The 69555-nt window shown below is 59.9% G+C and overlaps 1 protein-coding gene across 8 annotated transcripts; it reads right to left on the reverse strand.

Annotated features, from left to right (window-relative positions):
- Positions 1-212: 212 nt before the first annotated feature.
- DENND3 (DENN domain containing 3) lies at positions 213-50789 on the reverse strand. 8 transcript variants are annotated; one of them, XM_059168698.1, is made up of 24 exons: positions 50605-50789; positions 44488-44746; positions 43469-43584; positions 41156-41298; positions 38598-38709; positions 34725-34844; positions 34175-34393; positions 30531-30646; positions 27910-28065; positions 26892-26988; positions 24773-24876; positions 24116-24315; positions 22343-22864; positions 18536-18795; positions 17622-17792; positions 16390-16519; positions 13321-13428; positions 10647-10786; positions 8424-8578; positions 7270-7403; positions 2200-2318; positions 1977-2114; positions 1593-1795; positions 213-1442 (listed from the first exon to the last, which is right to left on the reverse strand). In XM_059168698.1, the coding sequence occupies exons 1-23, from the start codon at positions 50701-50703 to the stop codon at positions 1595-1597; spliced, it is 3819 nt and encodes a 1272-aa protein (XP_059024681.1). In that variant the 5' UTR covers positions 50704-50789; the 3' UTR covers positions 213-1442; positions 1593-1594. The 8 variants fall into 8 exon arrangements, with proteins under 8 accessions (XP_059024681.1, XP_059024686.1, XP_059024682.1 ...); XM_059168703.1 differs by lacking the exon at positions 50605-50789 and adding exons at positions 46932-47005; positions 47242-48321 and having other exon boundaries at positions 213-1795; XM_059168699.1 differs by having other exon boundaries at positions 213-1795; positions 1977-2111.
- Positions 50790-69555: the final 18766 nt, after the last annotated feature.

Consider the following 69555-nt stretch of genomic DNA (forward strand, 5'->3'; position numbering starts at 1 on the left):
CCTTTCACCTAACAGCCCCCACCGGCCCTTCTGTCACTGTCACGTAAGATCTTGGAAATTATCACCAAGAGTAAAGGGAACGAAATGTCGGCATTGAAGTAACTGGAAGTGCGCGTCGTGTGAATCCAGGGCAAACCCCGAACGGCCCGGCTTACTTTATGGCTCTCACCCACCAGCGAATGTGGGGAAAGTGAGGGTCTCGGACATCAGCGTTTAATAAACGAAGGAATTTATTATCGACAGGTAAAAACAGCTGGTTACGTGTGGACTGACATTCAATAATTTATGAGTGTTTCTGACCGGATTTGACTGTAATTTTTCACATGTTCACAAAAGCAGAATTCAACCTTGTGTCCTTTGCTACGGCAGAGTCTCCCTTCCAGGAGTCAGGAACACCCCTTCTTTGTAAGCACAGTCACGGGGGCATGAGGCCGCCTGGCTGTTCTCTGCACCACATTCCCAGAACACCCCAAAATCTGGGGCTGTGATACGGACCATGCAAAGCACGTAAGTTCTGCAGAGCAAGACCTGGTCTAAGCTTTCATCTGGAGGCTCCGGACACTCTGAGCTCAGCCCCATCCCGGGGGCTGGCAAACACCTCTGACCTTTCAGGGTCAGCATGGCTTCTGAGTCCGACAAGCCCAGAGCAGAGGGTCCAGCAGCCCCATCTGCGGCTGAGCTTATGGTGGGTCCATTGGGGGACAGGGACAGACCCTCACTCGGTGCTGTCGGGGGGATATCCGCTCCCTCCTGGACACTGAGGGAGGGACATCTCGATATAATAGTAAAAATGTGTAAGAGGTCTTTTTTTGCAAATACTTAATTTATAGCTAATAAGATCATTTCAGATAAATAACAGACCATCTACGGCAACAGACAAGATGCAGATGGTAGAAATATATGACTGAGTGGCAGCAACGTCACTAGAAAATTCGATCATGGATGCTCTTTTAGGTGGAACTCCTCGCCAGTGATCTTTGGTAGCCCAGTCTCTCTAGGTCTCTTTATTATAAAGACCGGACACTAGTTAAAGAAGCACAGGGCTTGCCTCAGCCCAGCCTGGCCACACCCCTGAGCCTGGTGCCGTCCCCTCCCTGGGCCGTCCTGGGTCACCTGCTCTGAGCAGGCCCAGCGAGGGCAGCCACCAATCTCTTCAGCCACCAAGTTGTCATGTAAAAAGTACCTCCTCACGCACGTGCTGGAAATAAGCGGTTGCCGAAGGTGGCAGGTCCCCTGCCCGCTGATGCTCACTAGACACTTGCTGAGTGAACGGAGCAGAGGAGACGCACACCAGAGACTTGAGGTCTGCCGGTCACACGTGATGGGGCTAAATCACTTCCCTCCTGCGCTGGTGCTGGCCCCTAGTCGTGAGTTCTGGAACTTTCTAGACAACACACAGGGTAACTTCACGGCAGAGCCTATTAGCAAGTTGATGCAGCTGCCTGCGGAAGAGCACCCCAAGCTGGCTGTTGGACTCAGGAGAGCGGCACACCGCCCTCCTCCATGGGGGGCCGGACTGGCTCCCCTCCCCCACCTTCCTGGGGGGGCGCCGGCAGGGGCGGGACACCGCGCTGCTCAGCATGTTCACCCACATTTACTCGACTTTCCAGATGGCGATCTTCCCTTCCGCCTTGCCCGACCCGCTCAGCACGTATCTGTCCTCCGCTGAGCACAGGGTCTTCACCGTGTCCACGTGGGCCACCAGCTCCTTTTCCACTATCTTCCTCTCGGCATCGATCACGTAGATTTTCCCTTTGGACTTTCCCTGTGCGAGGCCTGTGCCACCGACCCAGATCTGCCGGGGAGGAACGGAGGGGGCGTCGGCCACACGCAGACTGGCCCGGGAAGGGAGACCCCTGGAGGTGTGCTTTTTACCCAGTACACCCCCGCATCCGAGTCCTTCCTGGACAGGCCGCGAGGGGACGCGGCCAGGGCAAGAGCTGGGCCCCGGGGGGGGGCGTGGCTCCCCGCCTTACCTGCTTCTTCACCCTGATCATGCAGCTGACCTCGGAGCAGTCCTGGAGGTGAACCGCATGAGGCCGCTGGGTCAGGTCCTTCAGGCTCCACGTGTAGATGCTGTCGAGGCCGGCACAGGCCGCCCAGAGCTGCTCCTGCTGAAAGACAGGTCACGGTGTGGCTGCTGGTGGCCCTCCGCCCCGGGGGGCCCGCCCAGACAGACGCCACAGCCCGGACAGATACCTCTGGGAGGAGCTGGAAGCTGAGGAAGGACGTGCTGATGTCCTTGAAGTTCTCGCTGACCCTCAGTTCTTGACAAAGGAGTCCGCCGGACGTCATGGCCACGATACTGTTCCCTGTGCCTGCAGAAGGAAGGGCGAGCCTGAGGCCCGGGGGCGCACCCGGGGCCCAGGGATGAAGCCACTCGAAACGTCACCTGGGCAACTGGCAGGTGCCAGCATCAGCCGAGCGCTCCCAGCAGCCCCGGGGGCCGTCTCCCCGCTGCAACTGACAGGGAGCCCGCCACCTGCCACGCCTTCTGAGGCCCCGCAGACCCGTGGGATCACGTTAGCGTTGGGAACCCGTCCCCCACCAAGCCCCAGCCAGTCCTTCCCCCATCGCAGATGAGAATTCAAAGTGACGGTGCCACATGTCACCAAGTGCATCTTCATCTGTGACTCGGAGAACGTCTGTGACCCGGAGAACGTCTGTGACCCGAAAGCCACTGCAGCTCGACAGCCTCAGGAGGCTGGGCAGCCCGAGACTTGTCCTGCTGGGACGGCGCCCTGTGCCCCTGACCCCAGCACTGAGGCCGCAGCACCAGCACCCAGACACGGGGACAGGCAGGCGCAGCCTTGGGGGCTGCCCCAGGTGGATGCAGAGAGAGGGGGAGCCCGCAGGCGGCTGTAGGTCCCCTCAGCCACCCCTGGCCGTGGTTGCCCCAAAGACTTGGAAACTCAGCGGGGCTCTCAGTCACAGAAAGCGAGAGCTGCCCTCACCCTCTCCTTCCTGCTTCGACGCTCGGGTCAGGGTGGTCTCCCCCGAGTAAAACCTGGTCCTGCACACGGCCTGTCGGCCAGCTACACCGTTAGCCACTCGGACCAACCAGTGAGGCCCCTGTGATGCCGCGGCTGGCCAGGAACCCCAGGCCCGCCCCTCGGAAGGCACTTCTGGCCCCCAGGGCCCCCGTCAGTGCACTGGACACAGAGCCCCAGAAGAGACCCCGATAAGAAGGGACCCGGGACAGGACGAGGCTCCAGAGAGGCTGAGCAGGGCAGCGACAGAGGAGAGCTCCCGTCCCTGGCCTCTCGCATCCCATGGCTGCTGGCAAGCTCCGCCGCGGGAAGGGCAGTACTCTAGTTCACTTTGCAAATGAAGACATGGACTCCAGAGAGGCCACAGCCTGGACCGCGGGGGGTGTGAACAGGTCTGCTTCGCCCTCAGACGCAGGGAGCCCGAGCAAGGGCAGCTGGCCACGCAGCCCTTGGGGAGGACGCGGACGTCTGAGGTGGCCTTGCTGGGCTAGAGGGGACGGCCATAGCCGCTCAGGCTCACCTCACCAAATGCCTGGAGAGGAGTGGAGCGCACCGCCTGGCCGGCCCTCCCTGTCAGGTCCGCCTCCGAGCACACCGAGGTCCTCATGTCAGAAGACCCCGACCTGCTCCCAGCATCTGCACTGGTGATGTCTGATGAGGGACCAAGGCTTGCGCTTGGCAGACGCTTACGACAACACTTGTCAGGCGTGCACTCCCTGTGGCCTGAAGAAAGCCCACGCTTCTCCTTGTCAAAGGGAAACTACTGACTCAATTATTGACTTGGAAGAGAACAGTGATTCTGTCCTCTGTTCACTCCCTCACTGTCCCTGATACGACCCTTTTATTTAGCACAGTCAGGTCAGCTGTGGTAGTCCAGAATGCAGCCGGGCTGCATGCGCACACACGCACACACATGCACACGCACACGCACGCTGGAGATCAAGCCTGAGACATACGTCCTTGGACAGAGAAGTGAACTCCCACCCTGTAGCCAGACCCAGGCTCTCCTTGCTGGTGCTTCCCGGTTCTCCACGGGACCCTGAGGAAGAAGCTTTCTCGCGCTATGTCCACCTTGCTCAAGGGTCTGGTTTGGGGCTGCCAATGTGTCTGGGAAGAGAAGGAATACCCCCAAAATGAGGGAGCCCAAAAATGTACAAATAATTCTCAAATCTGTGGCCGACTCCTGAACTGTGTATAAACAGAGAAGGCAGAAGCAGAACAGCTCAGAGTTAGAGCTCATTCAGCTAGGAAGGCTGCACACATTCCGCAGGCGTCCCCTTGCGACCCCTTCGCTTACAAAAGCGAAGACTATACATGAGAACGTGTGTCACATGCTCCAGGATTACGCTCAAAAGTGAAATGTGTTTAACCCAGAAAAGCGGAACACCAAGCCTCTGCAGGATTAGGACTGGCCAGTAAGTGGTTCAGTGACCTTCCGGAACAAAGCCTAATGGTCTCTAAAGAAGGCTGTAATTCGGTCTCCTAGACGTGTCCACCACGGCCAGGATACGACAAGAACTCCTGCACATGTGACGCACGAGGACACGAAGGCAGCAGAAGAAACAGCACACAGAAGCAGACCCACCGATGACCCAGGATCCGGCAGAGAACGACCTCGACCAACAATTACAAATAAACTTAAAAACTCACAGGAAGACAGAGGACGGGTGGACATAAAGACTTTAGAAGAGAAATGGAAATTTGGGGGGCTGAAATGAAAATTTGCTGGACAGGTCCAGCAGCAGACAGGACACAGATGGTGAAACGTTCAGGTCTTCCCCAAGCTCGACACAGGAAAGGAAGGAAGGAATCAAAGCTGTGGGGAGGCCTGAGCGACATGGTCCGTCACCTACTGTATCAGAACATTATTGTATATGTTCACAGCACACTCTGACTCTAGAATACGTGTGTGTGTACGTTCACAGACACACACACACACACACACACACACACAATGAAAATCCCAGAAGACACGGAGAAAGAATACAAAAGAAATACTGAAGGGAACGGTGAAAAGTCTCCGCCGCTCGTGAAAGTAAACCACAAGCGAGACAGACGTGAAGACCTTCACACCTGAGCACGCTTCAGCCTGACGTGTGAAGAGCAAAGACAGCCCCTCGTGCAGCCTCGGGGCCCAGACATGATGTGTTCAGCCAAACAACAGGAATGACTTCTCATCAGGAACACACAAACCTACATGACAACGGAAAGAGATTTCTAAACCGTGGGGGGATCCAGTCCGTCAGCCTGGAATTTGCTTACAGCAGACTCAGGTCATAAGAAATTCTAAGGGAGATGCTTAATGCTAAGGGAAGCATTGCCTGATGGAAACCACGAACGGACCTCTCCAGAAGTGGTTAAATATATAGGCAAAAATCAGTACTTATGCAAAAATTTTAAAAAATATTTTTGGGGGACGCCTGGGTGGCTCAGTTGGTTAAGCAGCTGCCTTCAGCTCAGGTCATGATCCCAGCATCCTGGGATCGAGTCCCACATCAGGCTCCTTGTTCCGCAGGGAGCCTGCTTCTCCCTCTTCCACTCTGTGCGCTCGCTCTCTCTCTCTCTCTCTCTCTCTCTCTCTCTGTCTCTGACAAATAAATAAAAAAAATCTTTAAAAAAAAATATTTTTGGAAGGGGGTGCCTGGGTGGCTCAGTGGGTTAAAGCCTCTGCCTTCGGCTCGGGTCATGATTCCAGGGTTCTGGGATCGAGCCCGCTTCAGGCTCTCTGCTCAGCGGGGAGCCTGCTTCCTCCTCTCTCTGCCTGCCTCTCTGCCTACTTGTGATCTCTGTCTGTCAAATAAATAAAATCTTTAAAAAAAAATTTTTTTGGAGGTTTATCACACAAAAAGATACTGCTTCGAACAACAGTAGCCCAAGGGGCAGGAAGAGGTCAGTGGAACTGCCGATGCGGCCGGGAGCTCCCCACGTTTCGCGTTCAGGCTGCCGATCGCAATCCTTCGAGCAACCATGAGAAAGTGAGACCAAACAATGGAGAGCTAAGATGACGCTAAAGTAAATCAAATATAAAAAATCCTCCTTTCCTGCCCTCTTTTAGACGGAGTAACAGAAGCGAAGGAGAAAGGTGGGACAGGGAGGGGTGCGGGGGCGGTGGGCCCCGCGTGAGCTGTTGGCACGGCGCTCGGAGCCAGCGGACCGGCACGCAGACGTTTCTGCACAGCACACGCGCACACACGCGGGGCACACGTGCACCGACGCACGCCTGGGAAGGCACTGTGGCCACCGGGGGAGGCTGCCGCCACACACCGCCACGAGGGCGTCGACGGTAAAAGCCAGCGGGTTTGGTGAAGACGCCAGCGACCCAGAACCCTCCTACGCGGCTGGCGGGAGCGGCACGCAGGGCAGCAGCTTTGAAGGAGAGTCTGACGGCGTCTCTAAGGGGTAAACAGGGGGTAACTCCTGGGTGCCATTGTGGGATAATCGCACAAGCACATCGACCTCCCCAAAAGGAGCTGTAGCCAAACATCGCAGGTGGCCCTGAGCACACGAGACTCGCCAACCGCGCGGCCACAGGGTCCGTGCAGGAAAGGCCCGGGACAGGTGACACGGCGGCAGAATCCACAATGGGTTCCCTGTGGGCGGGCGCTGCCCGGAACGCGGCGCAGGGGAGCCCCCCGCGGTGGTGGAAATGCCTGGGCCCCTGGGTGGTTCTGTGATGTATGCTTTGGTCCACAGCCAACAAACGATGAGGTCATGCCTTTTACAGGCTTCGAGTCCAGAAAGCCGTGCTCGTGACCATGGCCCTGGCGTGTGGCACAGCCGGGGAAGGCTTGGAAGTGCAGGCGGCACCTGGGCTCTGGGAGGCTCAGAGATGCAGGACCCGCGCCTCCAGCCCCAGCGTCTGCTGGTCCCCGTCACAGCCCGGCAGGGTGCCCCGCCCAGCTCCACAGACACTCCCGGGGTCTGGGTGAAGGCGCGCCCGGCAGGGGGGACGTGGGCCACACAGAGTGACCGGGCCACAGAGGGCTCCTGGAAGGAGCAGTGATGATTCCCGGGGCATGAGCTGCATTCACGCCCCAAGCAGGGCTCAGCGAGAGCAGAGGCGAGCAGCAGGGAGAGGCAGCAGGTGGAAGGTCGCCGGCGTCCTGGTCGCCGTGAGGAGGCCCGAGAAGCTGCCAGCACAGGAGGGGAGCAGGGAGCCCGCGGGCACAGAGCAGGCCCCACCGGCAGGTGGGAAGACGCAGCACAGGAAATCGGCTGCGAGCTCGCGTTCCGTGTCCTCTCCCTGGAGCCGGGGGACAGCGGGGGCCCGAGGACTTACAGCACCAGAGGCAGCCGTCATGCAGGCTGATGGATGAGAGCCTGCCGCCGGGCAGCTGGAACCTGTCGGTCACCCGCAGGGTGCTCACATTCCACGCCAGGATGGTCCCGTCCGTGCTGCTCGAGTACACCTTGCTGGGGGTGTGAACACAACGTAAGTTCGGCGGCAACACGCCCAGAGCCCAGAGTCCCCGTCCCGCCCCAGCAAACGCTGCCCGCTGGACAGAACAAGGCGTTACGTCGGGACCCACGCAGCAGGCACAGGTGGTCTCCTGAGGGTGCCTCTCGTCGCCCCGCAGCGTCTGCTGCCCGCTCTGCAGAACCGCGACACGACCACAGAGTCAAGTCTAGCCCCTGACGCAGGGCACCAGCCGGTGCGAGGCGGGGCCCCTTCACCTCCCAAGAGCGATTAATCTTCAGCTCAGCTCCTTATGTTCTAAGCCGGGCCCCACAAGGACAGGCGGTGCCCCGAAAACTCAGGGGACAAGGCATGGAGGACAGCAGATGAGCTGGGGGTGCCTGTGCCCCGTGACCGTGCTCCCCGAGCCGCCGCCGCCTCCCTAGAGGGAAATGGGACCCCTCCGCGCTCTCCACTCTCCCTGGGGCACCTGCTGTGTGCCAGGCCCGGTTCTAAGCACAGGACCCACAGCAAAGACAGGACAGATGGGTTCCAGCCTCTGAGCAGATGTGCTGAACACGGTGAGGACAGCGGAGGAAGCAAGTACACGTGACAGACCGCACCGGATCCCCAAATAGACAGGCGGGGTCCTAACCCCCAGGGCCTCAGAGTGCGGCCGTCCTTGGACACGGGGCCCTCAGGGAGGCATTCGAGTCAAAGTTAACGGTGGGGCCCGAACCCAGCGTGACTGGCGTCCTTACAGGGGAACCTGCGACACGGGCGAGCAGGGCCACGTGGCAGCCGCGCTCACCCTGCAGGTGGCCCACAGGAGCGACCCGCTCCCCCGTGCTCAGGACCAGAAACGAGTGGGAACATCACCCAACTTGGCTCGCGACGGACCTGCTTGCTTCGCTCTACATGGCCGGCCTGGCCCCCGTAGGCCATCACCCGCCGTGACTGGGAGCCCCTCCGGCTCGGGGCTCACCACCCACCCGGGAGCCCCAGGGCCCCTACCCCGTCACGGAGCCCGGTGGTACCTGGGCGTCCCGCTCTGCACGGCCAAGTCCGTGACGCCGGAGCGGTGGTCGGTGAGCTGCTTGTTGCAGGACATGCTGTGGACGTTGATGATGTAGATGACTGAGTCCTCGGAGCCGACCCACACCTGGTTCTGCTCCGCCATCACCATGCAGTTCTGACACAGGCCGGGGAGAGACACCGTCAGCCGCGCGGTCCCAGCCTCTGCCTCGCTGCCCCCCAACCCCGCACCTCCGCTCCGGGGCACACGGGGGCCATTCCTGTGCACCCCGGTCATGTTCTGTCCACGGACCAGTGTGTAAACTCGTTACATAGTTTTTTCCCCAAGATTCTATTTATTTGACAGAGGGAGAAAGAGCAGCAGAGGGAGGAGAAGCAGACTGCCCACGGAGCATGGAGCCTGATGCGGGGCTCGATCCCAGGACCCCGGGAGCATGACCTGAGCCGAAGGCAGACAGTAAACCCACTGAGCCACCCAGACGCCCCAGTTTTATTTAGTTTGTGAGAGCGAGAGCATGAGCTGGGGGAGGGGCATGCTGAGTCACCCAGCCACCCCTAAAAATTGGTAGTTGTAATTTTACCAGTAAATATTCCCATAAATTAAAAAAGGAAGCTAGCTTACTAATTTCAGAATTAATCATTTGAAAAAGCCCTTTCTAGGGGTGCCGAGGAGGCTCAGTTGTTAAGTGTCTGCCTTCAGCTCAGGTCATGATCCCAGGATCCTGGGATCGAGACCCGCGTCGGGCTCTCTGCTTGGGGTGGGGGGGGCCTGTGTCTGCTTCTCCCTCTGCCCCTCCCCCGGCTTGTGTTTCTGGTCCTTCTGTCTTTCTGTCAAATAAATAAATAAATAAATAAGATCTTTAAAAGAAAAAAAGTTTACTTGTTTGATACCAAAACTAGTAAGTATTAAAAGAAAAAAGAAGCTCTTTCTCTTAAAGTATCTACCTGAGAACTGGTATAATTTTAGTAAATGTTTTTCTTTAGTGGCCCAAAGATACCTCAGGTAAACTGCTGTGAACGTCAAGTTTCAGGAGAGACAGTGTCTCCTTGAGACAAGTGTCCGAGTTTCTTTCTTGTGAAACGGGACGGAGTACCTCAGGGACAGCAGGAGGGGGTGTTCCCGGAAGCGGGGGAACTTGCCGCACTGCGGGACTGTTGTTACTTGGCCTGCCTGGGGGCAGCAGAGACGGCCCCGTAATGTGGCCTTTTGATTTTATTTTAGCTAGGATTTTAAGTTATTCTCTTATTAACACGTCACTCGGAAATGCACATCACTAAGATGCCACAGCAAAAAACTAAATTTAGAATGCATGGGATTTCCTCAACTGCTGGTCTCGCGCACTACTGGACCTTAGTAAATATCTTATCTAGACCCTGTTACTTTATCGGCTGTGGCTCCCTATGTGGTTACGGGGGAGTAGTTCAGTAACCTCACAGTCTTGCCAGTGTGAGGTCTGCTGCCGGGGCGGTGAAGAATGCGCCCGGCGTCCAGCAACGCGTGCCTGAATTCATCGTGTTTCTGTTGGTCGCAGCCATTTGGAAAGCCCAGACTGGGCCCCAGGTGGCCACATTATTTTAAGTGATGGGACGTGGCCACCAAAGTTGACACTAAGTGATGCTGGACGCTGGGGTCCCTAACCCCACTGGACCGTTCTCCTGCTAGAGGAGGAGGGAGGGGGAGGACCTCCCAGCGGCACCTCCCGGGGCAGCAGCTTCTTCGCTGAGAGCGTCCCGAGCAGATGCCTCGTCCGGAGCAGATGCCTCCCACCAGGCGGTCGGCGGGAACGTACCTGAGCTGGGGGTTGCTGTGGAAGCAGGCCCCGGGGAGCACGTGAAACGTGCCCACAGTGGCCCACTGCGAAGGCCCTGGTGCCTGCGGGTGCCCCACCATGCAGCGCAAGATAAGACCTGGTTTCCAACCCCACAGACGTGAAAACACTGCACACGTCTGCTTGGGATAGGGGATGCGGGTACGAGACAGGACCCCGGATCCGCGTCACTGACCTCCATCCTCGGGTTCCAGGCTGGGGGGCGGCTGAGCCACCATCTGCTCACGCACGGACGCTAACAGGCTAGAGCAGGTGCGCGGCTAGTGCAACCGAACAGGCCGATGCTGTCGGGCAACATGTACCCCACCACTGTTGACCGGTAGATGCGTCTATCCTTCCGGAACGCACGGCCCGACCCGGGCAGCCGCCGCGTCGGAGGGCACGGCGCTCACTCACCACCTTGGAATTGCCCGCTTTAAAGCAGTGCTGGTGGACTGTCCAGGAGGAGGCGTCAAACACGGTCACTTTGCCCTCGCTCAGAGCACACCACAGCTTGGGGCGGGCGTCCTCCACTTTCTCTGCTGGGTCCAGGTGCCCTGAGGGAGGAAGCAACCCAAACATGTCTTTAAAGGAAAGCCGGTGACGCCATTCCTCGGGTGCCGCCTGGGGCCCGGCGTGTGCCAGGCCCCGTGCCCACGGGGGACATGCCGACTGACCAGAGAACGACATGGACAGCGGGCAGGGCCCCCGGCCAGGGCGGCTTCCCCGAGCTGGGGTCTGGAGGATGGGCGGGTGGTCTCCGAAGACCAGCAGCCCGAGCAGGGACCGGGAGCAGGTGTGTGCCGGGGACGAAGGCAGGAGGGCGGGCGGCGGGCGAGCCGGGGCGGGAGCCGTTGTGCAGCCCGTGTGCGCCCCCACCCTAACGACTGCTGCGCACACGTCCCCTGGCTACAAGTCCCCACACACACTGCATCTCGGCCATTAGAACGGTGTGAAGATTCTGGGTTTGGGGCTGTGACTGGCCTGCACTCCCCTGACGGCACAGGCTCTCATTGCCATGTATGTGGAGGGCGTCTTCTGGGAGCGGGCGTTCTGCTCGCTTGCCTCGGAGCTGGGCGGGGCTCCTCTCTGCGACTTGGGCCTGTTGTCGGCTCTGCTGTGTTACCAACATGCTATCCACGTCCAGACGACCCTGTTCACTCTCTTCAAAGGGTCCTTTTTTTTTTTTTTTAAAGATTTTACTAGAGAGTGAGTGAGCAAGAGAGCACAAGCAGCAGAGGGAGAGGGAGAAGCAGACTCCACGGAGCAGGGAGCCCGATGCGGGGCTCGATCCCAGGACTCTGAGATCATGACCTGAGCTGAAGGCAGACTCTTCACCGAGTGAGCCCACAGGTGCCCAAAAAGTGTCTTTTTAAAGTCCATCATCTTCACAGTCAAATCCACCAATGTCTTCCTGGCTAGCACTTCCGCACGGTTTCCTTCTCTACCCCAAGGTCAAGGTCATGGCCCTCTGTGTTGGCTGCTAGAAGTTTGCCTGCCTCACTCGTCAGTGCCTCCCCAGGTACCTTCCCGTCCACTGGGAACTGACTGCGTGACCTGAGGTGTGGCCAAGGCATGCACGATGTCCCAGCGTCATTTATGGTGACGACTGCCTTTCCCTCAAACCCCTGCTCGGTCATATCCCCTCCGGCACCGATCAAGGAAGCATAAATGTGTCGATCTCTCTGGGGTATTCATCCCACAGCTTCCAGGCCCCCTTGGGGAGATGCGGCCCCACAGAGTCAGCCCCACCAGCGACTGGGATGCTTTGAGGCTGGGTGGCAGCGCTGGAGAGCCGGCTCCGGAGCGCTCAGGCAGCACTGGAGTCCGGAGCCACCACTAACGGCTTTACCCGGCTCCCCTTCTCAGCAGGTCCTGACTGGGCTTGTCCCTCTTGCCCCTCAGCGCTGGCCGCAGCCCCACTCCGGTCCTCGCTCCTCAGAGACGGGCAGACACTCCACGGGACAAGGGCTCCACCACTCTTCACGGTGGCCCTTCTGGACGCTCTCAGAGTCACCCAGCCCGTCGTGACGGGAGGCCCGGGTCCAGTCGGTGTTCATGTGCAGGAAGCCGACAAGGTCTGAAATACTCATTTATCCAGACACCAGGACGACACTGTCTCCGTCCGTGGTGTCAGAGTCAACAGGAGCCCTGACTGCAGGCGTCCTGCCCGTCTCCAGGGGCACGAGGTCCGACTGGGCTCTGTCCTCCACGTTCCGTCTGTCACTTTGTGGGGTCCTCGTCTGCCGGGGAACGACTTTGCCACCGAGCGGCCATTTGTCCCTCTGGAACCGGAGAGCTGGGGGACACTGTGCAGGCAGAACTGAGGGGACAGGGGAGCATGGCGCGGTGATCACAGTCGCTCACTGCACCCTCCGTGAGCCCAAGCCAAGCGCCCGGACGCGGGTTCTTTCCTGCCCAGAATGAGGTCCTTTGTTTCCCGGCTCCGTGAGCCGCGAGCAACCCTCCTGCCGCAGTCCCGACAAGGAGGGCTTCTGTGAAGGCGCCCTCGTCCCGCTCAGACCTGCAGCGGCGCCCGTTCCTGTCTGGCCTTCGTGCTGCTGCAGCCTGCGGGGAGTCGGGGGGCCCGTGTGCGGGAGTCGGGCTGCACAGCCGCGCGCCAGGAAGATCAGCCGTGTCCTCGGACGCGCCCAGACGCGCCCGCATGCCCACAGCTCGAGAGGAGATCCGGGGCACAGCCGTCGGGACAGCAGGCCCAGATCAAGCGCCCCCGGAGGAAAGGGTGTGAGTGTGAGTGCTGTCCAAACTGTGGAGCACCGTGCGGCATGAGGGACCGCTGAGCAGAGCAGAGTCCCCATGGGGTGCCCCCCAACTCCCTATCAGTCCCCGTGGGCCCCCAGCTGCCGCCGCCCTGACGCAGTCAGGGGGTTTCTACTTATTGAGTGAGCTCGGCAGCCGCTCGTGGACTCGACCTCATGAAGACCAGAGCTGGGGGAGCCCGCAGAAACCCTGGGTCCCCACGGACACTACATCACATCCTGCCCCCTTTGCGTCAGGGCTGACCTCAGACACAGACCCAAAGTCCCCGGAGTGCTGAGAAGGGCAGCCGGAAGCCAGCGGCTCTGCTCACCCGGGGTGTACAACAAGACGTCCACGGCGCGGGGCAGAGTCTCTCCCGCCGAAGGGTTGATCTTGTGCTTCAGGGTCTCCGAGGTCGTCTTTGGAACCGTCGTGGGCACTGAAATGCAAGTGCTCTGTTAGCGTCCTATTCTCCGGGAAACTCTCTGCTCTCTCCGGGAGCTTCCGACACTTGGCCCCAGACCCGAGAGTAAGGCATCCCCATCCTGGCACCCCCCACACCCCGCTGCGAGTGCGGACCACAGGCAAGATGGGGACGCCGCTCACATCCCAGCTGGGAACCAGTGTGACTTCTGTCTGCACTTGGCCATCGCTGATTATCCACTAAAGACAAGACCTTAGCTGTTTCCCAGTGATGAAACCGAGACAACTAGCCCAAGAGCTGTCTCTCAGCCTGGGCCCTGTGGCCACCTCTGGCCATGGCTGTGGTGGCTGTGGGGACGGACCCGGACACTGAGGGACAGCCAGCAGCAGCCTGGGTGCCCCAGCGGATGCCACATCCGCCCCAACCACAGATGTCTCCAGCCTCCCCCAGTGCCTCCCCGCCGGGTTGGGTGCAGCATTTCATAAGTTTAACTTTTAGATCTTCCATCCTGAGCAGACCCCAGGCTGCTGACGGAAGCCGGGCTTCCTGCCTCGATCCTGTCAAGCTTTGCTCACCCGAGAGCAGTTCTTGTGGGTGACGAGGGGTCAGGGACACTGAGCCAAGACCACCTGCCTTGACCACATGGAGCCAAGTGGACAATTAGAGCAAGCCGGCAGGCGCTGGTGGCCGCCAAGGTGACAGTGTGCCTCGTCTGTAAAGGAGTCAGAAGGCTTTGGCAGAGAACTGAGATAAAGAGCTAAACTGGAGTGTTTGATTTTGTTCCTAATGAAAAAAATAACAACCGCTGGGGCGCCTGGGTGGCTCAGTGGGTTAAAGCCTCGCCTTTGGCTCAGGTCATGATCCCAGAGTCCAGGGATCGAGCCCCGCGTCAGGCTCTCTGCTTAGTGGGGAGCATTCTTCCCCCTCTCTCTCTGCCTCTCTGCCTCCTTGTGATCTCTGTCAAATAAAAAAATAACAAGCCGCCAATGTCTGCTTCTAAGACTGTTGACAAGAGTCTACGGCCATACCACCCTGAACGTGCCCGATCTCGTCTGATCTCGGAAGCTAAGCGGGGTCGGCCTGGTTAGTACTTGGATGGGAAGACTGTTGACAAGAGCCCCTCCCGGTCCCTTCTGCTGGGGTTGCAGTGACCAGAGCATCCTGCCTGCTCCCAGAAAAGGGGGTTCTGGGATGGGGGGTTCCAGGACAGTGGGGGAGGGTCTGCGATACAGGACGGGGGATTCTGGGACCAGGCAGCATCAGCGATCCCACAGACGGCGACAGATGTGACAAAGGGCGACATGCACCAAAGCAAATCAACACTTAACTGAGATGTGTTTTTTCTGAATCTGGAAGAACATTTTACTTACATACTTATTTATTTATTTATTTTAAAGATTTTTATTTATTCATCTGACACACAGAGATCACAAGTAGGCAGAGAGACAGGCAGAGAGAGAGGGGGAAGCAGGCTCCCCACTGAGCAGAGAGCCCAATGTGGGGCTCAATCCCAGGACCCTGGAAGCATAACCTGAGCCGAAGGCAGAGGCTTTAACCCACTGAGCCACCCAGGTGCTCTGGAAGAACATATTTTTTAAAAAGCCAGCGTCCCCAGCTGTGTGCCCAGGAGCCAGGACAGCATGCGCAAACAGAACCCACCAGTGCGTGTGCCCAGCATTGTTTGCAACAAACAACCCACACGGTCAGCTGACGATGGTGAGCTGAGGGGTCCACCTGCACAGCGGTGCTTAGCCCCAGGACGGAGTGACACGGGACACCTGCTCCAGGACAGGCTCTGAAAGCAGCTTAAGGAAAGACACCCCTCTCAGAAGGACACATGCTGGAGGAGGCGCGTATGAGAAACACCCAGAACAGGCAAATCCAGAGAGAGAGAGAGAGAGGGCTCAGTGGTTGCTTGGGGGCTGTGTGGCTCCTACGTGGTACAGGGTCTCTTTCTGGGCGATGAAGGTGTCCTAACATTCCCTCTGGTGATGCTGCACTCGCCCGTGAGTGCGCTAGAACCACGGAGCTGTGCACCGTCCCTGAGTACGGTGTGAAAATTCCATCTCAGCAAAGCCGTGATTTAAGGAAACAGCGCATACAAACAGGACTAGAGATGGTCCTCCGTGGTTCGCGTCCGTGGTTCACCTGTTTCATGAACTTGATGTTGTTGGACCTAACACAGGGCGGCCACGGCTCGGAGTGATGGTAGCAGGTAAGCAGTCCCCCTGTTCTATGCAAATCACAGGACTGCTCGCTTCTAGATCATTTAAAAATTGAAATACACAGAAGTAGCTAAAATGATGCATAAAGTTGTTCCTACCCATTTGCTATTTCCTAGACTTAAAAATCCACCCCTGACAAATTAAAACAGCCCACCACGACCAGTGTCCGTATGGCTTCCAGAATGTGAGAGCCCGGACTCAGTGTGCACGCAGGTGATCAGAGAACTCCCAACGGGGGAAACTGACCACATCCAGGGCAAGAAAAGACCCGTCCACCCGGGGCCTCCGCTGGGGCTCCAGTCGATACACCGCACGCACACGGCTCTCCGGGGGGCGCATTCGTGACACACAGCGACCTCGCCAAGGACTCCGCGAGCCACTCAGCAGCCATCCACCGATCCCCAGCACACATGACCAGCTGCCAGAGAGCTGTTGCTGGCAACTAAGAGCCCCGGCAAACAGCACCCAGCGTGTGTGGGACGTCACTCAGAGCTCAAGGGGGAAGCCCCTCCGTGGGTCCTGGTAGGTGCAGAGCCCCCGGAAGAGGACAGAAGGACGCGTGTGGCGCAGAAATCCGCGCGTTGAAGTGTAAAAAGGGGAAAAGTGAGACATTCAGGATCAGCTCTCACGTCAGCCGGACAAAACTCCGGCAGGCACAGTCGGGGCACCACGGCTCTGGCGCACACCCGGACAAAACTCCGGCAGGCACAGTCGGGGCACCACGGCTCTGGCGCACACAAGCTCTGCTTACTTTCATTCTTCATCCTGTCGAAGTGAGACAGCTTGGAGGCGGCGTAGATGGCGCCGGGCGACGGCAGCGTGCCCACCACGGCGTCCATCAGCAGGACGTGCGTCAGCGCCTGCTGGATGTACTGCGGGTCCTGCGGGAGAGAGGCGCTCGTTTCTACGCAGTCAGCAAAATGCCTGCCAGGCCTGGGGACATTACAGCCAACACCACCTTCCAAAAAGCACGTTTGCCCAGGCCGCTCGGACGGCGGATGCGAGGGGCCGATGTCACGGGACTGCTTTTGTCCGTCCGAGTTAAGCAAACCCTGGTCGCTTATAGCCGGGGTCGGCCCATGTGTTCTGCAGCTACGTGGGCTCCATGGGCCTTGGGATTTCTGTGGCAACCGCTCAGCTCTGTGGCCGCGGCTTGAATAGCCAGAGATGGTCTGTGGCCCGTGGGCTCTAGCTGGACTGTACCGTTTGTGTGAAATAAAGCAGCGGGTGTAAGAGCAGATGGATGGTCTGAAAGTCACGGAACATTCCAAACCCGGCCAGGTCCTGGGCCCCCTCCCCACTCCAGACAAACGATACCTGCCGTAGCCGCGGTCTGGGCCCCGGTTACCGACTCCCTCGCGAGGGCCAGTGCTCCCGTGGGCGTGTCTGTGCTTTCTAATGTTTGCCCCTGGGGGGGGGCTGCCTCCCCCACCTTCCCCCGATGACCGGGGGCCACGCACCCCTCTGCGGCCCCTGAGCTGCCGCCCGTGTGAGTTCCCATCCACGCTCTGCGCACGCGGCTGCGGCTGCTGGCTGGGTCTAGGCAGCCGGACCCTCTGCCCACCAGCGCCCCATGTGGGCCTCCATCCATGGGCCCTTCGTGCCCGCACCATCCTCGCTGCGTGTACTCAAAGCCACCAGTGTGGCCCAAGTCAGTGGAAACACACAGATCCCTGGGCTGTAAGTGCAAGTCCAGCAGATGACGTGCCCCGGCCAGAACTCTAGTCCTGGGGGGCGGGGGGCGAGGGGTGGAGGAGGAGGCAGATGGAGCAGGGAGTGCCCAGAAGACCCAACTCAGGCCTCGGAGTCCGGCCTCGTTCCTCCAGTGTCCCCAGATGCCACGGGCCACGCCCTAGGCCACCAAACCACGGCATCTCCAGTGCCTCTAGAGGGACCTCATCTGACCCGACGTGAGCTCGTAGGGCCACCCCGAGCCCGAGACGAGCCGGGGGTTGGGATGAGCAGGCGTGCGCGCCCCCAGACCTTGTGGTCGTCGGCCAGCTTCTTCCCGGCCCACATCTCCTTCACCATCAGGTGCCACAGGTCACACTCCGTCTTCAGGTTAGCCTCAAACACTTCTTTCTTGGACACCGTTTTAATTTTTAAAGTGGGTATTCTCAGAAGCAGAAAAGCTACGGTGGTACTTCTCACTTCCTGTGGAGGCAGAAAAAAGAAGAAGCAGGTAGAGAGGTGTCCCCTGGTGGGAACTCGGGTCGGCAAGGGAAAATGGCAGAGCTGCGGTCTGGAGATCCCCGCTGCCCTGTGCGCACGCGCCCTGTACGCACTGCCTGGGCCCCCAGTGGCGGCACCCGACCGGGAAGGCAGGCCCAGGACCGAGGGGGCAGAGCTGGGGCTGGCCGGGGCGCAGGACAGGGTGCCCCAGGCGGAGCCTGGTCCCGGGCAGGAGGAGAGGGAGGGCCCTGGAGAGAGGCCTCCATGTGACCGTGCCGTCAGACACCAGTCCCAGCGACTGGACCCCCGCCCGTGTCTGAGAGTTCACGGGCTTTCCTGGCCGCCCCAGGCCATGACCTATCGGCACAGCCGCACAAAGGCTCTCGTCCGCGGGGTTCAAACAGGGTTCACTCACTCCTGCCTCCTGAAATGCTCCTCCTTTGGAATTCCAGGTGGCAGTCTGCGCGAGCCAGTGTGGGGGGCTGGAGGACGGGGCTGGGGGGCACCCACAGGTCACCTTCACCGTGGCTGCCGTGCCTTCCTGCCTCTCCGTCCCCAGCAGTACTCCGAGCTGGATTAACACATCCAGCTCGCCTCGCGAAGACACACGTAAGGCTCAAGGGGAGGCCAGAACCAAGTGTCCTCGGTGGGGAAGACGATCACATCTACACTCGAAGGGCCCCTCCTGGCAGCAAGCAGCGCGGGCCGGCTGGCTGCACTCTTACCTCTATGTTCCTGAAGGTGGAAATCTCCACGTAGCCCGGTCTCCCTTCCGTCAGGAGGAACAGGCGCTTCTGGGTCATGGCGATCTTGCCCACGCCGCGGTTCGTCTTGACGGAGCTCGACAGCTTGTACACACACTCGTTCTTGTCCAGATGCTCCATCACCGACAGAGGCAGACTGACCTCCTGGGCTTCTGCTTCTGCCTCTTTCCAGCAGTTGTAAAAATCTTTGAATGTTTCTGGGTCAATCTGTTTCTCGTGTCCTTGGTTTGGTAGAGAAGACGGATTTCTTAGAGCTACATACACGGCCTGGCAGATGTCCGCCCCCCCAAGACGTGGCGCACTGTCCACACATGCCAGCAGGGGGCGCCAGCACCCAGGTCTCCCCACCCCAGCTGCCCATGCCCAGGGTGGGCATTCGATCCCGGGGAAGGGGACTGCTGTGTGGCCTGACCCCGGTGGCCACAGTAACTCTTGGGGCATTTTTCACAGTGTCAAAGCCCTGGGGCACCACTGGACCCAGTGGCAGGCATCCCAGGGCCATGAGGGGAGATAGTCCTCAGAGGAAACAAATGCTAAAGAGATCAGATCCTTGGTGACCCTCTTCCACCACTGGATCAAGCCTTGCCTGAAGCTAGCTCTATCTCAGTATTGTTTGGTTACGTGAGCAAACAAGTTATTTGTAACCAAGACAAACCTGATACAGTAACCTTTCTAAACACCCAACAGTCATGGGCTCTGGAGTCAAAGAGAGACCCAGGTCTGGAGCCCAGCCGCCCTGGTTAGTGGTGGGACTTCAAGCAAGCTGTGTAGGGGAGCCACCTGCTCATCCCTACAGTGGAAGTGGGACCACCCCAGTCCCACTTCACCGACTGCCAAGAAGTCCGGCTCACTCTGACCCCCACGGCTCCCTGTGTCTGCTGCTGCCTTGGCCGGGTTCTGCCTCTGCTCTCATCCCTCGGTCATGCAGTGGGTCCCCTCCCCCCAACCCATCCTGCACAGGAACAAACACCCACACAGCTTCGCCGTCTGCTGCCCTCGGCACCCGGAATGCCCTAAGACACAAGAAGGCACTCCCTCTCTCTCGTTCAAACACGTCAGGGCTCCTCGTCTACATCAGCCCCAAATTCCTCCAGGACGGGGCCCCTCTGGCCCTTCACACACCCACATTCCAGTCAGACTGAGTATATTCTGAAACAGGCCTACATCACATGCCTCTGCACACACTGGCCCCGGATGTTTGGACCAGAGAACTCTTACGCATTCTCTGCAACACCCTGATAAAACCGCAGGGATGACCACCTCACATGCACCCTTCCGTGCCACGGTGGCTGTCCCGGCTGCGCAGCCGCCAAGCTACACACACGGCTCACTTCCACACCGCTGCACACGACACAGGGTCCCTTCGACCCTCCGATACCCGCAGGAGGCCGGCACTGTTGGCGGCCTGTTCACAAAGCAGGAAGCCGAGGCACGGGGAGGAAAAGCGCTGCTGGCAGGTGGGTGTGGGGCCGGGCCCCGGCTGTGCACGCGGGTGGCCGTGCCGTCCCGCCGTGTCCTCCCTGCCAACCCGCTGGATGCTGGATCTGAAACGGCCAAAAGACACGGAAAAGGTCCAGGGCAGCCACGTCCCCACTCCAGCTCCAGAACGCGGTGTTGGGACAGTCCCCCAGGGACTTGGCTATCACAGCCACCCGTGAGTATGGCCTAACTGAGCTGTCCCTGCGGCTGTCAGCAGGTCTTGGCCACCACCCCCGCCGGGGCAGCGGCGAAACTGGACAATGCAAGCCTGCGGACACCACGCATATCCATGAGCACCAGGTGTCCACCGCGCACTTGGGGGGGCCGCCACGCACCCCCACGGCTCCTGCATGCACCCCTGTAGACAGGTCACATCCACTTGTCCCCAGTTCTGCCCAGAAACCCTGGCTGTTCCCTTGCGTGCCCGTCACCCACACACCCCTATCCGGGCCCCAAGCTTGCACACACGTCCACCTCCCTGCCCTGCGGCCTGTCGGGGGCAGCCACCGGTCCTGCAGTGTCAACACCAGACTCTGAAATGTCTGTGAACATGTACGACGACAAGACAGTGACGGGAATCTTCTGAACGAAATCTCAGATGTGTTCTCAGAACACAGCAACTCGTTCTGAGACAGCAGCGCTCGTCTGAGCTCACAGAGCTCTTCTGACGCGCAGCTGTTAGGCTGAAATGTCCATTGGGTGTTGCCTGTGCTACAGCGGCTCACACACCCCAGGGTCAGGACCATTAACTAATTTTGTGATGTGAACGGAACCAAAGTGACAACCAGGCCGTCAATGGCCCATCCACATGGGCCACGTCCGCTGGTTCCCCCCACCACCCCTCCGTGGCATCCTCTGGGTTGCTGCTAGCATAAATCTGGAAGCTGGACACTGTCCACATGTCCAGCCATTAAACTATGCTTCCCAGGCAGCTACAGGCTGTGGAACACACTTCTGGCCACAGGAGTGGGGACAGACCCTGTGCTTCCCACTGGGAGAACAGTGCTCCCTGGGGCCATCGGCGCACCATGCCATGAAGCCACAAGGCCACACCAGGAGAGCCTGGTGACATCTCGGATCAGCCACGCACAGCCTGGATGTCTCGCTCCCGAAGAACAGTAACACCAGTGGCCATACACCACCGTATCTCAGGCCTCGCCCCTGAACAGGCTGGCCCTGCGTCCTTGTAGAGGCCACCCAAAGGGAAGGGGCAGGGTCTCCCCTGAGGGCTGCTGAGTCATGGGGGCCCATGCTCCCCCTTCCCGACAGCCCCACACACTGCTGCCCAGGCCTCTCTGTGAGCACCTGTCCCCCTCAGACCCAGCTGGCCGAGCCTGCCCACGGGGACCCTGGATGAGACCAGGGAGATGCTGCCGGGCTGCAGGGGACACAAGGCTCTCCCACGTGGCGTGAGGAAAAGACAAACATCTAGTGTAGAAACGGACAGAAGACACCAGAGCAGCTCCAAGCGTGCGAGCGGACGCTCATCAGACCAGCTGGACATCCAGGACAGCAACGTGGGTGTGTCACGGGCTGTGCTGCCCCGAGGGCAAGGAGGCGGCTCGCTGGCAAGACGGCGGTCCCCCCACCCCGACTGGGTTCTCAGCACCAGCCCCCGGGAGACCCAGCACAACTGGGCACAACATACAGAAGCGGGCACAGTGAAGCTCACTAGGGCAGTGTCTGGGAAAGTAAGAGGCCCAGGTGCCACCGACGGCCGCGCAGACAGGTGCGACGTGCCCTGTTCCCGCTGTGCTGCCATTGGCCGGTCCAGTGAATAAACCGGACAGTGAGCTGTGACAGCAGAAGGCTAAGTAACGGAGCGACCACGAACGACGCGGCCGGACGCACACACGTTGTCTGAAACCACGCGCACCCACGTACCGCGTTCAGTAAGCACGTAAAGACCTGGTCGGAGGAGCAGACTCAAGCTGGGGACGCTGGTCCCTTTGTGGGGGTGGGGGTGGGCAGAAAGGTCCCAAACGAGCCAGGCAGTGGTCATAAATATGGCAGTGTGCCCGTCCGCGCCATCGGGTCACGTGAAACGTTCCCGCCGCCCCGGCAGCGGGGCAGTGGGGATGGCACCGTGGGTGGGGCCCCGGGATAGCGGTGAGCCTGCCGCAGCTCCGGACTCTGCACGCTCCCCGAGACCCTAGGGCGGCCCCTCGCCCCCCGCAGGTCCTGCGATTGCCTTTCAGGTGGAGCCCCCTGCCACGGGCTCACAGCGGGGTTGGCAGACTCGGCCCCATGAGCTTCCACCCCACCGTCTGGGCCCCGCCGGCCGCTTACCCACAGTGAGCGCCTCAAACAGTCGGTGAATGATGTCCGTGTCCTTCACGATGCCTGACTCCTGGACCCTCCTCACGAAATCGTCCAGCTGCATGTGCTTCTTGGGCAGCTCGAAGTTCTTCACGCGGTCGTCGGGCTTCGTGGCCTCGCCGGCCTTGTCCACCACCTCGCTGATGAGCCGTCGCAGCTCAGGCACCTGCTCGGCCTGGGCGCGCTGGGGGCCCGACAGGGACCGCACCGTCCTCCGCACGAGATCGGCGGGAAAGATCCGGATGTCTGTCTTATAGAGACTCTGGAAGTCCAGCAGGGCGTCCAACAGCTGCCCATGCATCAGGTGCACCGCCCCACGGAGGTAGAAGTACCGGGCCAGGAGCACGGAGCTGTCGGGGGCCAGGAGGCTCATGGCCTTGGTGAGCTGGGTGACGCAGTCGGCGTAGTAGGCCTGCACGCACTGGCTCACCAGCGGGAAGTGGATCTCCGGGATCTTGAACATGTACGTCGGCTTCGGACTCACATTCAGAGCTAGAGCCGAGAGGAGACACGTGCACCATCAGCAGACGTGAGAACAGACCCAGGTCCCCGTCACCTTGTCTGCGTCAACGTTCTGGGCCCTGGGTGCCATGTCAAGCGAGAACCTCTGTGCCTCTTCCAGAAAGCTCCACGTGCCCCCGAGCTGAATGCCCCCCCCCCGACTCCTACGGCACCCTGAGAGTTCAGAATGATCTTATTTGCTAGGACGCTAGCACTAAACGGAAACACCCGGTAGTGAGTCTTCGCGGGAGGGTCATGCTGACGACACAGGCGCGATACGCCACTGGGCAGCTCCAAGCCCCAGAAACTGCTGGTTTCGTTGAGCTGGACGGCCACTCCGTGAGAAGGCCATGGCCATCAACCCCATCGTACAGACGTGCAAACTGAGGCTTCACACGTCCCATGGGCCCAGAGCCAACCTCATCCCCGTGTGTCTCCCACTAATTCCTTCCACAAATGTCACTGAAGGGCCTCTCCGGTGGCACCAGGGGACCAGGACCTGGCCAATCGTGTGGGGAGGCCCTTCAACCCAGGGAGACAGAGTCTCAGCTGTGAAACCCAGAGGAGAGGAAGGCCCCTGGGGTGGGGGTAACTGCAGGCGAAGGTTCAGAGGTCGGGGAGGGCAGAGCACCTTCCCACAGTGGAGTGAGCACAGCCGGGGGTGAAAAACATCCCTGGGTTTGACAAGAAAGGAATTACAGGCCCAGAGAGGGGACGCCAGCTGCCTAGACTCACACAGCGAGGAGAGAAACACAGCGGAAGAAGACACAGCACTACCTCCAGGATGCCTACTCTGTCATGGAGGGCTTTTCTCTTGGACACAGGGCCCCCACTGCGGCCGGCCGGGTGCTCCCCTCCCTCGGCCCGCCGCTCTGCTGTGTGCGGTCACCAGGGGGCAGCACCGGGTACCGGTGGCCTCAGCCTGAGGCAGCGGCCATGGGACCTCGCCCCACCCCTAGCTCACGGTGTTTTATACGGACACACAGACACGCATGTACGTGAGGGACACCGAAACCGTGCACAGCCGCAAGCTACGGCATGTGACTGGGGGTGGAAAATACGGGTAAGAAAGCATATCCCGTAACGAATAAGTTTGCAAAATAAACACTCGAGAAATATTTCAAACACTGAAACCGCGAAAACAAAAACAAAACCCGCATTCCCCTGCACAGAGACAGAGCCCAGCGTGTTCAGCGACTCGCTAGCGGTGGGAGCCACGTGCGGACGGGGCTGGGTTATCACCTATGCTGCTGCTTCCGCAGCCCGCGGTGTCCACTTTGCGAAGCGATGCGTTCCGGGCGGGCAGCTCGGGGACGGCGATGTCCTGCAGGTTGGGCATGCTGACTACCATTCGCCTGTGGGCGATGTGCAGGGGCGAGAATTTCCGTGAGGTCATCTTCTCGATGGTGGGTCTTCTTGGGCTTACCAGCATCCCGTTTAATCTGGGGTCAGAAAAAAGCAACACCTTGTCGATACGAGTACGGCCGCAGAACACGTCTCAGCACCCGAGCCTCTTCTCCACGCGACACCCGCGGCCCGCTCTTCCCGCACGCGAGCGGGACACAGAGCGGGAGCTCAGCGTCTGTCTGCCCCCCGTGCGGCCAGCGGCTGGAGGACAGACAGACTGTCCCCTGGAAGGGACACAGATAGACGAAGTCTGTCAGGAACAGCATGGGAAGAGCTGGAACAGCATGCCGGGCAGCAGCGGCAAAGGGAAGCCCAGAGGCAGGGCGTGCACACTGTGCTCGGTGTCCCCCCAGACAGAAGCTCTTGGGGACGAGCCCCACATGTTATATGTTTCTGAATGTGAGATTTTCTGGTCGACGTGTCATTCATCCCCCAAATGAACCCATGCTGCTCAAGTGTCTGGTCCCGAGTCGTGCGCGTGGCCGACAGCACCTGTCCTCTTCGGACTGCGTGTGGAGGTCCATCTGGGCGAAGGCGTCCATCCTTCTGCTGAGCCGGGCTTTAAGGAAAGAGTGAAACATGTAGGTATCCAACACCTGAAACAGACCACGGAAGGCCACTTACCACTGTGCTCTTGGCCTTCGCCGAGCCGTCCGAGCAGCCTCCGGGCCCCTTCCCCGCCAGCCACGGCCTGTCCCCAACCCCCGGCTCCTCAGACACAAGGTCCTAAGCAGGCAGCTGTCCCCACTAATTGCACCCTGCAGTGCTGGCCTCCAGGTCCTCCCCAGGCCACTGCCACAGGCCGCCATTCTGTGTCTGAGGTCACCGAGCTTTCAGAAGTTCAACCACTTCCCCCCATGACAGCAAGAGCCAAAGTGCCAGTGCCCTGTGGCCTCTGATTCCAGATCTCCGGGGACCAGAGCCTCCTCCTCACAGAGGCTCCTCACAGCAAGTGCCTGCAGCTCCCATGACCGAGCCCTGGACTCTCACTGGACAAGGCGACCCTCCAGCAGCCAGGGCTTGTCCCCACCTTGTCCCCACACTGCTCCCTGCTGTGGGCTAGCAGCCTGCAGGGAACAAGGCCCAAGCCCACAGGCCACTGCTCCGCTGGGTGACAGGAGAGCTTCAGGGGCACAGGGCCCATGAGGAGAGTGTTGGAAACCCACGTGCGAAACACCCGCACGAGAATGATGGCAGGAGTGGGCGGGACGGAATGGGAGGCGGCAGCCGTGGCTCACGGGGACCATGGGAGAGCTCCCCACGAGCCGACCGAGCAGAGAGCTCGGCTCCGGCACCTGTCACAGCTGTGACCCAACTGCGAGCAGGGCTCCTGCCTTTGCTCTGGCCCTGCGAGCATCCCTGTGGCTTCTCTCTGTGCTTGTCTGGGGCGCCTTTCGTGGCAGGGTCCCTTGTGGGCAGCATCTCACGGGCCAGGCTCTACGCCCTGGGCAGGGGGCATGGAGGGAGCAGACGGCTGGGGCGCCCGTGAACGGGGGAAGCGTGTCTGTCCAGCAAATGTCAGAGAGCAGACATGAGGGCGCGGGCAGTGCCCAGAGAGAGGCAGAGGCTGCCGGCCAGCCCACACGAATGACCCTTGTGTGGACCTCAGTTGTGAGAGGAGCCGCGGCACGGGAGCTCAGACACCCCTCGGGTCATCAGCTGGACGGGGCGCCATGGAGGGCAGCAGCCCAGAGACCCGCCTGGAGCTCAGGGCTGAGGCAGCTCTGCAGAGAAAGTTCGGGAAGTCTGCGCGGGGGGGCCCCCTAACCTGGGCTGGGCGCAGAGGCTCTGCCCCGGAGGGGGAAGCACGCGGAATGAGGCAGAGAGGAGCGGGCAGGAAGAGCAGGGGGAGGCCTGGGAGCTCTCGGTGGCCGGGGCAGCAGCTCCTACAGGAGGAAGGAGACCAGCCCCCGGGGAAAGGTGCTCTCGCCCACCTGGAAAATGTGTGAACAGCCCTAAGATCAGCACCAGCCACACCAGCTGCCAGCTCAAAGCCCCAGACACGACTCCTCAAAACAGACACGATCAGACATGTTCCATGGGCTTGTGAGCAGGGGACCGACCCAGCGCCCTGTGCCGCGTCCGAGAGGAGGGCCCCGCGGCCGTGCGCCTGCGACAGAAACCATCTGGGCTGAGGGGTGGCTCCCAGGCACACGCGTCTGTCAACATGTCTCAGGCGTGGGTGCGTTTCGTAACGGGGAACTACACGGTGCAGAGCAGATCAAGAAACTGAGATGGAGGGGGCAGCTGGGGGGCTCAGTGGGTTAAGCCTTTGCCTTCGGCTCAGGTCATGATCCCAGGGTCCTGGGATCGAGCCCCACATCAGGCTCTCTGCTCAGCAGCGAGCCTGCTTCCCCCCTCTCTCTGCCTACTTGTGATCTCTGTCTGTCAAATAAATAAATAAAATCTTTAAAAAAAAAAAAAAGGAAAAAACTGAGATGGGGCCAGAGGGTCCAAAGGAACCAACCAAGCTGGAACGAACTTTCTGGAAACACTAATACTGCACGAAACACTCACAGACGCTGAGAGAGCGTCCCCGTAGGGTGCCGTGATCACAGACCCGGGTGTGGGACAGGACCCGGAGTGTGCACCAGCCCCGCCCGCTCCTCACCTGCCGGTAGAACCGCTGGTCGCCCGGAGCCCTGGTTTTGAGAAACTCCTCACTGTTGAACACCCTGTGCTCGTAATTCAGGTGGTTCTTCACGTCCCTGACAAGGAGAGAGACAGTCTAAGTGTGGAAGCATCCTTCGATACGGGAGACAGCCACGGCGATTTGGCAGCACAGAAAGGACCAAAAGGTCAGTTTGCAAGCCCGGTCCCACGTGCCGGCAGGGCTGGGTTGGGGCGCGCCCTCTCCTCCAGCTGCTTTGGGACAAGCACGGCGTCCCCTCCCCAGGGACCCTCACGGCCCTCTTCCCCTTCCAGCCCCTCCTTCCTCCTGCACATGACAAAGAGGACACGAGGGGGCGACCCCGGACAGACCGACCCTGGGCATGAACACGTATGATCTGCCGCGGCTAAGTACAGTCTCCACTGGGGTCAGCGAGCCCGCGGGCCACATTCCCTAGTTGGACCCTCAACGCTTTCCTTCCGTTGACAAGGGAACACTTGTCTGAGGACACAGAGTTGACCCTCTGTATTCAGTCTCTGCTTTTTTACAATTCGTCAAGCTTATAAGGTGTTAAGAAAACAAAACAAAACAGCCTTGTTTGCAAAAGATTTCATTCCAAAAGAACAAAATTAAAAGAATATATCTGTGTCTGTACTGACTATGCCATTCGAGCAAGGGACACAACCTGCTACGACACACAGGCCTGTTTTCTCCTGATCACTTCTTTGTCCTATGGGGAGTCACGCCAGCTAAGAACGCAGCCGCCGAATGACAAACAGGACGGCGGCACCAGCGGGAGTGGAGACAGAGGGAAGAGGCCTCCTGACGGGGACAGATTCTGAGTGCTGCCGCCTGCTGGGGGCTGGGGGGGCCAGCTTCGTTCCCGCAGTGACCCGATGTCCCCACCCCGGGCAGCCCCGGGCCGCAGCCGGCATGAGCCCCACCGGCGGCCCGGGGCCAGAGGGGCGAGGCCCTCAGCCGCGTCCACCCGGGGCTGCCCGCCACGGCTCTCCGGTACCTGAAGACGTCCACGAGCAGCTGCAGCGCCGCGTGCTGCACCTGGCAGTTGAGGCTCCACTGCCAGGCCCGCCGGCGCGCGCGCCCCTCGTTCAGGTCCGTGCTGGCGCCCAGGTGCGCGAGGTCCAGCTCGTGGTGCAGCCGCAGGCTCTGGACCCTGGGAAGGACGGCGGGATGCTGAGCACCGCAGGCCGGGACCGCGCTCACGGGTGGGGAGAACGCGCTCCCAGGGGCACCGACACTCCGGGTGCTGGGAAGGCGCGTCGGGAACTTCCGTGCCGGGACGGCAAACACCTGCCCCGGAGCGTCCAGTCCCTGCTCCACACGAACAGCTCACCCGTGCCGAGGCCACGGGGGCCTCCGCGTGGCTGCTCCGGTTTCCACCTGAGCCAGATTCGTCCCTGCCCGGCTCTGCCCTGCGACAGCACACACCCTGCACCCCAGGAAGGACAAAGGGCTTCCAGTGCAGGCTGCCTCCTGGCCGGGGCTGCCCACCACCGTGCCCCGTCTGGGAGGACCAGATGGACCCAAGGGCCTGTGTGTCACCGCTCGCAGCCATCCGCTCTCCAGATACCCGGCACCGGCATCCAGCCACCCCGGGGTCCCCCACCTCCCCAGCACGATCAAGGCCACAGCTCTAGAGACCATCTGGCAAGCGTGCGGGTTACTGCAGAAGACACACGCCCAATGCACTTGCGTCTGCCCCGTGTTTCCTGAGCGCCCCCAAACGCCAGGTGCCCTCTGGGCGTGGGCTGCGTGGGGACCACAGGCCAAGCAGCAGGGTGGGGCTTACATTCAATGGAGAAGAAAAAGAAAAACCGAGGAGCACACCCCAAATAGGAGGTCATGGGGCGGGGGGAGGATCCGAGGCCAGGACAGCCGGAAAAGAGCCCGCTGGTGGCTGGAGGGGGCCTCTCGAGGACCCTAGTCCTGCAAGGTGAGACGCCAGACAGACGGGAACGCCCCGAGCAGGGCTAGCCGCCAGCTGGAGGCCCCGCAGGAGCAGGAGTTGTGGGAGGGGTGGGCGGGGAGGCAGGCTGAGACCAGGTCCAAGTAGCCAGCAGGGCTAGGGCGGGCTGGGGAGCACTCTAGATTCACCCCTGCATGTGACAAGAAGCTGTTCCTGGGGACGGTGTCCCAGCCCCACTGACCCCAGCTGACCCGTTCAGGTACCCCCACTCAGAAGGAACATGAGCCGGCAGTGCACTCGGCAGCACAGGGGCGCGGCGGGGAGGGAATCCATACGGAATCGTGGTGCTGCCTGTGGCCGTGGCCTCCCCCTGCGTGCTGTGTGCAGGGACAACCCCTCCGCCGGAGGAGAAGGCTGGCCCTCCTACCTGGGCACTCTGCAGCACTCCGCCCGGGGGGAGCTGGGGCCCCTTGCCTACGCCGCGGAGGCCGGGGATGAACACAGATGCAGGTGAGGAAGAGGAAGACGGGGCAGAGAGGGTGAGGAGGAGCAGGGCTCTCGGGGAAGGGTGCTGCTTCCTGTCCCGCTCCACCAAAGGCCCTGTGCGGACACCCCAGCACCCCAGGACCTCAGGGACAGTGACCACGAGGAGCCTTCACGAGGCGCCACGACCGCACCTGGGTTAGCTCACGTGGCTGAGGCTGTAGGAGGCACGTCCCACCAGGTGGGGGCCCAGCCAAGCACAGACACAAGCCACCGGGTCTGTCCTCGAATCGGACACCACCACACGGATGAGCAGAGGGCCCCCATCCCACGGGGGACGTGCCACCGAAGCGCACGCTTGGGAACCACCGGACACCAGGCCCGGCAGCGCCAAATCGTCAGACTCCCAGAGCCGGGGGAGGCAGCTTCTGCTCACCAAAACGGAACAGTGGCGAATGCCGGCTTCCCCGAGCTCACGCCAGAGACACTCCGCCCGACACCCTGCTCGGCTGCCCTGCACACACCCAGGGGCAGCCACACGCCCCACCCCCACCCGGGGCCCGTCCCTGCAGACAGGAACGTCAGCTCCTTCCCCGCCCCAGAAGCAGCTCCAGCAAGAAAGTCCTGGAGCCCCACACGACACAGGCCAGAGCCTACCCTGGCCCTTCCAGGAAGAAGCTGTGGCTGCCCGATGTGGGCCAAGGCGGTAAGAGCGCTGATGGGGGTTGACCTTAGTCAACCTGACCCTGAACCCAGACAGGACGACGTCTCGCTCACTCGGGGGAGGCGCCCACCTCTGCGCTGTATGGCGTGGGGCAGCTCACGGATCCTGCCCTGTGGGGGCATCATGTGGGTCTGTGTACACGTCTGTGGGGGGGGGGGCGAGGGAAGGGAGGGAAGTGGGGGGGAGGGGAGGGAAGAGGGAGGAGGGAGGGGGGAGGGGAGGGAGAGGAGAAGAGGGCAGGAGGGAGGGGGAGGAACCGCAGGAGTCACAGGCAGACCACAGGGCAGGGAGCGGGGAGGTCTCGGGGTCGGGACCGTCACCTACTCGGTGGGGCCATAACCGGTAACTAGACACGTTCAGAACAAGGACTAATGACTTCCACCTTAAAACACTCACAAATAACTTCCAAACTCTAAAGACAGAAAGCGCGGCTCTGGAACGTAAGACGGGCAAGAAGCGCAGAAGCGACCGGAGCCGTCAGGGCGCACTCGACCCCCACCTTTACCTCTGGATGAACGTGTGCGCCGCCAGCAGGGGGATGTCGGGGACGTGGACCTCCCGGTCATCAGAACACGTGACGCTCCCGTTGTCCATATTTATCAGAATTAGGCCATCAGCTTCCTGCAAGTTTGAGAAAGATCGATTAAGATTCTGCATTTGCACACACCTTTGAAAACACAAAAACACACTTTGCGTTCCCTACGGCAGCGTCACCGCTGATGAAATCAGCGCCTTCTCCTGTCCCACCAAGGAACACGGGCTTGCCCTGAGTCACGTCCACAAGCTAGACTGGATGGAACCCGCCCCAGTCCGAGTCAGGATTCCAGACTGGTCTCTGGCCTTCCCCAGCCCGGGTACAAACACTGCCGGCCACTTCAGGGAGCCTGGAGAGAACATTCCAGGGCTGGGGGTAGGCCGGGCCCCGGGCTCAAGGAGCACACACTTAGGATTCCTGTGCTGTGTACCAGGTTCCTGGTCAAGCCTGATGTGTGACGAGATACACAGACACTGAGTCCCACTCTGGGAGTCGGGTGCCCAGCAGCCCCCGGGCACTCTGACGGCCCCACTCTGAATGTGTGTCCAGGCGGCATGGGAACCGAGCACACGTCGTCTTCCGGCCCAAACACATGGCTGACAGGGCGAGGTGGGCCGTGCGGCCCCTCGTGAACCTTCTTGCACACGTGTGCCACACAACGGCGTCCGAGTCCCCAGACCCACCGAGGAAAACGTCCAAACCCAACACGCTCTCCAGCCTGCTGCCTGTCCTGAATCTTCCAGAACACGTAAATCCTGAGTAGGCTTGCTTCCTGACTGCGGGTGGGAGCTGCCGGCTAGACGTGCCCATGAAGGTTCCCGGGGGAACGGCCTGAAACAAGGTGGTTTTTTCTTAAGGTCTAAAAAACGGCACACATTTTCAACGTGAGAGCACAGCCTTATTTCTTCCTCATTTGCGGGCAGACTGGGAGACGTTTTCCATTCCTTCCATGAAGGTCTGAATGGCCTTTCCACAAAGTCCGTTTGTCACTTGGTGAGTCACTGGCTTTGGCAAGAACGCCGCGAGAACCCGGCTCCTCCCCAGGAGCGGCCGGTCCCCACAGGGCCCCGAGCACCTTCCCGGGTCCCCAGGAGCGGCCGGTCCCCACAGGGCCCCGAGCACCTTCCCGGGTCCCCAGGAGCGGCCGGTCCCCACAGGGCCCCGAGCACCTTCCCAGGACTCGCTCCGAAATGCTCCAAGCTGCACGTGACAGCACGGCGGCAGCGGGTGAGCGCTGAGGACGGGAAGCAGGGCACGTGCACGTGCTCCGGTGTTCGTCGCCGGGGAAACGCACACCACATCCACAGTGAGACGCCGTGTCCCCCTCGCCCGGACGGACAGGAGGACAGAAACGCACAGCGCGGGGGGCGGGGGTGGAGAATATGACTGCAGGGTGAGTGTCTGCCGCCCACGGCAAGGGACCGCACGCACAGGATGGCTCGCGGCTGCACCGGTCATGACAGTCTAAAGTCGAAACAATTCTAACATCCGTCAACAGATGACGGACAAAGAAACCGTGGCACGTTCGCACGACGGGATCTGATTCAGCAGTAAGAACCACAGCTATGTGGACGGACGGCGTGGAACCTAGAGAACGCTGTATGGAGCGAAGGCAGCCTCTCAAGGCCAGCTACGGCCCCAAAACCACACGTGCGGAACGGGCAAATCCACGGAGACATGAGTAGGTGGGGGCGGCCGGAGGACCATGTGGGGTGATGCGAAGGCATACGGGTCTTCTCGATGGGGCCAAAAACATCTAAAATCCATCGGCACAACTCTGCCAAGCTGCTAAGAGCCACTGACTTGCACATTTTCCTCGGGCAAACTTCGTGGTATTTTATGTGAATAAAGGTGCTTTCGAAAGCCAAACCCGCTCTGCCTGACATCACAGTATCACAAATCCACAGGAGCTCACCATCTAAATATACGTTATTAGGCATTTACTGTATGACAAGTGCTACTGGCTCCCTTGACCTCAGCCATGACAGCGAGGCCGGCACAGTTACTGCTGTTACGGGAGTTTTGATCCCTCCAAGCCTGGGTTCTTGGTTGCACACTTCAAGGAACGAAGAGGGAGACCAGAAGAAGAGTGGCGGGCAGCAGGGCCAGGTTTATCGAGTGATGGTGCGAAGCTCCCGGAGAGGCGCACCCGGGTGGCTCAGAGGGTTAAAGCCTCTGCCTTCAGCTCAGGTCATGGTCTCGGGGTCCTGGAATCGAGTCCCGCATCGGGCTCTCTGCTCCACAGGGAGCCTGCTTCCCCCTCTCTCTCTGCCTGCCTCTCTGCCTATTTGTGATCTCTGCCTGTCAAATAAATAAATAAAATAAAATTAAAAAGCTCTCCAAGAGGGAGAGGACCCGAGGGGGCTGCTGTTCTGGTGTTCAGAGTTTAGACTTTTTATAAGCTCTTTTGAGAAACCATCTTGAAGGGCACCTGGGTGGCTCAGTGGGTTAAAGCCTCTGCCTTCAGCTCAGGCCCTGATCCCAGGGTCCTGGGATCGAGCCCCACATCGGGCTCTGCTCAGCAGGGAGCCTGCCTCTTCCTGTCTCTCTGCCTGCCTCTCTGCCTGCTTGTGATCTCTGTCCAAAAAAAAAAAAGAACCATCTTGAGCCCCCTGAGCATGGGCACCAGCGAGGGCTCTGACCACGCACGCATCTACCAGCAGGTTACTGTTCACCTGCTGCTGTCTCATGGGCTGACATCCAGAGACGGTCTCACTTGTGATGGTGACCCGTGTTTCAGGGTTAACGGTGTTGTTTCAGGATGTTTCAAAAACGTCACTCCCGCAGAAGCAGCTAGACAGGACGCCGCTGTGGTCTCGTCTAAGGTGTCAAGCCCAGTGCCACTGCGGATTGGTCTCACCTGCCGGGCTTTTCTGCTTTCTTGTCAGGGACCCCAGCCCTGACGACCTGAGTGTCCAGTTGACCTCTGCGAGATAAGAGGGCCGAACACGCTGGTGTGGGTCAGCCACAGCAAGTGAAAGGTCTCTGCGTGCGGCGAGGCCCACACCCACCGGCACTGTAAGCGATGCGTGGCGTGGACAGGACCTTCCAGCAGGAGGGTCCCCAGCAGAACGGAACCACAGAAGCTCAGCCTAACAGAGAAACACGAGACGGGGCGCGGGGACGCCGGCCGTGTCCGCGGGTGTGGAGTGGTCCCCGCACGGAGCCCAGTCCAGGAGGATGAGTCATTCAGAGTCAAGGAAGCTGAGGCTCAGCAAGGTCTGGCACCTCACTCGAGGCCACAAAAGGAGAAAGCGGCCATGGCTAGGCCGGAGAGCAGGCCCCATCGGCGCAGATGCCTGCGCTCTGCTCACTGGAGCTGCAGGAAGCCATGGAACCCTGGGAATTTAAGCGGGTAGGCAGGCAACACAGGGTCCCAGCGCCCAGGACCCTACAGCCTTGGCCACGCCCAGAGGCACAGGCGGATGGTGCAGCTAGCACCCTGTGTGTATTTGCGGCATCAGGGGCACGAGCCCCAGGGACGGGAGGGACCACCATCTCCCCGTGGCTGGAGCACGCGGCCCTCCTAACGGGCCCCTTTTGAAGCCACTTCTCCCGGTCCCCACAGGGGTCACAAGGATCTGACATTCACCAGTGAACGGTCGAGGTCTAACCTTGCTGACTTCGTCAAAGTGGTCGAGGTGGCAGCCCATGAGGAAGGACGTCGGCGCCATGACGAAGTCCAGCATCTGGCGCGACAGGACGGGCACGAACGTGTGCTGCCACTGCAACGGGTGCAGGTAGGCCAGGAAGCACTCGGCCACCAGCGGCAGCAGAGCCCAGCTGGAGGAGAAGAACACGATCCGCTGCTCCGTGAGGAGGCACGTCAGGATCTGGGGAAACCGATAACACCGTGTACACGCCTGCAACCATGCTCCAAGCACTGACCACGTGTGTGAAGCCAATTCTCACCTGGTTTCCCAGCTCCATGTGCCAAAACGAAAGCCCCCTGAACCCCCCAAAAAGCACTACTTGTCAATGGCGTGCACTGTCCTGAATGTTTGCTTGAAGCCAAAAAGCAGCTATCCCCAGTGCATGGTGGAACATTCCAGAACATTCTGGAATATTCTGGAATACATGTGCCCTGGAATCGCCCTCCAGATGACAGGTTAAATGCCCACTAAGCCAACCAACACACTGTCCCAGGTCCGGAGGGGCACATACCTGCAGCACCTTCTCGGGCCTGAAACACAGCAACGGCAAGTGGAGGTCCAAGTCGATGACCGGGCTCTCGGGGTCCGCACGGGAGGGAAACACGATCTGCAGTGGCTTCATGTTAAATATCTGTGATGATCAAGTTCCGTAATTAGTTTAGAGCCGCTCCTAGTAGAGACTGAAAGACACCGAGACTCTCCGTTTAGGCGCCAAAGGCGTCTGAGTTAGGGTATGTGTTTGAAGACTCATGCTGTCACCGTGTATGTCCCAGAACCAAACAGTCTAGACACGCACAACTGCAGAGAAAGGCTACCACGCAGATCCAGTACCGAAGATCTTCTTCAGCCAGTCTTGCCTACACTCCTAACTCATGAGCAAACTGCCCATCGGTGAAGAGTGACTGACGCCGGACGTGTGTTCTGGTCAGCACAGGCTCAAACCCAAGCACGGTCAGGTTCATCTTAGCCAGAACGCTCCCTGCACATTACGAATTCTCTTAATATTTTCAACATAACTGTCAAAGCCTTAAAGACATGCCTTTAAGAAATCGCAGAAAAGACTTTATTTTTCCAAGTGATAGTATTTCAAAATAACACTTCAATTCGAATTTGATATCTGCAAAATGCCCTCCCTGTGTTAAAGGACACAGTGGGTGGAGGAGGACGTTAGGGGCCCCTCCACCAAGGGGCCTTCCAGCTGGATGGCAAGTTCACTCCTGACCATGGGTGTCAGCCTTGTGGAGGGTCCCCAGCAGCACCCCCGGAGCTGGGGACGAGCAGAACGGAGGGTGAGCAGTGCCGGGCTGAAAACACAGGGAGGAGATTAGAATCTGAGGACAGAGAAGGTCGCGCCAGGGCAAGTGTGGACGGAGGACACGAGAGACACGGAGAGATGCGGAGCCCTCGCTAGAGAAGGCTCCAGAACGAATGTTCACCATCCACACCTCCCGCTGTGTCACCACTGCCGTGTGTGACTGCTTGTACAGAGAGGACAAGAAAGGACCACTTTCTGCAAGTGCCCCCCGATGGCAGCGTCTTGTCACCCACGGGTTGTGGAAGCAGGACGCGTCAGAAACAAGGCTGGTGCGCCTGTGTGGACAGTAACGAAACAAGCAGAAGCAGAGTTACTGCTCCCAGGGGCGAGGAACTAGGAAACACGGTGAAGCGTATGTGGAAAACTCCCCTCGATATTTAAAAAAAACCCAAACATGTCGACCGGCTTCCCAACCACAGATAAAAACTAAATACAAACGCCAATCATTCTTACCAGAGATGCTGTCAGGGCCCCCCTGGACGCCAGCAACCGCGCCACGCGTGAGACCCACACCCTCTGAGCTGGGCTCTGGGGCCCCCACCTCACAGGTGAAGAAACTGAGGCAGAGACACTTCAGAGAAACTTTCCATGCTTCGCTTGACTGCAGCCCCAGACAAACAACGGGCCCCCACCAAGAGCAACACAGGAAGTGAGTCAGGTACAGCGAGAAGGGAAAGGCACGTTTCGCGTGCACACCCAGGAACTCGGCCCGAGCTCTGAAAGCCCATGAGGTCAGAGCACTGGTGGGCAGAGAAGCAGCAGAGCGAGCCAGAGCCGTGGGGTGTCCTTCCTGCCCTCAGGCCAGTGGTCCAGGCGCCAGGCCGGGCTGAGGCTGGGCGCCGCCTCTTCCGACCCAGACCGGAGATGACCCCACACTTGACTCACAGGAACTGCAGCTCCTGACCACCAGCTACACAGCCTCGCCACCCAGGTTTGTTTGCAGTGGGTTCTGGAAATTCCTGAACCGGCTCCTGGATTAGAGGAGAACCTTGGCCTTGCGTGTCTCGGAAACAAGGAACAGCCACGGTGGTTCAACACCCCTGAAGATGGGTCACGGCCCCGTCTCAGCCTCAGAGCTGGTGAGGTTGCAAAGGAAGGGTCACAGCAGCAGGCCTGAGCCGGGCTCAGCTCATTTGGACAGACGCGCCAGAAGCGAGAAGCAGGCCCCACTCTGAGAACACGACAGGCTAACACCAAAACACGACCCATCCGTTCCATCTTCTGCTCCACAACTGCGGGAGCAGCAAAGGCAGGGCAGGTGTGGTAACAGTGCCACACATGCAGCTCGGCAGGGGAACCCTTCCTCACGCAGCTCGGAGGCCAACAGAGAAGAGGGACATGAAGCAAAACACGTGCATGAGCCCCAGCTGCAGAGGGGGCTGGGCTCTGCGGGAAGGGGGCATGGGGATGGGGTGGGCGGTCACAGAGGCTGTTGCGAAATACCTGACTTCCAGGAACAGCATGTGCAAGGGCCCTGGGGCAGCAGCCATGAGGGACGGAGGGACACCCAGTGCGGCTGGACAACAGCGAGCAAGGGGGTGAGGATACAGACAGGAGGACGTGATGACACAGGGGCCAGAGAGGTAGGACTGGCTGTAGGTACACAGCAAGAAGCCATTTGGGGTTTTAAGCATAAAAGGAGAGCCCAACGGAGAGATGTTAACAGTCTCTGCAGCCATTGTGCAAAGCATGAACTGAGCGAAGGGTGAAGAATGGACGCGGACAGACCTGCAGCTCCTCAGGTCACACAGATGCATGGGGCGGGGCAACTACAGGCAAACGCCAGGAGCTGGCCCGTCAGGGCTGAGTGATGGAGGGACGCAGGGGTGAAGAGAAGAGGCATCCAGAACGACTCCCAGGAAGCTTTCTCACGAGGGCAGCGAAAGTCGGAGAACCACGTATGACTCAATGCAAGCTTCCGAGGGACGCAGATTGGTGCGGGTTCGAGCCTTACTCGTGCTCGAAGGCAGAACCCAATACCGACAGCCAACCCTCAGACTGCCCTGGACTTGGTTTTGTTCCCTGCTTAGCTGGTCCTCAGGGAATACTTGTTGAGTGAACGGAGCAAGAAGGAAACTCTGACGACTTCGCCGAATCATAAAAAACACCATTATCCACATAATAAAGATGAGGCCTCGCACAAAACAAGTACCCCACGATGTCCGTACACAGGATTCTGGGAGCGGAACCCAGGTGTGCAGGCAACCTCCTTTGTCTCTGGGTCTGGAATGCATCAGGCAGGACTTCCCCCGACCCCACACACTGTAGGGTGATATTAAAAATATACAATTTAAGTTCATAATCCCATGTCTCCTGCGAAATAAAACAAATCTTTCCAACTGTGACTAACCAGACGTAGGGAACGGAGATCGCCGTCTCATCTCCCAGAAGGGACTGAGCGGAACAGGATCGACTTTTACAATCTGCGTCGAGACCCTAATTGGGCGGGCGCCTCTCGGAGAACGAGGAAGCACTGGGTGGTTGCGTCAGTCTGGAAACTGCTGAGCCAGACAGGTGTCACCACAGCTCGGCTGTCTGGCCCATTACTCAGCCCAGGGGGAACGTAGGCTGCCTTTGCCCACAGCTCTCCCCAGAACCCTCACGTAGAGCCAACGTTTCAGGACAAGCATGCCAGGGAAACCCAGATCCCCGGGAAGCTTGGCCAGTCATTCAACAACACAGTGGCACTGGGAAAAACCAAAAAATAAGCCAGGTACTTTTCGTGAATCACCATGGACAGGAGAAAACATGAGTCAATGTAATACCCAAGATGCCAGACAAATAAACCAAAGGGAAATTTGTAATTTAAGTAAATTCTGTATGTTTTCTGCAAGGAATGCACCGGTGTGTTAAGCACTAAGGGGGCCACCACCAGCTCCACACCATGTATCACGGGCCGCCGGGCAAACTCATCTTTAGAAACTGTGCAATCAGAGGATTCTGTAAGGAACCCGAGAAGCCTAATTTAAACACACCAGAACGTAAGAAATAGTTTAAAACATTAAAACCACCATCATCATATGACTTGAGCTATTCGCAAAGAAAAGACAAAATTCCAGATTTAATTACCAAATGAAGGGGTCCAGGTGGCGGGCTAGGTATTAAAGACAGTTTTGCAGCAAAATCTTTTATGTGATTGTCAACTTCGAAATCTTTACAGAGCTTCAGATGAGTCAATAAACTAAAAGAAAAAAAAATCAAATCACAAAATAAGTATGAGCCTCCAATGGTCATCGTAGCATTTCTACTCTGTGCTCATGTGTCTGCCGGCAGCTCTGGGGCCGTCTGGCAACGGGGGACAACCCTGGACGTGAGACTGCAGGGCACGGTCGCCCAGGGTCAGGGAGGGGGGCCTGCCTGCAGAGGGGTACAGGGCGACTGGGGTGTTGGGGGGTGGGGTCCGGCCACGTTCTGCTTCTTGCTGTGGGTGCTGGTTACGCAGCAGGAATTCGTGCGATCTTCTGCCTGGGTCCTACTTCAGCAGCAAGTCAACATCTCAAAAGCAAGTGTTTGACCGCGTTTGTTTCCCAAATGCCTTCTGACTTTGGAAGTATGGTTGGCCCTTGACCAATGTGAGGGGTTAAAGGCACCCATCCCCCCCACGCAGCTGAAAACCTGTGTAGAACCTCCCACCCCATCAAAAAGCTGAACTACTAGTCGCTCACTGCCGACCAGAAGCCTGACCCATGACCCAGTGGATGAACAGGCAGTCGTGTCTTATATCCATTATATGCTGTGTTCTTACAGTAAAGTCAGCCCAGAAAAAAAAACGATTTTAAGAAAATTTTAAGAAAGAGAAAATACATTTACAGGACTGTACTATATTTGTCAAAAAATACGGGTGTATGCGGATGCACACGGTTCAAATCGTGTTGTTCAAGGCAGAGTGGCCACTGACCGAACCACATAGTGGACCAGCAGGTGCCTGGGGGCAGAGGGGCTGGGAAGCGACCACAGGGCCTGAGGGGACTTTGGTGCGGGGTGGAAATGTTTTCTGTGTTAACGGCAGTAGTGGTGACACGGTGTCTACACTTGGAAAATTTCAGCCCACCGTGCCGGACACCCTGCCTCGGTGCCCTGGGCCGGACCCCAGCCTCGCCCCCCACACATGCCCGCAAGCCGAGTGCTAATACTCTTCCTTTAAGTAACAAATCATAGCTCTTCCTGGAGTCAGTGTCAGAATTTAGAGATAATTCAATAGTCCTTCTGTATGTTATTTATGGTAAAAGAATAGTATTGAGTTAAAAAAAAAAAACCCAAGAGAACAAAGACTTTCCATGACCTAGTTCTCCACACACAGCTAAGCATCCTCTCCCAGTCTCTGTCCACAGAGGCACAGTCTACATGTCCACATGCTGCCGTGATAGCAGAAAAACAGATTTTAAAAATCTATAAATCTACATTTATAAACTGCTTTTTGGATTTCTGTCATTTGTTTTTTCTATTTTCTAGTTCCTGTCCCGTAGCAACGACCATGGAGAGAGAAAACTCGAGAAGCAGGGAAACCGAACACGTTTTTCAAGTTAAACACTCATGTGCCTCAACGTCCAGCAGGACGGCATCTGCTGCCAGTGGTACGGGAACGACCCCGAGGAGGAACAGGTGCTGTCGTCCTCAGAGGCGGGCGCTGTGCGGCCCGAACCTGTTCCGTTCGAGGATGGTGGGATCACCCGCCCTGCCTCCCAGAAGGGGAAACTGCAGATGGGCGGACGTGCGCTCTACCCTCCGGTGCTGAAGATGAAGGGTTAACTAAAGAAACGGGGACCCTGCCCTACCTTCTCATCCCATCACTGCCCACGCCATGCCCACATGCACGCGCTCCACTCAGGCCGCCCCGGCGGAGACCGAGCGCGCACTCTGTTCTACGAGGCGTTTCGTGTCGGGCAGTAAGACGCACGCCCTGCGCAGAGACAAGCTGCACTTCGAAAGCTGAACCGTGAAGGCGCTGGCCCTTGAGTTCCGAGGATCCTGAGCTCGGCCGGGAAGGATTCCTGCTCGTCCCTCTGACCGCAGGCCGAGAACCAAAATGACTCTCTTTCTAGAAGTCTGTGACTTGCCAGGGGTGACGGTGGGTATTACGACATGGAGGCGAGCCTCCGCGGACCACCCAGTCTTTCACGAATCCATTGCGATTTCCAAGACTAGAACTTGGAGAGAATGAAAACCAGGCGGCCAGGGCGCGTGTGGCCAGGGGCTGGACCGTGTCTGCGCGCCACCGTCGTCCCCCGACCACGGCAGCAAGCGCGATGCTCTCTGGAGTCGTCACAAGTTCTCTAGGTCCTCAGGCCTCCTACTGGGTGTCAGCATGAATCTAAAGATGCCACCAAGGGAGGTGATTCGTCAGCTGCCCGCGAACTGCCAGGCTGATGGGGGCAGCCTCCTGACTGTCTCAGCCAGAAGAGCCATTTCTCATGCGCGTCTTTTTGAAAAACCAAACATCAAATCGTCTGCACTAATTTTACTCCCCCCAGCTTGGCTTCGCCCTCCCTTGTCTGGCCGAGCACCCACACGCTACCACCTCCGGAAGCCTCTGGGCCTTCACGGGAGCTCCCGGAGCCACACCAGAGCCCGCCCGCCACCCACCAGCACCGGGGCGGCCTCGCGGACACACAGGCCACGCAGCTCACCAGGACAGGCAGTCCTTGAGGGCGTTGTAATAGGGCAGCTTGGAGACCACGCACACGGCGAAGGGGACAAAGCAGCCAGCCACGCCCGCCGTCGGCCAGGATGGCTCCCAGTGCGCCTTGCCGTTGTAGAAACACGATGCGTCCTGCAGAGAAAGCCACAGGCCCGTGTCACCTCCCGGCCCCGCCGCTCCCGGCTTCTACCATCAGCAGCGTGGGCCCCTGCAGACGGGGCGAGAGGGCAGGGGCCTGGACGGCACGAGCTCCCCCACCGCCCGGCCCGCGCTCCCTCCGGAGTCCCAGTCCGTGTGGATGGTCCCCTCGTCATGCCACTGGGGGCCCCAGTCACAGCAGACGGGCCCCAGTGTCTCTGGGAGCCCCAGTCCACACAGGACACCCCCCCTCCCCGCTCCCGGTGCCTGCTGTCCGCGGTTCATGACGTGCTGAGGTGGCAGAGGTGGTGAGACCCGCCCCGCCCGGGGGGAAGGGACCTACAGCGAGAACAGAACTGGCCGCGGGCTCTGCTCACGAAGGAAAAATGCTGCAGCGCGGAGTGTTTGTGTGTGTGCTGGGGCGGGGGAGGGTCTCAGCTGGAGAACGCACCCAGCGCCGGGATTCCAGAGGCACAGACCACCACGGAGCTTACGAGTGGCATGTCACGGGGGGCCACAATCCGGCCCCCACAGTGGGTGGTTTGGGGTGCCGGGAGGGATGGCGGTGGGACCACAGCTTCACCTGCGGCTGGTGCCAACGCAAGGGTCTTGCAAGACAGGTGTCCGCGGACCCAGCAAGCAGCGGGCGCGTCGTTCGTCTGCCCACTGACATCGAACCGATGCCCACTGCCCACAGGTCAGTGTGCTGGGGGCCCCGGGCAAGTCACCCCCCTCCCCGTGCGACTGCTCGCGTCCTCATCTGGAGAGCGGGCTCGGTGCACTGTGCTGCGGATTAAATGAGAGCAGGAGGGTCGTGCCTAGAGCGGGCGGCCGGCACAGGAGGACCACAGCGCCGTCTGCACTCCGGGAGGGGCCGTGTGCACAAGGCGGGGCGTGGGTGGTCCCTGGACACACGGGGAGGGTGGGGAGGCCGGCACGTAGGGCCTGGGGAACACCCCGAAATCATGCAGGCTCTGAGAGGACAGGCGAGCGGCCGTGCACACCCCAAAAGCCAGGTGTAGGGGGAGTCACAGGCAAAGCTGAGGGCTGTGACCTTTTTAAAATGCATGTAATGATAATAAAAATAACATGTACTTCTCATAGCAATGGCTTCACAGACCAGCACCTTCCTGAACGACCCAGCCTCCCGTCCTGTGTCCGCTGGAAGCACTACCAGGGAGGGGCAAGAACTCGGGCCCTCTCGTCTCCCCCCCAACCTGACCCGGGCAGGCAGGCGGGCCTGCTGTCCATGTCATAGCTGCAGCCACCCACACACACGGCCTTGAGGGGTGGCCTCCCCGTGCTGACCGCCACCCGCCCAGGGGACGCCTGGTCCAGACACTGAGGTTGTGCACTCGGACCCCAGCAGGATGCGGGGCTCCCCCATGTTTCTGACGCACGCCAGGTGCATCCGTGCCACTCCACGGGCAGGAAGGGACAGAGCCCATCGAGTTGTGCCCTGTGCCCCTGACACTTAAGGATAACTCTCCCACTGCAGCTGCCCCCGCCTCCGACGGCAGAGCAGAGAGGAAAATCCGGGCCACCACCTCCCCCTCAGTGTGGGTTCCTAGACTTCCTGGATGAAGCAGTGGGGCCCCTTGTGCTCCCGAAAACCCTCCGACATAGGCAGCGGGTCATGCCACCTCTTCAGGTGCATGGCAGCCCCCACAAGCTCCCGAGAGGCCGGCCAGGTCACACACGTGGCCCTGCCAGGCAGGGGAGGCCCGAAGCCATCACCCTGAGCAAAGGAACCCAAGTGGCCCTCGGCGGTTGCGTGGGAAACCAGCCACGGCTCACACACACCGGCAGTAGGACTCAGCCCTGAGGACAGAGGCACTGCTGCCCCAGCGTGGACAAACTCTGAATGCGTCCACTGAGCGGGAGCTGGACACAGAGACCACGTGCAGCCCGAGTCCACCAACACAGGCGTCCGGAGGAGGCAAACCCGTAGAGGCAGGAGGGGGGCCGAGGGAGGGACTTCCAGGGAGACGAACATCTTTTGGGATGAGACGCGGGAGGGGTTCCCAGCAGCAGGAGCGCACTTAGCACCACGGACCCACATCCACTACAGTGGTCACGGGGGTGGTGGCTTGGGGTGTGTATTTTGGCAAAAATAAAAACCACCCCGGCCTGACTTCTGAGGGAATTCGCGTCAGTCACATACGCGCAGGGGCCGATAGTACTGGACCACCGCGCCGTACGTTCTGTTCCCACAGATGTCGGTCAGCACCAGGAAGTGGACACAGTCCTCCTTCGGCTCCGAGGCCACGTACATGCCCCCTGTGGACGAGGAAAGGAAAGGAAATCTCGTCACGACCCCGCAGCAACCACCTCTGAGCCCGGGCTGCCCATGAGCCCACTTTGCGGCCTACAGAGCCTGGCCTCGCCCTGCCAGCTGTGGCACCTGGCGGGGGTCGGGCAGGTTGGGCCACTGGCCAGCCGCCACCCCCTGTCCCTCCGCAGGGCCCATTTCTTGGCCACCCTCTGTGCTCTACAAGATCTAGAGAAGGAGCACGAGGATAACCTCAGACAAACCCCTTGGGGTGGGCCTGGGGGAGGCGAACGTGTCTGAGCACAGCGGGCACGGGGCTGCCCCGCTCTTCCGGGGTTGTAACCCCTGAGACCAGGAGATAGCAGCCGCTCCCGACGGAACCTTCCAGACAGGAAATGACGGAGCGCAAGTTCCTACTCAGTTTTCTACATCAGCCACTCGGCGTTTCTCACGGACCAGGGGGAAACAGGAGGGCTGCCCGCTGCTGGGGGCGGACCAGGTGGGGAAAGCATGAGAGCCCGGGCTGTGGGTCCCAGGGGCGCAGAAAACAGGGGCCGGGGAGCCTGGACCAAAGCACGCCCTGGGGGGAGACGCTGCAGGCTCACCCTGGTCCACCTGCCGACCTCTGGAAGACAGACCTGCCAATCTAAGGGGAAAAATCCCTGGAAAACACGTCTCCCGACTGCACTGGCCAACCCCACAGCCCCTCGCCGGGGACTGTTCTCCAACATGCGGGGGCTACCCTACGTGGACTACTTATCCTTCAGCTCCCAAACCCCCTTGATGGAGACAATTGAGCCCTGCAGTTTGACCTCAAGGCTGCCAGGGGTCACCAGCCCCATCTCTTGCCCTTTCTTGACTTGGTTTCCAGACGGCACCGTGGGTGTGGCGGAAGGCGGGGCGGGGGATACCTGGGAAGCAGAGCTGAGGCAGAGCGAGCAGGTCCACGCCATCGGGGACACTAACGTCTTCAGGAGGGAGGCCCTTCCAGGGCTCTGTTTTGGGCTTGTCCCTCTTCTTCCTGAAGGAGCGCCTTCTGGTCTTGCTCAGAGTCGCAGAAGAGACGCCGGCCGTCTGACTGTCCTCCTTAGTGACGAAAGGAGGCACAAACACGGACAGGACCTCTGGATCGAGAGGAGAGGGGCTGCCGACCCCCTGCCTGAAGGACACCTGAAGAGGGGACAAATTCGAGTAAGCCACCAGGAGCAGGTTTCACCACCAGCGGCCCAGGACAGGGAGGAGCACGGAAGCTGCTTTCAGGAACCCGTGGGGTCGCGCGCTCAGGCGAGTCACCCCACGGCGCAGCATCTGGCTCTGTGGCTGCCCCTGGGCACATGGCCTGACAGTTCCAAGCCTGGCCGACAGGCAGACCCGAGCTCTGCTAGCACCACAGCAGCGAACGCTGCATCCCTGAGCTTCCTGCTCCAGGGGGCAGGGTTGCAGGTCAAGGCCTCAACCCCAACGCCCCACACCGGAGGCCCCACATGCCCTGAGGCTGGCGAGCAGGGGCCCCACATGCTGTCCGGCCGCTGCAGACGGGGTGCCGACGCCCTGCCCCACACCAGCAGTCCTGTCGCCACTGACCTGGGGACACAGACTGAGGAGTGAGCAGAAGGACAGGCGGCCTCAGAGAGAAGAGACACACCCTTCCTCCCGCAACCAAATGGTCGCCCTGGGTCTACATGATGGGGTCATTCAGACAGAACGTTTGTCAACTTTAACTTGGTACCCGATTTTTACAAAATGTTTCACGTTTTCGCTCTTTCCCCCAGACGATATGAAGAGCACGGGCTCTGCCCCGATCTCAGTTCTGTCTGGCTACGAATCCTAAGAGAGCCGAGTCTGCAGAGACGGCGGCCAGGCTGCGCCCCGAGCCCCCAGACGAGGTCGACAGGCCGAGACGACGAAGTGGGCAGGTCAGCCCCTTGCTAGCGGAGGAAGAGAGAGGTCGAGGGCAGGAGTCGCTGGGCGGTTAGCCTGTGGGAGGGGGGGAGCGCACCGGGGGGGGGGGCAGTGCGCCACAGAAGATCTCTGAGGGACTCGGGCATCAGGAAGGACGTCACTGTCGCTGGGAGAAACGGAATTGTCCCCGGCAGGAAAGGGCCAGCCAGCAACCCGGTCTGAGTAAGAGTCGTGGAACCAGAGGGGACTCTCCCCCTGCAGGACCCACACCACGCCGCCGGTAAACACACATCAGAAAGCTTGTTTTTATGCTGTGTAATTTAAACTCAGGCAATGATTTCTTTATGTTGAGGAAAACGGTTAATACCAGTGGGAACAAAGACCAAACAGGGGAAATCCATATTATCAGCTAATTTTTAAATCTTTGCACATCAGGCATGAAAGGAAACCACGGCTTGAGTTATAGAAAACCTTTTGAAAAACTTCCTATCAAAATCCAGCACTCGGACCTACTCATCTACGAAAGTATGCGCGTCCACCTCTTCCTCCCATCAAACACCACATCCGGGAGGGCAGGGCACAGGTGGCCACGCTGCGCAGCCCCTTTCCTGCAACCTCCCCTCTGCCCTGAGCTGCTGCGTAGGGCGCAGGCAGACGGCTCCTTCCCGGCCGTGACCCCCCACCCCGCCCCCCAGGGCTGACTCCTTTCCTGGCAATCCCAGACCACACCCAACTGCCTCCTGACAGGACATACGCAGTGGGTCCCTGAAATGATAGCTTCAAAAATAAATCTGCTGATTTCCCTAAACCCCGAGCCTGCACTCTTGCACTCCGCTGTGACAGAGGCAGTGACCCTCGGGTCTGCGGAGCCGCCCCAGCTCCTGCTCTCACGCCAGCTGTAAACCCACACTGCAGGGCCGCTGGCCTGAAAGGTCTCCAAGAGCAGCCCCAGGGCCACCCCATCTGCCCATTTCCAAACCTTGCAGCCACCTCACCCGTGGTTCAGAGAGGGTGCAGATTCCCCCCAAACTCATCCTTCAAGGTTTCTGCCAGGAGCATGACATTGCCTCCTCCCACCGGGCCCAGGGCACCCCACCTGCACCTCTGGCCTCTCTCACAAACAGGGGGCACCTGGGGGGTTCATTCGGTGAAGTGCTTGCCTCCGGCTCAGGTCTTGATCTCAGGGTCCTGGGATGGAGCCCCACGGGGGGGCTCCCTGCTCAGCAGGGAGTCTGCTCCTCCCTCGCCCTCTGCCCCTCCCCCCAGCCGCCTGCACATGAGCTCTCTCCCCCAAATAAATAAAAATCTTAAAAAAAAAAAAAAAGAAGAAGAAGACACATGTGACCTCATCACATGTCCCAGCGGGCAGTGGCTCCCACCACCCAGGCCAGCGTTCTACCTGCAGCCCCTCCGACGGGCCCAAGCCGCCTCCCGGACCCTCCCGTCCCTCCACCTGCATGAAAACGGAGTCTGTTCCTGGACGTTATTGTCACCACTCCGTCTTCCACGTACGCATCACACGTGTGCCTGTGTCACAGAGCAGGACGACAGCCTGGACCACACGCCTGAGCCGTGGGCCAGCCTGCTTCGGTGCCAGGGTGCCCCCAAAGCCGGGCGCCACTGAACCTCGTTCTCCAGACAAGCGCCCATGTTCCAAGGCTTCTCCCTGCTCTCCAGCTGCCCGACACGCACCGGGGACCTTCCTGCTCCACCTTCACCAGCGACCCCCGCCCCTCCCCCCACTGGAGGGAGACTTTCCTCACCCGAAGCCAGGCCATCAAGCCCCTGGCTCCTCCCCTCCTGGAGCACCTCCTTCTGCCTCCTCCTCCACTGGCTCAGCACCTCTGGAGGACCGATGCCGCCACAGGGGATCTACGTCGCCTTCAGAGCTGCTGGGAGGGAGAGGCAGGGACTGTACGGTTTCTCTCGGTGGCCCCAGTCCAGCACAGGAGATGGCTCTCGGCGGGTGCTGCCATCCATCCATGGCCCGGGCTCCGTGATCTCGCAGAGCACACTCAGCCTGAGTGGAACACGGGTGGTTCTCACGCTAACACCAATAAACTACCTCTCGCTCCCTCTACTCCTCTGGCCGCTTAGAGTGACGTGGCCGCACGTCCGCCGACCGGGCCCCGGCAGCTCATCGCACACCGTCCTTCCTCCGAACGTATATCCTTGCTGTCTCTTCAGGCCGGATAAGCAGCACAGTCTCACGTTTAAAAGCGAATGACAATGCGGGAAGAATAAAAGAACAGAAAGGCAAGCCCTCCCCTGATTCTGAGAAACGGCAGTCAGTGCCCCGGGCGCGGCGGGAAACCCCGTCTGTCTTCCCACGTCTCCGCTGTTCATCAGTCTGATCTCGCCCTCCACACAGTCAGCCCCTTCCAACAGTTCCACCAGCTTTTTCCCCACTTACGCGGCCGACTTCCCTGTCACAGCTGGGACCACGCAGGGCCACTCAGGGATGACCCAGCAGCGTACCCGCCCGTCCCCTACCGAGGGACCGCGGGTGTGCTCTTGGTTCTTCGTCATGCGTGCCATCTGAGCAAACATGGCAGTGGACACTGACAAGGCGGCAGTGGACAGTGCACTGCCACACACCTGCACACGTCCGACCGCGTAACCAGAGCAAGTTCCAGAAGGCACAGTCCTGGATCCCAGAGCCTTGTGACTGCCCTGCCTCCCCTCCGGGTAAGACAAGGTCCACCTCCACGGACTGCTGACACCCATTCCTGCTCTCCCCTCGCTGGCACTGACTTACTAAGCCCTCCCCGGTAACAACCATTTCAGTCCGAAAACCCGGAGCTAATAACAAAAAGTGAGACACACGACGCCCTGTCTCCCAGCATCACAGATTTATTTCTACAGATTACAGAGTGGCACTGATCATCGTATAGGATGGGTCATCATTCATGAAATAAGATGGGAAACAAATTTTTTTTTTAATGCTCTAGAACTGTGCTCTCCACCACCGTGAAGGGTCACGTGGCTATTGAAATTGAAATTAATTAAAAGTAAATGAAATTTCAACTCCAGCTCCTCAGTGGCCACGCTTCAAGCACCTGGTACCACTCAGGAAGTCTGGTGGACCCGCTGCTCTAGAAGCCGAAGGCCAGGACACTCTCCACCAAGAACCGTTACAGTGTTGCCTTCGCACACAAGAATTATGCTGGTGATCTACTCTATGAACACTGGTCTCTGTCCGCTCAGAGGGCTAGCAGTGGTCCTTCCACACCCCACGCCTAGTCTCCACGGCAACCACGGGGTGCAGGGAAATGCAAGCCCAGAAACTCCCATGGGGACCGACCTGTAGGCTCCAAGTCGTCGCCACTAGCCTCACAGAGCGAACACCACCCCATCCGAGAAATGAAATGGGAAGTTCGGAGACCTTGCTACCCTCACATTAAGTTGGATGTTTTGCATACCTCTGGGCTTGTTCTGTGGCCAAGCAGGAATGCCTCACCGACAGAGAAATGGGGATTTTCAAAGTTATAAAAAAGCCTCGGATGCTGGGAATAGAACTGCTACAAGAGCAAAAGCAGCCCAGTGAGGTCATATGTTTGGTTAACTGGAACGTCAGCACCGGCCTTAAAGGAGGCGCAGTCCAGGAAGCTGGGCCCATCCCGCCAGGCTGCTGCTCTCCCGCTCTCTGCCTTCTGCTGAGCCCCCAGCAGAATGCGCATGCAGGACAGAAAGGGTAAGAGTGCAGAGCAGCAAGCGGCCCGCTCGCCTGGGAAGCCCTGGCCTGTTTGGGTCAGGAAAGCACCCCTGCGCACCCCGAAGCTGAATCACCCCGCTCTCTAGACACGTCTCACCCTGGGGCAACCGACACGGGTGTTGAAATCACCCAGAAGCAACTGAAACCAGGTCATTTCCTATGAGAAGAAAAAGGAGGAAATGCCATTTGGCAAAGTAGAGGCAGGGAGATAACCCGGTCACCGAGGGTCTCGAGGAGACCGTGGTCAAAGGGGACGCAGACATGGGGGGCGGGGGGAGTGAGAAAGGAGGGAAGCGCAGAGACCAGAGAAGTCAGCTCTGTATTAAAGTCAAGGAGACCGGGCGCCTGGGGGGCTCGGTCGGTGTGGGTGAAGCGTCTGCCTTCTGCTCAGGTCATGATCCGGGGCCTCGATGCAGCCCTGCGCGGGCTCCCTGCCCCGTGGACAGTCCGCTTCTGCTTCTCCCTCCGCCCCTCCCCCTCCTGCCCGCGCGCTCTCTCTCCCTCTCTCAAGTACATAAATACAATCTTTAAAAAATTAAGGAGATGAAGAGCCATTTCTCCAGTTAATTTTTAGCCGCATCCGGCTTCTCCCGCTGACCTCAGCGCTTCCATTCTGCCGCCCTCAACGCTCCGGTGCCCTCCTGCGCCTCCTCCTCCGCCGTGGTCCAGAACGAGATACGGACTCGCCCAGATAACCGGGCGGCGGGGCGGGTAACCTCGGGGTCCCCCGGGCACCGCCACCCACCGGAGAGAAGTGCCACCGGCGGAGTCGTGCGGACGTCGCGAGCCAAGAGAAGGCGCCGGGCGACCCGGAGGCGGGGGTCGCGCCACCAAAGTGAAGTGAGGGCGCGGGAAGGAGACGCGGACTGAGAGCGTCCCACACTGCGCTTTGCGGGAAGGGTGCGTCACGCCGGCTGCCCCGACAGCGGGAAAGGGGGGTCGGTGGGGGCGCAGCCCTTCGTGCGCGCGACATGCAGCCGCGCTTCCCCGCGAGCGGCCGGACGCGGGGCCCCACGAGCGCCCCAACACCGCCACCCGCACCCAGGAGACGGCGAGTCCGGCACGCGAAGGACCCCCTTTCCTCGGGGACGTGAACCCGCGCCCCGGCCGCACCCCTGTCCCTCCTCCCCGCCCCCCGCCCGCCTCCACCCTGCCCAGGTGTGCGTCCCGGAGCACCGGCAGGGGCGTCCTCCGAGCCCGCACTCCTCTTCGGGGCCGCAGCCCCCGCGACTGCTCCTGGCGGGAGGACAGCCCCGTCCCCGCACCCACCGGCCGCGGCGGGGGTGAGCCCGGCCCGGGGCCCCGCGCACCGCCCCCACCGCGCAGACGCCGGCGAGCCGCGGCCAGACCCGCACCGCGCCCGCAGCCGCCGCCCGGGCGCTCCGGCCTCAGTTTCCCCGCCGGCCCTTACCTCGGGGCCGCGGAGGCTGTCCCGGGAGGGCCCCAGCAGCGCGCACAGCTCCAGCAGACCCGAGGGCAGCGCCGGGTGGGACGGCGCGGCCTCCGCCATGGCTGCTCGGCGGCCGCGGCCCGCTGCGCGCACCCCGCTCGGGCGCCTCGGGCCGCCGACCCGACCCCAACCCCGCGCCCCGCGCCCCGCGCCCCCGCAGCGCCGCCTGGCACTGCACCCCTGCGCCCCACAGCCGGCCGCCGGGTCCGCGCCGCAGCCGTCCGCGGGGCGGGGCCTCCGGGGGGCGGGGCCGGCTGCCGCGCCGGCGCCCGGGGACGGGGCCTTCCTGAGGGCGGGGCCAGCGGAGCCTGAGCGGGCTCGGGGGCGGGGCCTCCCCTGGGGGCGTGGCCGGCCGCGCCGGAGCCGTGCCTGGAGGGGCGGGGTCTCTCGGGGGCGGGGTCTGGCCGGCGCGGCCGCGGGGCCCGACGCCAGGTCGTCATTTCCGAATCGGCCCGCGGGTCCTGGCGCGCGCGCAGCTCCCCTTGGCCCCGCCCCTCCCGCCGTCCCCCTCCCGGGGAGCTGGGGAAGGACTCGGTGATGTCCACAGGTGAAGGGCGAGGGCGCCCAGACCCAGGGGCCGAGGGCGTGAAAGTCGCCTGCTGTGGCGGGCCCCGGGGCCAGCCGTCCAGGGCGTGAAGAGGCCCAGGAGCCTGGACCGCGGGGTGGACCGGGTGCGGACGGCCGAAGGGGCAGGCGGGGAAGGGGTAGAAGCATCCGTTCCCGGTTCGTAACCGCCAGGCTGACCTCGCTGGCCCCGTCCAGGGAGAGCTGGAGGGATGCTCAGCAGGGAACCCGGCGTGGGCACCGCTGGAATGGATGGAGCCTGGGAGCGCGGAGAGGAGACAGGGCCCGCCCCTGGCCAGCTCCGCACCCGCTCGATCCCGGGGGACCGTGGGCCTCCCCCAGCCGCAGACCGGGCCCAGGGGGCTGGCGCTCGTGCCCAGTCCCGGTCCCCGCTCTGCCTGCCCGCCGACCTTGGACGCATCCCTGCCCCTCTCCGGACCCAGCGTACGCATCGATAAAACCAAGCGGGTGGGGCGCCGGGGAGGCTCAGTGGGTTGACGGTGTGACCGGCTCCGGTCATGATCCTGAGGTCCTGGGACTGAGCCCCGCATACAGAGCCCTGCTCCGCCGGGAGCCCGCTTCCCCCTTTGCTGTTCCCCTGCTTGTGCTGTCACTCTAGCTCTCAGATCAATCAATCAATCAATCAAATCAAATCAAATCTTGGGAGGGACCTCAGTGGGAAATGATTCCAAAGGAACATTTCTAATTCAAATAATCTATGATTCATTTTTTTCAGAAAAACCTCAAATGCTTAATAATAGTGTCAAACATCTGTCATCAACCTGAGAAGAAAGGGAACAAGGCAATGTCGGAATCCCAGGGGGACAGGGTGGGCCTGGATCCCGGCGCAGGGATTCCTCCATCCCTCCCGGCGGCTGAGGCCCCTCCCGCCTGCAGCCTGACTTCCGGGATCCGAGTTTCACTCACTAAGTCACCTATTGGCTGTGGGTCACTGCTGGTTCTCATTTAGGTCTGAAGGCCATCTGGCGCCCGGGATCTCGCTGGTCTCCAGTGTGACAAGTAGTTACAGTCACTGACTTCAAAAGGACAGGTCTTGCTCGTCCTTGTCTGGCTCTCTGCATCGTGTTTTCACTGTTGGTGGACTCCGCCAGATGGAGTTAACCCGTGATTCCCCAGTGCCCCAGAGAGGCTCACTGATGTGCCTTAGAGGCATGAGCGCCTCCAGGGAGGCAGCAAAGCCCTGGGCTCCGGGGACGGGGACGTGGTCTGCAGCCTGGCTCTGCATGAGCTGTGGGACAGCCAAGCCCCTCACCTTCCTGTTTGTTCAAATACGTGGGGTGTGGTCAGGATTCCGGGAGGTGAACACTTGGCAGCTGTCAAGATGGCCCAGTGAGGCTCAGGCTAGAGCAGCGTCCTTTCCTCCAAGATGTACAAGAGTGGGTTTGAGGAAAGGAGCTCCGGGTAGGAATGGGCCCGGGCCTGGCAGCGGCCGTGCACGGGGCCATGAGGTTCTGCTTCTCTGGGCCTCACTTCTTACCACCCGAGAAAGCCTGAGGTCCTCCACGGGCTCCTTCCACACTGTGTGCTTTTTTTATTTATTTATTTGACAGAGAGAGAGATCACATGTAGGCAGAGAGGCAGGCAGAGAGAGAGAGAGAGAAGGAAGCAGGCTCCCTGCTGATCAGAGAGCCCGATTCAGGACTCAATCCCAGGACCCTGAGATCATGACCTGAGCCGAAGGCAGCGGCTTAACCCACTGAGCCACCCAGGCGCCCCCACACTGTGTGCTTTTCACTGAGTCCTAGAGAAAGCGCTGATGGGACACAGAAGTGCAGATAACCAGCCATGAAAGGCATAGGTGGAAAAGCCTCATAAGGGTCCCCGAGAGGCAGGAGAGGCAGACGATGCAGGCGAGGGAGAAGGGGGCGCACAGGGAGCCTGGCTAACCAGACCAGCAGCCCAGAACGTAGGCCGGCCCTACACGGGAGTCAGGGAAGGGGCAGCAGGCGCCGGCCGAGAGCTCGCTGCACTGGGGCTCTCGCTGCGGGCACCCCCTCCCCCCAATCCTGCAGAGCAGCCTGGCTGCTCTGTCTCACTCTCAGGATTACTGTGAAGAGCAAAAGAGAAAATAGATATGAAAATTGTTTGTAAACCGTAAAGGACGGAGGCAAAAATAGGAGGATGGGTGCGCCGTTGTGAGTATGCTGAACCACACAGAACTGCCCACTCTGAAAAGGGTAATTTTATGCTCTGGAATTTCACCTCAATAAATTGTTTTTTAATGGAATTTATTTTTTAAAGATTTATTTATCACGGAGAGAACGCAGGCTCGCCTGCACGGTGGTGGGGGGGCAAAGGGCGAGGGAGAGGCTCTCCAGCAGGCTCCCAGCAGGGCTGGATCCCACAACCCCCAGACCACCACCTGAGCCAAAACCAAGAGTCTGACCCTCCACCCACTGTACCGCCCTCAGGCCCCTCTAAGGGGGTTAGAGGATACAGCCTCAAATCGTGGTGTAGAGCAAATTTGCCTTGTGCATTTTAGCAGTGGTTTAGGTGTGAAAATTCTTTTAAATATAGGGAGTAGAGGGAAAGCTTCAGGACATTGGATTTGGCAGTGATTTCTTGCATATGAGGCCAAAAACGCAGGCAATGAAAGAGAAAATAGATAAATCGACTTCATCAAAATTTAAAGATTTGCGGACCTCAAAGGACACTATCAAGGGCGTGAAAAGGCCACCCGCCGAATGGGAGAGACATCTGCTCATTCCCGCATCTGTAAGACACGGATGACGCCCTCCTCACCCACCGCCGGAAAAACTGAACATCACAGGGGCTGCAGAAGAGCCTCCTGCCGGGAGCGGGACATTTGAATCTTTCCAAGTCCGACTCGGGGTGTGGCCCCAGTGTCTCCGGCCCCACCCCTCCCTGCACCTCTCCTGCACCACCCAGACTTGCTCAGGGACCTTCCCTCCGCCCAAATGCATGGTGCTTTCCTCCTCCCTGAAGGCTGCCAGGCACACACCTCCCCTGTACAGGCGGCACCTGCATTCTCCCAACTCCTCCCCCAGTGGGAGGGGCTGCCTCCCTCTGAACCCTACAACCCTCAACTCACCTTTCCAGCCTCCTCATTCTCAATCACCTGCTGCAAATCTTGATTCCGATATTTGCTAAGTATTTGACCTTGGGCCAGCGACTTAATCTCTTTGGGCGGCGAACGGAATAGTACTACCTACTCCTCAGGGCTGCTCCGAGGGCCAGCATCGTACAGACTGTGGGCGATGGTCAGGTGCAATGGGCGTGGCCCCCTATCCTCACAGTTTATGGGAATTATCTTCAGGGCCTGTCCTCTGGCTTCAGGATAAGTAGACACGTATGACCCAGAGCACAGCACGCGGACATGCGCACCTGCGGCCGAGTCCAAACCCTCACTGCTGAATGCGCTCTGCGGCGTCCGGGGGCTCCTCGCCATGGGCAGGGGACTGTTCGTTCAGTGTTTGTTGTATGTCCGTGTACACAGGCTCCTGCACACACAGGCTGGGATTTCAGCCGCACTGGTGAGCAGACACTGAGCGACGGCTTTGTCGCCTGCTGTGTTCCTTTGCAATGTACAGCGAATCTATTTTCACGCAGGCGTGCGAAGGCTTCCGGCGGGAAAACAGATCCTCTCTTCCCTATGCTTTTCGGCTCAGCTCCTCCGCTTGTCCTTTCTCCAGGGTCCGAATGCCCCAGGGCTATGTCCTCTTTCCGTCCCGGCAGCCTAGGTCAGCCCACCCTGAGGCTTTCCCGGCCGGCTCGCAGCTCATCCTGCCTCCCAACCACGGCTTCTGAGGAACCTGCTGCCTGCCCGTGGCACCTTCACCAGACATTTGCCTGTTGAGCATTTTCTGTTATTTCTTTTGAATAAACTCATCCTGCAGGGTTCCAGGGCTTTTTCCTCTCCCTTCCCTCGCTTGGTATATGTCGAGCCCAGGAGACCAAGGGTTCTGGAGAGATCTGGGGCACCTCTCTCCTTCCCCAGCAACACGGAGCTGCACTACAACTGTTTTTTTTTTTTTAATATTTTATTTATTTATTTGACAGACAGAGATCAGAAGTAGGCAGGGGGAGGGTGTGAGAAGCAGGCTCCCCGCTGAGCAGAGAGCCGGATGTGGGGCTCCATCCCAGGACCCTGGGATTATGACCTGGGCGGAAGGCAGAGACTTAACCCACTGAGCCACCCAGGCGTCCCTACAACTGGTTTTCAAACCATTAAATTATTTATTCATCACAAAAATCCAGAGCCGAGGGCTCACTGGTTTTCCATGTGAAAATATAAGCCAGGCTTTGACTTTTCTGGGTAAAGTTTGCATATCCCCAAAGAAAAACGAGTCTGAATAAACAGTTTTCTCCAGGAAATGAGCGGACCAGCATGTTGGGAGAAAAGGTTCACCGTGCAGCACTCAGACATCGCGATCACTTCCAGACCCAGGCCATCTGAAGGCACGAGCTAGGAAGGCACCTCACCCCTGAGCCTCAGTGTCCTCATTTCTGTTGGGGAGTTTATTGAGCACCTACTATAGGTCTGGTCCCATGATAGCAGCTGGGTGCACAAAGAATAAAACACAAGCCCTCCCCTGCCCTCCCCCCAGGAGCTCCTGGGCCGGCAGGGGCACACCCACGGGAGACAGGGAGGCAGACAAACTGAGGAATCAGAGCCGTGTTCCGGGGGCTCAGGCAGGAGGAGAAGCCCCTGAGACCAACCACGAAGCTGAAGAGACGTTTCCCAGGGAGAAGAGGAGGGCCCGGCTGGCGAGGCAGAGGGGACAGCGTGGTATGTGCAGAGCCCACAAGGGAGTGCTTGGGTCCTGCAGCCGAGGAGCTGGCGAGGGAAGTCTGTCCTGCCCACCGCTCTGCCCTGGACCTGGAACAGGGTCCACGGTATGGCGGTGGCCACCTTGCCAGACGCCTCTGACCCCCCGCCCTAAGCAGCTAGAGAGCCCCACTGGCGAATATAGTTTTTTCTTCCAAATGTTCTTGAAGAGGAGGAAGCCACGTGTTGGGAAGTGCTAACCGCGGGGCTCCCTCAGAGGCTGAGTAATTTCTGAGCTCAGCGTCTCCCAGGATTTGCAAGGGTGCAAAGAGCGGCCCATCACTGTGGCCACCAGATCCAACAAGCCCTCCACCAGGCCCTGCCCTGAGTGGTGGTGGGCCATGTGTCAGGTAGGCCGCGTGGTCCTGCAGGGATCCTAGGTGGTGCCCAGGTCCCACCAGGCTTCCCAAGCCCGGGTCAATGCTCTGTGTTGTTGGTGGCAAAATGGAAGCCACAGTGCTCCCCTCCCCTGAGGAGTGACTCCTGTTCTGCACAACAAACGTCCATCACGTGTCTCCCCTGAGCCGGCCACCATTGGGCCTGGCAGTTCTGGGGCGTCCTGGGGTAGAAATTGGCTCTGCCCCGATGTAGACCCGGCCCAGTGCCGGCAGGCTGGGGACCCCAAGCCGGTCCTTTGCACCCTGCGTACATCGCCTCCCGGGCCCGGCTCCCAAACATCCAAACATCCCAGGATATTTGATGAGTAAGAGGATAAAGTCCTCCCTTCCGTGGTGAGGTCCAGCTGCCCCGCAGGGTGCTGGCCATTCAGTAGGGACTCGCTGACCCAGTACCGAGTAGAAGGATAAAGTCACAGGAAAACATACGCTATGGCATCAGGTAGCAAAGTCCAAGCGTGGACAGACACACCAGGATCAGAAGAGGGTAAGGCAGGACAAGGGGTGCCCATGCTGAGTTCGGGACAGGAGCGGAGGCCGTGTGAGTGCTCGGCAGGTGGGGTAGGAGGGCCCCTGTTACCACAGTCAGACACGTTCTTCGTAAACACGAAACACTTCGTAAATCTGAAAAAAGAGAAAGCCAATGGTCCCTCCTATTTCTGGAGCACCATTGTGTTTCCAACAATGCGATTGCGTGGGCAGTACTGCCCCCACTTCAGACCCGACGCACCTGTCCCCGACGCCCCGAGACAGCGGGCAGGCTGTGAGGATGGGGACCAAAGGTGACTTCCACAGGAAACAGGGAAGCCAGCCGTGCCCGACGGGTCGCCAGCTGCCGCTGGGGTCAGCCACTGCTGGTGCTCAGGCGGGAGGAGGGGACAGATGTGAGAACTACCGTAACCCATTCAGACCGGGAATCGAGACTACTCAAAAGAAGCAGCTGACAGTAAACGGGTGGAAAAGAGGAAGAAAGGCGCTAACCTGCACTTGAGCGAGGCCAAGGTGACTCAAGGCTACTTTCCTCTGCACCTGTGGTTCCTGCTGCCCTAGAAGGCTCTTTCGCCTTCCCTCCCCAGTAACTCTGGCTTACCTTTCCTTGGATCAGAGGCCACCTCCCTTCAGGAAGCCCCCCGCCGCCCTGTACCTGCCTCCCTGCTTCCCAGGTTAGGGCGACCCTCCACACCCCAACGCAGCTCTCTCGCAGGCCCTCATCACGTTCCTCTGACCATGAGGCCCGTGACCTCTGTGCTGCCCCTGGGCTTCTAACCTCCTAGCCAGCCTTCCCCCTCACCTGCTCCCAGCTCCGGAGCCTCGGGCTAGGCCAGCCCCTCTCCGGGGCCACTTTTCAGAAGACAACGTGCTGCCCTACATCCCGTCCAGGGCAAAGGGCACGAGCGCGGGAGGCGGCAAGACCCGCCCCCCGAGCCCTCCCTGGACCCTTCGCCAGCCGCGAAGGGGGAGAGCCAGACGGACCCCATGAGGCCGGCATGAAGGCACAGTTGGACCCTCAGTCCAAGACAGATGTCCCTGCTCCTGAACTCTCCCCTCCGGGGGACCCCCTGCAACACTACCCAGCCTGGCCAGGGCTGACGGAGGTGAGGGGCAGGCTGTGGTGATGCTGGCAAAGTCGGCCGATCGCCCGCCCAGCCTGTGCGCGGCCCCTCAGGTAGATACGTGCATTCTCTTCTCCGTTGCCTGTGACACCATGACAACGTGGCCCCCATTTCGTAGATCAGGACCCGAGGCTCAGGCAGGTCAGCCACTGACCCAAAAGCGTCCAGTGGTCAGCGCGAGAAGGCACACCTGGGCCAGTCTGCTTCCAAAGCCCAGGCCCCTGCCCACGGCTGACCTTGCTCTGTGCGTGGCCAGAGCCTTCCCGGGCGAGACAGGCTCACCCCCGCGTGAGCCCTTCAGCCCCTCTGCAGGGGTCCTGACGTGTGCTGGGCAGTTAACAACAGCTCCCTCATGGGAACGGTATACTAGAAGGGCTTTTCAGACCACTGGGCCAAAGTCAGTCAAGTCTGTAGCTCCCAGGACCGTGAGAGTTCAAAGCCGTCACCTCACAGTGCTTTGTAAGTGCAGGTGGGGCCTGTCTCCCCCAACACCCGGTGCGTGTTGGCATAGACACTGCGGAGAGCTGGCGGCCTCCCTGTCTCTTCACCACCCAGGGCAGGGCTTCCAGCTGGGTCCTGAACAAGCTCAGAAAGGACAGAGCAGGGCCTCAGGGACACAGACCGGGGGTGGGGGGGGGTGCTCTGCCGCCAGACTGGAAATACGACTTTCCCCAAAGAGACAGGATTCATTCTCCCAGGGCTCTTGAAGGAGCCTGTGGAGCCCAGTCCTAGCAGGGAACACTCTGTCCCGGCCCAGGAGGGTGGTCCTATTCCCACCCTCAGAGAAGGCTCGGAAGGCCTGGGCTTGCCAGGTCCCTGGCCAGCAGGTGGGTTCCTTGGGCCAGCTCAGGTCAGAGCGGCAGGGGCTCTCCTGTCCCATCCCTGGCCTTCTTCGTCTCTAAAGCCAAAGCCAGGCTGACCTCATGGTCAAGGTGGGGCAGAGACCTGGAGGACCCCCTGCTCCCCCTCCTTCCCCAGCTGGCTGTGGCATTTCCAGGCGTGTACTCACACCTGTGTGTTTGCCTCTGCACGTGCGTGTGCGTGCGTGTGTGTGTGCACACCTGGGGAAGAGGGAGACGGAGAGCTATCTGGTGGACGGACAGGGGCCTCAGTGGATCCCTGGGGGACCTGGGTCCCCCTCCCCCATTCACCCCTGACCCACTGAGATGTCCTTAGTCCTCCTCAAGCCCTGAAGCCCTTCCAAGGAAGGAAGGAGCCGCTCCCTCTTCCCTCCCTGCTTCGAGGAACACTCCTGCTGAGGGAGGAGGCGGCAGCCCCGAGCGCACCCCACCCCGTCCTGGGAGGACTGAGGGCGCTGACAGCAATGGTCTAGAAGGGCCGGCCGGCACAGTCAGTCAGGGTGCACCTCGTTAGAAGCACCACAGGCTTTGGGTCTCAGATGTTCTCATTGCCTGAAAACAGCCCTCGCCCTGTGCATGGGTTTAAGAGCTTGTTCCGGCTCCCGCTGGGGGTCAGATCCTGGATAACGGAGACGGGTCCTCACCTGCCACTGACCCAGACTGGGGTCTTCCTCCCCCGCTGGGCGGGCACGGGAGTGTCTACTGGCTCCAGGAGAAACCCAGGAGAGGGAACCCGGGATCCCAGGGGCATTCCCGCACCTAGGCCCCGACCCGCCCCGCACTTACCCACGGCCTTCATCCGTGGCGCCCCGCACTGTCCGCCCCGCATCCTCTGCAAAACTCTGGCCGCATCCGCACCCCCACCCCCTGGCCTGGCCATTCCCAGTTCTGACCTGGGCCTGGGTACCCAGCCTCGGGTCAGCACCACGACCCTGGTTCCTTGGAACACAAAACCAGCTTCTGCCCTCCCAAGCAGCTCCTGCGGGTGGGGGCATGGCACACCTTCAGGGCCCCCTCTGTGTCCCTCAGCCTGGCACAGGTTGGGGACTGACGAGGTCAGGGCCAGCCCAGCCTCCTCCAATGACCCCTGAGCCCCGGGACATGTCCTCAAACGCTCTGAGCACCACCTCATGCCTCTCCTTCCTCGAAACCTGCCCCTCCGGAGCCCCCCACCCCACCCCACCCTCTACCAGATGCCCGTCCAGCCAGCAGCCAATCTCGGGCTTGTGGGAACCACTCGGGACACCCCCCACCCGCCCCGCCCCAGGCCGAGCCCCAGCCTCTCGCAGCACCGCTCTGTGCATCAGCCCTGCACCCTGGAGAAGGAGCCCCCCCCATGGGAACGTATGAGCAGACAGCTGTGAGATCGTATGGGGGAGGGGGTCCCTCAGACTCTTAGCTGGAGGGAAAAGCGTCCCTCCAAACTCATGTCCCCTGTGCCTTGGACTGGGACCTTACTTGGAAACGTCTTTGCAGATGTGAAGCTACTTTAGGACAAGATCATCCTGGATTAGGGCAGGCCTGCCCTTGTGCTTGTCAGGCATGGCCTTGACCGGTATTTAATGAGTCTCCGAAAACGGATCCAGGAGACAGGCTCCCCGATGCACGCACAGCAGTGGTCACGGAGCATCTGCCGTGTGTCAGGAGTGCGGGGACAAGTCAGCGGCCCCGCCGCCCCAGACCTCCCCAGAGTGTCAGGTCCCTGCTCCAGGCCACGCCCCAAGATGGCGGGGGGGGGGGCAGGCCTCAGGCTGAGGTCTGGGGACGCTGGACGGCTGCGTGCCCTCTGGTGTGCTGGGGTGTCAGTGGGGAGGTTGCTAAGCCTGGTGTCGGTCCGTCCTTCTCAGGGACACCGTTTACCCCGTACCCAGCCCAGAGCAGCCCAGAGCCTGGAGCCAGCGGGGCGTGGACCAGCCGCATCGCCCCCCTCCTCAGTGACCGAGTGACTGGCTCATACCACGGTGGGAATCCAAGTCGAATGGGGCGATTGTCCCCAGCACCACGGCCCCCTGCCCCAGACACAGCCTGGATTTAGCAAGGGGTCTCTGGGTTAGTATGGACTGTGGGGGTTTTCCCATTTGGAACCTGTTCTAATTAAACCCTTTCTAAAGAATTGTGTGAGTGCCAAGTCAACCCGGAACACTGCTCTTTCCCTTACTGCGAAATCTTTCTTTAGCCAAAAGTGTCTTTATGTAAAATGATTTCTTCTTCAACAGACCGAGCTCATCTCATGCCCTGATCTCTGCATCAGGCTTCTCAACCCCCGGGCGGGTCAGGAGGCCGCCTCACCACGTCCCTGCACGGATGGCACTTGGGCGACAGCCGGTGCCGGGGTCCGGTCTTCCCGAAAGCGGTTTGTTCTCCCCCGGAGTCTTGCCACCGTGGCAGGAAGGATAAACACCCGCTCTCACCGCTGCAGCTCTGGCTTCGCCTCCTGGCCCAGCTGCACTTGGTGTATTTGACAAATGCTCGATCGATGGGTCTGCGGGGAAAACCGAGCCGGAGCAACATGTGAACAGCACGTGCCAGACGGTCTCAGCACCCTCACAACTTGCGACCTTGGCGGAGCTCTTGAAGAGAGACCTGCAGGTTGGCGATGAGGCCATCTGTCGAGTCGCGCCATTGCCTACATGCCCTGTACCGGACTGTCGCCACGTTTCGTGAGATGGGAACGGGCATCTCGTTTCACACCAGCGAATGCTCCTAGAGCGGCTCCGTGTCTTACGGCTGGTGATTCCTGGAGCCAAGGGTCCCCGGTCATGCCTCTCCCACAGACCCACACCGCACCCCATGCTCTGGGCCAGGACTCCCCCTAGACCTACTTCATAGAAGTCAGGTGTGGGGGCATCTCGAGGTGGGGCTGGGGCTGGAAGCCGAGCCCACGTGTCCATCCATCTGCAGAGGCCCAGCGAGCCCTCGGGGTACAGCGGAGCGGAGCCTTGATGCTTTACAGCCAAACCTGATCCCATCACTCACCAGCACCTTACTCGGGGCATCTTTGCCATCCTGGCCTTCTGGCCAACCCCCCACCTGCCTCCTAGCCAGGGCTACTAGTGGCTGCCCTCCCGGGCTGCCCTCCATGCCCAGCCTGGCACTCAGGTCCCCAGCCTGGCCTGGTGGCACCCCCTTGGCACCCAGCTAGGGCCTTGGCCTGGCCTTGGCTGCCCTCCTGAGCGGACGCCATAGCCCCAGGGAGCCTGCCTGGCCCTCTGGGAGCACTTGCCTGGCTGGAGGCCACTTGTTGGCAGGGGTCCGGTCTTCACTGCTACCTTCTGCTGTGGGATGTGGCCCATGGTGTGGACTGAGCTGTGCAGAAGGCTGGGGGGTGGCATCTGGTGTCCGACAAGGCCCTCAGCTGCTCTGCCCGTGATCGCAATGTCCTATACCTCCCTGCTCAGGGTGCTCCGTGGCTCCCCAGTGCTACAGCCCGCTGCTCGGCGTTCTGGGCCCCCCGCCCTCACCTAACTCCCACCCGACTAAAGGAGGCTCGGCGGTATCTAATTCTCTAGGCCCTTCCAGAATCTTCCATGCCATTTTCCCTTCCCACCACCCCACAGAACGAGCCTCCACTCTGGAGCAGCCCCAGCTGGCCCAGCAGGTCCTCCCCATGACTGTTCCTGCCCTGAGACCCCCCCCTCCCCAGGGACTCCTCCATCCAAAAGCTCCGAGTGAAGACCCCTTCCTGGCTCAGAGCCAGGACCATCAGGGGCACAGGCTGGGGACTTGCAATGGGCCCTTGTCATTGGCCAGGTCCCTGAAAACTCCCAGTGAGCTCAGAGCCGGCTGCCCCCCACCCCATTCTAAATGCCCTCCCTGATGCCGTCCACGTGGGCCCCAGGTCTGAGGCCTGGTGGTCTCACATGAATGAATGAACATGAGGGTCTCTTTAAAGCTGCTTTGCACGTCGAGGACAGAGCCCAGGTCGTTCCTGCCTCGCCCCGCCCCTCCCCTGACAGAAAAACTCCTCTTTGGACCCCGGCCTTACCCCGCCTCCCCTCTCAGGACAGCAGGTCCCAGTAGCCCTCTGGCCCAGAACTGCCCCAGCTCCTGTCCAGTCCCACGTCCTCTCCGACCTTCTCCCTGGTGCCCCGCCCTGCTCTCTCCTGCCCCGGCCACCTTGGCCTCCGGCTCTTCTTCTGGCCCACCAGGCCTGCTCCCCCCGGGGGTTTTGCTCCTGCCATTGCTCTGCCCAGAGTCTGCGCCCCTCCCTCCCCTCCTCCTCTGTCTTTACTCCGATGTCACCTGCTCACCGAGGTCTTCAGGGCCACCTGATCCAAAACGTCGATGTCTTCAGCGACACACACTCCATCACCAGCGTCCCCATCATCCTTTTCCTCCCCGGCTCGTATCCTGTGTCCTGGCTCCTGTCCTGAAGCTCAGAGGGCAGGACTTGGGATCCTTGCTCACGGCGGGATCCCCAGCAGCCCCGTGCAGGCACCACGATACACCCTCAGGGGGAGTTTTCATTCCCATGCGGGTGCTGGCCTCTGGTAATCGCCTGCCTGGCGGCACTGACCGGACTGGTCTGGGGACGTGCAGGTCCCGGAGCTCCTGGAACCATAACTGCGGAGGAGTCATGGGCGGGCACGGGAGTCCCGGCCACGGAACCGATGAGCCCCGGGAGCGGGTGTGGCGTGGCCACCTGCAGCTCTTCCACGAGGGCTTTTCTTTCTTCGTGATGAAAAATACCCATTAGGACATGTCAGCTGGGCGTGGCTCCGGGGACTCCAGTTTGGGGAACATCAAAGCGTCACAGGTGGAACCGGCTGAGCGCAGGCGCTGGCCTTGGTGGCAGCAGGCCACAGAGCCCCCTCCCCGCCTGGACACTCAGAGAGGACACTCGGTGCTCCTCTCTCTTCTTCATGGGGAGCCTGATGAGGGCATCAGGCTCAAGCTCACCATCCCGGGGGGCTCCCTCCCCAAGGCCTCTGGGCTGCCGAAGGTGGGGACAGGACACTTGTGTCCCTGCCAACCTTATGCCGCCTCTGGGTGTTCGCTTTGGCTCGGGGTCTGGTCTGGACAGGGGCTTCCTTCTTTGTTTTGGTGCTGTCTTTGTGAAAAGAGGGTCATTTAAAAAAAATCTATTTTAATTTCATTTTTACCTTCTTTTTAAAGATTATGTGTTTATTTGAGAGAGAGCGAGAGAGATGGCACACGCAGGCAGAGCAGCAGAGGGAGAGGGAGAGGCAGGCTCCCCACTGAGCAGGGAGCCTGACGCGGGGCTCGATCCCATGACCTTGAGATCATGACCAGAGCCGAAGGCAAATGCTTCACCGACTGAACCACCCAGGTGCCCCTAATTTTATTTTTTCTGATATTGATTTCCTTATATTTTTTAATGGTTCCAGTTAGTAGAGCACTTTGTCAACCATGAGGCTGAGGAGCGCGTGTAGGAGACTACTGGTCTCCCAGTGTCCATTATCCTCTTCTTCCTTACTAACGGAGCTTTTATACTGCTGGTGATGGCAATGTGCCCAGCTGAAAAAATGACATTTTCCATCCTTTCTTGAAAATAGGAATGGATGAGGAGCCATTATGTGAGGTTTCTAGGAAAGTTCAAATGCATGATGACCCTCTTCCTCATTCCTCCTTCCTGCTCCCCAGAGCTAGGATGTGATGGCTGGATCTCTAGCAGCCATTTTGTACCACAAGGGGATAGGATGGCAGTGTAGAAAGATGGGAGGCTCCTGGATCTCTGATGACTGTGTAGTTCCAGATTTTTCTGACATGAGAAAAAACAAACTTTTATCTTGCATACTGCTACTTTTAGAGGTTTTCTGTCACATGTTGCCTAGTCTTAATGGCCACAGAAGATATAGTCCTGATCTCCACTGTACAGAAAGCAGCCTGAAGCACCCACTCCGGCCGTACTATGCCTCAGTAGTCTTCCCAGGGCTCTGTGAGGCAGCTGCCAGAGCCCCTTCCACCAGGAAGGAGACTGAGACCAGAGAGAGAAGAAGACTTGCCATGGCAGAGTGGAAGCTCCCCGCAACCGAGGTGTCCCTGCTGCTCCAGCCGAGATGAGACACCCCAGGGAGTAATCATACCACGGCAGACATGTAGGCATCTGGAGCCGATGGTGAGAAAGCTGCTTGGGTGAGGCGAGTTTCCTGGGCCCCCAAACCACAGGGCTGAGGCCTTGTCTGTTCAAGTCATCTGTGCGGAGCCTTGTCTGTTCAAGTCATCTGTGCGGAGACGGCTTGAACCCTTGGGGACTGAGTTGCCCCACCCTTGAAGGGGGCGGAATGGGGTGGGGCAGCTGTTGGCATGGAACCCCCCCCCCCCAAGCCCCAGCCCTGCTCTGGGATTCTGTTCCAGCTCTAGGACTCCCACCGCCTTTGTCTGTTTTTAACCCTCTGTGTGCCACAAAGGGGGCAGCCCCAGAACAGGTCACTGAGTCCCCATCCACCTGGGAGGGAAATTGTTCTGTAGTTCGAGAACCTTCTGAATCGGGCAGGAGCCCTTGGAAGCGAAAGAGGAAGCGTCTTTCTGTTTACCTCCGTCTAGTGATGTCAGCTTCCTTGCTTTGTGCAGAACCTGCAGGTTGGCGGCCCGCCCGTCCCCTGGGAGCACCTCGCTCAGCTGCTGCTGCGGAAGGGCACGGAGGCAGCCCTTGGCTGGCTCTCCTGGAAACAGGAAACGCCGGTGGGGGACTTTTCTTCCCAATTTAGAGGAGGGCGGCTCCTTGAGGTCTGTCAGGTCCTGTTCACCAGCACATCCCACAGGGGTGACCCTCAGTGCAGGGGGTGGGGGCTGGGCTGGAGGGTACCGCAGGGAGTCTGGGAGTCCTCGGAGGGCCCAGGAACCTTGGAAGGGACAAGGTTCTAGCCCTGGCTTTGCACTCAGGAGCCAGGGAACCCCAGGCCAGTCCCTCGCATCCAGGGACTGCTTTTCTCATCCGGAAGGTGGAGGTGGATAGTCCCGAGGGCGCCGTGTTGATCCTGGCTCCACCAGCCAGCTACACCACCCTGGACAGGTCAAGGCCTTGGTGCCTCCACCTGGCAAACAGATACTTGGAATGAGCGCAGGGGTGGCACGGACTTGAAACCCGCCTCCAAAGCTGAGCTCGCGCTCGCTGAGTCCGCCCTGAATAGTGACACACCTCCACTCTGTCTGCCGGCGCGGGCACAGGTGAGTGGAGGCGAGCCGGCACCGTGCAGGGCGACGGAGTGCTGGAGAAGCCGGCAACACTGGAGAAGCTGGAGAAGCCGGCACGGAGGCGAACACTCACTCACTCACCACCAGCCCCCGGGCTGCATCCGTTGAGTGCCCACTCTGCCAGGCCCCGGCAGGGGCTGATGGAGACAGCACCCACAAGAAAGGCACAGCCTCCTCTCTCAGACCCTGTGCTCCACCAGGTGGAGGCCAGGCATAAAACCAGTACACCAGTGGAATCATTTCAGTCTGCCTTAGAGGCCAGGACGTGGGGAGCAGGGACCACAGGAGCCAGAGCCTAATGACGAGAGAGGAAGACTAGCAACGGTCCGGGGAGTGGACTGTGGGAGGAGACACCGCCGAGGCAGAGCCCCCGACAGGCCCATGTGTTGTGTCCAGTGTGGCTACGGAGCTTCCTGAGTGGGAAGAATGGGACAGGAGAGGAAGCAGAGACAGGGCAGGGCCAGATGAGGCAAGGTCTTCCTTGTCAGGGCTGGGAGGCTAAGTTTATCCTAAGTGCACTTGGCAGAAATACGTGGTTCTCAACCAGGGGAGGGACGTGGGTCTGGACATGGCTTCTGCCACTTACCAGCTCTGCACGAGGCTCTCCTTACCCTGTCTGTGCCTCAGTTTCCTCTTCTGTTGGATGGGATGCTCACTCCCAACACCTTCCCACAGTTTTGGCCGGTTGTGCATTTAGGCGCTACCTAGCACCAAGGACGGGCTCAGTAACTGTCACTGTGGTGGTTTTTAAAACAATGACTGCAAATCTTTGACACTCATCCTGCCAAGAGAGGGGCAGTGTGTCCTGTCACCTTGAGTCTGGCTGTCTGCTGAGCTGTCTAACACCATGCTGCGGAGGTCACGCTGCCTGACCCCTGAGGCCGGGTCACCAAGGCCTACGGGCCTTCTGTCTGGCTTCCTTGGACGGCTCCTCTCCAGATGTTTCCCCTCGGGATGCCCCCTCTTCAAATGTAACCGCCACGTGGTAAGGAAGCAAGGCTACATGGTGAGGCCACATGGCAGGCTCCAGGGGCCTGTCCCAGCAGAGCACTGTGTGGCAGTCGCCCTGGCATGTGAGGGAAGAAGTCTGCAGGTGGCCGCTACCCTCAGCTGCTGAATGGTCCCCGTCGCAGGAGCCACCCCAGCTGAGGTCCTGGTGTCGCAGAGCAGAGACAAGCTGTCTCTCGCTGAGCCCTGTCCAGACGCGTGGCCCCAGAGTCCATGAGCCCAGCAGCACGGGGGCGAGTTCTGGGGTTGGTCCGCAGCCACAGGACGGGGAGAGCCCGCCACCACTGGGCCCGCAGTCCTTCCCTGCCACACGCTGTCCTCCCTTCTCAGGACCCGCCTGCCTTGGCTTCTCTAGCCCTCAGGGTGGTCTCCAACCATAGACAACCCAGATTTCTGGTTTGAGAACTTGTTTTTTAAAGATTTTATTTGTTTGCTTATTTGTTTGAGAGAGAGAGAGCTCTCAAGAAAGCTCAGACAGACAGGAGAGGCGGAGGGAGAGAGACAAACAAGCGGACTCTCCGCTGAGCACGGCGGCCCAGGAGGGGCTCCATCCCACAGCCCTGAGATCACGACCTGAGTCAAAATCGTGAGTTAGATATTTAACCGACTGAGCCACCCAGACACCCTGAGAACTTGTATTTTAAAATAGCAGAATTCTTTGCTTCCAGTGAAATCTTAGGCCAATCCAAGCAGAGCTGGCTGGTGAGCCCGGAGTGACCCGTCCCCACCGCCTCCCAACCCCTGGCTCGGTGGCCCCTGAGCGGTCTGGGAACTCGCGGGCCCCGAGAGTGCAGTCCTCCCTGGTGTGGACACTGGGTCTCTCCGTCTCTCTGAAACTCGTGCATGATTAGTGGGCGACAGGGACTGTCACCATAGCCACAGCCAACCGCGGCGGGCCGACCCCTCGCAGCACACCTCACACCCCGACTCGGTTTGCCATTGGTCCTCCATGCTCCAGGACACAGAGCCCCTCCGGTCCTCTGCCCCTACAAGGAGCCGGCGTCAGGGGGCTTCTGGAATACGGGTGAAGGGCTGTAGAGACTAGTCTGAGCCCAGGGCAAAGCACGCAGGAGCTGCTCAGAAATGACCGACCAGGGGAAGCCTGGAAAACATCGAGGTCCTTCACAATGATTCAGGAGTCTTGTATGCCTCGAGAATCAGGACACCGAGGGCCGCCTGGCGGCTCTGTCCCCGTGGCGTGCCTCGGTTTCCCCACAGTGAAATGAGGGGCCTGAGCTCAGGGCCCGCAGAGTCCCTCTGGTGCAAGGCTGCAGCTCGGGGCCGCACCGACGGGACTTGCTGGGGGCAGAGATGCGCCCCTGCTGGCCCCTGCTGAGCCGCAGCCTGGCACTTCCCTCTCCGCTCCGGGTTCCTCCTTGGCCGGCGAGGGTGGAAGCACGTGTTCTAGCACCGGGGTGGGGTTGGGGGGTGGGCGGGTGTCTGCAACCACCCTGCCTGACTCCGGCCACAGCCCGGGTCACGGGACCCTCAGCCCTGACCGTGGGCAGGCCTGCGGGACCTCGGGCAGGAAACAGACTCCCGTGGGGCCTGGACCAGCAGCCACTCTGGTCTCTCATGGGCCTAGAAGCCAAAGAAAGGAGAGGAGTGCCCACAGGCAGAGATTCCCAAGAAGTTCTGGGCTTTTATTCATTTCTACTTTGTTTATGGTTCTTTAAAACCACTGGTTCTCGTCTGGGGAAATTTTGTCCCCAGGGACATTTGGTAATTTCTGGAAACATTTGATGTCCCAACTGGGGGAGGAGGGGCCCCTGGCGTCTAGTGGGTAAAGACCAGGGCTGTTGTTGGACTCCGGCAGGGCACAGACCAGCCCGACAACAAAGAATTCTCCACCACAAATTTCAACAGTGTCAGGTCGGGAAGGCCTGATCTAAACCAAATCCCGTCCGCTCTCCAGGCTCCACCTCCTCCAGGAAGCCGTCCTTGGTCTGAGTCCCCTAATTATTCCCACTGGCCTGTAATCGGGTTTTCCCATGTTCTCGGGAGCGCCAATAGCAGCGAGCCTCCCCCACAGGGAGAAGAGCGTCCACCACCTTAAAAAGAATCTTCCATTTGTTCACTTTGTATCATCAGATAAAGCATCTACAGAGAAACACACGTAACATATGCGCAGCTTAGGGAGGTGTCCTAAGCGGAACCCCTTTAACGGCTGTCTGGGCCGAGACAGGAAACCGTGTGACTCCCTCCCCTCTCCACACCCCCATCAGCTGCTGGATGGGCCCCGTGGTCAAAGCCTTACCTGCCCTGAAGCAAACCCCGCCCTCTCCGGAAACGGCTTCCCCTGGTCTCCCGGGGTCATCTCGAGTTACCGCTGCTGGACAAGACGGTCCACCTGCGCCCTTTGGAAATACTGGAGACTTTCTTTTCCATTGTCAGTGTGGGGGTAATGGACCGACCTGCCCTCACCCCACACACGTGACCGGTCAAGATCTTTGTTTGCACACCGTGGACACATGGATGTGGACGTAGCTCAAAGTCTCCATCAC

The sequence above is a fragment of the Mustela lutreola genome, chromosome 3 (assembly GCF_030435805.1).
Source record: "Mustela lutreola isolate mMusLut2 chromosome 3, mMusLut2.pri, whole genome shotgun sequence".
Taxonomy (NCBI): Eukaryota; Metazoa; Chordata; class Mammalia; order Carnivora; family Mustelidae; genus Mustela; species Mustela lutreola.

Bases quoted from the DNA above. Each gene is read 5' to 3' on its own strand.
- DENND3 (XM_059168698.1), bottom strand. From the start codon at position 50,703: ATGGCGGAGGCCGCGCCGTCCCACCCGGCGCTGCCCTCGGGTCTGCTG. The intron at 44,747-50,604 runs GTAAGGGCCGGC...TCCCCTCTTCAG, and splicing joins ACAGCCTCCGCGGCCCCGAG to GTGTCCTTCAGGCAGGGGGT. The intron at 41,299-43,468 runs GTATGTGACTGA...CTTTCTCTGCAG, and splicing joins AGTACTATCGGCCCCTGCGC to GACGCATCGTGTTTCTACAA.